This window comes from Arachis stenosperma, chromosome 3 (genome assembly GCF_014773155.1).
Source record: "Arachis stenosperma cultivar V10309 chromosome 3, arast.V10309.gnm1.PFL2, whole genome shotgun sequence".
NCBI lineage: Eukaryota > Viridiplantae > Streptophyta > Magnoliopsida > Fabales > Fabaceae > Arachis > Arachis stenosperma.
The window spans coordinates 84894760-84956952 of record NC_080379.1 but is presented as its reverse complement, the minus strand read 5'-3'; the positions used below and the strand labels follow the sequence as shown (position 1 = coordinate 84956952).

Here is a 62193-nt window from a genome sequence, read left to right as displayed (position 1 = left end):
AGCCAATGTAGCTCTGATCTGTCAAAGGCCACTTTTAGTTTCATGAATGAAACAAGATCCTCCATTAAATTTGGAGGCACAAGTGGGCCAGCTGAGTAAGAAAGTCATTGAAACTCCTCCCAGTACTCTCCCAAGCAATACAGAAGAGAATCCAAAAGGAGAGTGCAAAGCCATTGACATAGTCAAAATGCCGAATGCACAAAGGAGGAGGAGGACGAAAATCCTAGTGAGGAAGACCTCCTGGGACTCCCTCAAGCAAGAAGGAGTTTTTTCCTATTAAGGATCCAAAGGAATCTGAGGCTCATACAGAGACCATAGAGATTCCATTAAATCTCCTTCTGCCATTCATGAGCTCTGAAGACTATTCATCCTCTGAAGAGGATGAAGATGTAACTGGAGAGCAAGTTGCTCAATATTTAGGAGCTATCATGAAGCTGAATGCCAAGTTATTTGGTAATGAGACTTGGAAAAGTGAACCCCCCTTGCTCATTAATGAACTGGATACTTGGATTCAGAAAATTCTACCTCAAAAGAAACAAGATCCTGGCAAGTTCTTAATACCTTGTACCATAGGCACCATGATCTTTGAAAAAGCTCTGTGTGATCTGGGTCAGGGATAAATCTAATGCCACTCTCTGTAATGGAGAAGCTGGGGATCATTGAGGTACAACCTGCCTTGTTCTCATTACAACTGGCTGACAAGTCATTGAGACAAGCCTATGGAATAGTAGAGGACGTGCTAGTAAAGGTTGAAGGCCTTTACATCCCTGCTGATTTCATAATCTTAGACACTAGGAAGGAAGGATGTTGCATCATCCTGGGAAGACCTTTCCTAGCCACAGCAGGAGCTGTGATAGATGTCAACAGAGGTGAGTTAGTCCTTCAATTGAATGGGACTACCTTGTGTTTAAGGCACATGGCCATCCCTCTGTGACAGAAGAGAGTAAGCATGAAGAGCTTCTCTCAGTTCAGAGTCAAGAAGAGCCCACACAGTCAACTCTAAGTTTGGTGTTGTGAGGCCACAACCAAACTCTAAGTTTGGTGTTAAGATCCCATATCCAAACTCTAAGTTTGGTGTGGACAACTATACAACATTGACCTGATCACCTTGTGCTCCATGAGAGCCACTGTCAAGCTATTGACATTAAAGAAGCGCTTATTGGGAGGCACCCAATTTTATTTATCAAATTTTTTTTTTATTTTATATTTTATTAGGTACATGATCATGAGGAGTCACGAAAAATCATAAAATTAAAACAGAATCAAAAACAGCAGAAGAAAAAAATTTTACCCTGGAGGACGCACAGGCTGGCGTTCAACGCCAGTAAGGTGCATCTGGCCGCGTTCAACGCCAGAACAGAGCACCATTCTGGCGCTGAACGCCAGAAACAAGCAACATCCTGGCGCTGAACGCCAGGAATGTGCCCAGAGAGGAAAAGCTGGCGTTCACCGCCAGAACAGAGCACCATTCTGGCGCTGACGCCAGAAACATGCTTTACATGGGCGTTGAACGCCCAGAATGTGCACCAATGGGCGTTTAACGCCAGAATGATGCACGAAGGCATTTTACATGCCTATTTGGTGCAGGGATGGAATTCCTTGACACCTCAGGATCTGTGGACCCCACAGGATCACCTCAGGATCTGTGAACCTCACAGGATCCCCACCTACCTCGCCCTCTCTCTCTCCATTCATGTCATCCCTTCTGTTTTTCAATCACCACCCACATTTATCCACTCTTCCCCATACACCCCACCTACCTTTACAATTCAACTTCTCCTTCCCACCCATCCCCCCATATAGCCGAATCCATCTCCCCTCACTCTCCTCCATTTTCTTCTTCTTCTCTCTTTCTTCTCTTGCTCGAGGGCGAGCACTGTTTTAAGTTTGGTGTGGTAAAAGCATAGCTTTTTTGCTTTTCCATTACCATTAATGGCACCTAAGGCCAGAGAAACCTCAAAGGGAAGACAAAAGCCTCCACCTCTGAGTCATGGGAGATGGAAAGACTAATATAAGCCGTAATAGCTCAGTGGTAGAACATGTGGCTGCAAATCAAGAGATCCCTGAGATACCTCAGGGGATAAGTTGTCCTCCACACAAATATTAGAAGCAACTAAGGGGAGGAACACCAAAATTACTAGGAATCATTCAACAGAAGCAAGGAAGAGACATAGAGGAGCTCAAAGAGCACCATTGGTTCTTCAAGAAGGCGCCACCTTCACCCAGGTGGATTCATTCCTTGTTCTTTATTTCTTTCTATTTTTCGGTTTTTAATATTGAGTTTATCTATGTTTTGTGTCTTTATTTCATGATCATTAGTATGTAACCATGCCTTAAAGCTATGAATAAATGCCATTAATCCTTCACTTCTCTTAAAAGAAAAATGTTTTAATTCAAAAGAACAAGAAGTACATAAATTTCGAAAATAGCTCTTGAATTTAGTTTAATTATATTGATGTGGTGACAATACTTTTTGTTTTCTGAATGAATGCTTGAACAGTGCATATATCTTTTGATCTTGTTGTTTATGAATGTTAAAATTGTTGGCTCTTGAAGAATGATGAACAAAGAGAAATGTTATTGATGATCTGAAAAATCATGAAATTGATTCTTGAAGCAAGAAAAAGCAGTGAAAAGAAGAAGCATTCGAAAAAAAAAGAGTATATAGAAAAGAAGGAGCAGTAGAAAAAGCCAATAGCCCTTAAAACCAAAAGGCAAGGGTAGAAAGGGATCCAAGGCTTTGAGCATCAATGGATAGGAGGGCCCAAGGAAATAAAATCCAGGCCTAAGCGGCTAAATCAAGCTGTCCCTAACCATGTGCTTGTGTCATGAAGGTCCAAGTAAAAAGCTTGAGACTAAGTGGTTAAAGTCGTGATCCAAGGCAAAAAAGTGTGCTTAAGAGCTCTGGACACCACTAACTGGGGACTTTAGCAAAGCTAAGTCACATCTGAAAAGGTTCACCCAGTTATGTGTCTGTGGCATTTATGTATCCGGTGGTAATACTGGAAAACAAAGTGCTTAGGCCACGGCCAAGACTCATAAGTAGCTGTGTTCAAGAATCAACATGCTTAACTAGGAAAGTCAATAACACTATCCGAAATTCTAAGTTCCTAAGAAGCCAATCATTCTGAACTTCAAAGGAAAAAGTGAGATGCCAAAACTGTTCAGAAGCAAAAAGCTACAAGTCCCGCTCATCTAATTATAATTAATATTCATTGATATTCTGGAATTTATAGTATATTCTCTTCTTTTTATCCTATTTGATTTTCAGTTGCTTGGGGACAAGCAACAATTTAAGTTTGGTGTTGTGATGAGCGGATAATTTATACGCTTTTTGGCATTGTTTTTAGGTAGTTTTTAGTAAGTTCAAGCTACTTTTAGGGATGTTTTCATTAGTTTTTATGCTAAATTCACATTTCTGGACTTTACTATGAGTTTGTGTGTTTTTCTGTGATTTCAGGTAATTTCTGGCTGAAATTGAGGGATTTGAGCAAAATTCTGAAAAAGGCTGACAAAAAGGACTGCTGATGCTGTTGGAATCTAACCTCCCTGCACTCGAAATGAATTTTCTGGAGCTACAGAACTCCAAATGGCGCGCTCTCAACGGCGTTGGAAAGTAGACATCCAGGGCTTTCCATCAATATATAATAGTCCATACTTTATTCGGAAATCGACGACGTAACTTGGCGTTGAACGCCAAGTTCATGCTGCTGTCTGGAGTTAAACGCCAGAAAAACGTCATGATCCGGAGTTGAACGCCCAAAACACGTCATAACTCGGAGTTCAACTCCAAGAGAAGCCTCAGCTCGTGGATTGATCAAGCTCAGCCCAAACATACACCAAGTGGGCCCCGGAAGTGGATTTATGCATCAATTACTTACTCATGTAAACCCTAGGAGCTAGTTTATTATAAATAGAACATTCAACTATTGTATTAGATGTCTTTGATCATTCGGTCTTGTGACCACATGGGGCTGGCCATTCGGCCATGCCTGAACCTTTCACTTATGTATTTTCAACAGTGGAGTTTCTGCACACCATAGATTAAGGTGTGGAGCTCTGCTGTACCTCAAGTATTAATGCAGTTCTATTTTCTTTTATTCAATTCTCTCTTATTCTTATTCCAAGATATTCATTCGCACCCAGAACATGATGAATGTGATGATTAGATAACCCTCATTATCATTCTCTCTTATGAACGCACGTGATTGACACCCTCTCGTCTACATGCAACAGAGCTTGAATGTGTATCTCTTAGATTCCCCAACAGAATCTTCGTGGTATAAGCTAGATAGATGGCGGCATTCATGAGGATCCGGAAAGTCTAAACCTTGTCTATGGTATTCCGAGTAGGATTCTGGGATTGAATGACTGTGACGAGCTTCAAACTCCTGAAGGCTGGGCGTGATGACAAGCGCAAAAGAATCAATGGATTCTATTCCAACCTGATTGAGAACCGACAGATGATTAGCCATGCGAGTGACAGCCGCAGAGGACCATTTTCACTGAGAGGATGGGATGTAGCCACTGACAACGGTGATGCCCTACATACAGCTTGCCATGGAAAGGATAAGAAGGATTGAGTTGAAGCAGTAGGAGAGCAGGCGTCCTTGAGCCATACAGTACCTCCATATGCTTATCTGAAATTCCTACCAATGAATCTGCATAAGTGTTCTATCCCTTTTATTATTTTATCTATTTTCTTCTTATTATTAATTTCCGAAACCATAAACAATTTTAATCTGCCTAACTGAGATTTACAAGGTGACCATAGCTTGCTTCATACCAACAATCTCTGTGGGATCGACCCTTACTCACGTAAGGTTTATTACTTGGACGACCCAGTACACTTGCTGGTTAGTTGAACGGAGTTGTGAATTCAACCAGTGCCATAATAATGATTTCTCTCAAAATAGTTAGAACATGGATCACAATTTCGTCTACCAGTGGCTTTTGGAGATGAATCTTTTCATCTCCCATGACTCGGAGGTGGAAGCTTTTGTCTTCCCTTTTCCTTTTCTAGAGGATTCTCCGGCCTTAGGTGCCATTGATGGTATTGGAAAAACAAAAAGCTTATGCTTTTACCACATCAAACTTAAAATGTTGCTCGCCCTCGAGCAACATAAGAAAGAAGAGAAGAAGAAGAAAAAGAAAATATGGAGGAGAAGGGAGTGATGGTGTTTCGGCCAAGGTATAGAAGAGGGGGTTGTGTTGTGTGAAAATGAAGTGGAATGGAGGGGTTTATATAGGGAAAGGGGAGAGGGTAGGTTCGGCCATTTTAGGGTGGGTTTGGGTGGGAAAGATTTTTGAATTTTGGAGGTAGGTGGGGTTTTTGGGGAAGAGTGGATGGATGTGAGTGGTGAATAGGTGATGGGGAAGAGAGATTGAGGTGATTGGTGAAGGGTTTTGGGAAGTGTGATATGGGGGAGAGTGTAAATAGGATTAGGAGGTAAGGTGGGAATATGTTAGGTGGGGATCCTGTGGGGTCCACAGATCCTGAGGTGACAAGGAATTCCATCCCTGCACCAAATAGGCATGTAAAATGCCTTTGCATACCATTCTGGCGTTTAAACGCCGAGTGGTGCACGTTCTGGGTGTTCAACACCCATGTAAAGCATGTTCTGGGCGTTCAACGCCCATATGTAGCATGTTTCTGGTGTTGAACGCCAGTTCCATGCTTGTTACTAGCGTTCAGCGCCAGCTTTTCTCAAGGCACACTCCTGGCGTTCAAACGCCATAATGTTGCTTGTTTCTGGCATTCAGCGCCAGATTCATGCTCTGTTCTGGCGTTGAACGCCAGCCAGATGCTCCTTACTGGCGTTGAACGCCAGTCTGTGCTTCCTCCAGGGTGTGATTTTTCTTTTGCTGTTTTTTATTCTGTTTTTAATTTTTATATTTTTTTTTCGTGACTCCACATGATCATATACCTAATAAAACACAAAATAACAATAAAATAAAATAAAAATTAGATAAATAAAATTGGGTTGCCTCCCAACAAGCGCTTCTTTAATGTCAATAGCTTGACAGTGGGCTCTCATGGAGCCACAAGGTGATCAGGTCAATGTTGTATAGTCCCAACACCAAACTTAGAGTTTGGATATGGGGTCTTAACACCAAACTTAGAGTTTGGTTGTGGCCTCCCAACACCAAACTTAGAGTTTGACTGTGGGAGCTCTTCTTGACTCTGAACTGAGAGAAGCTCTTCATGCTTACTCTCTTTTGTCACAGAGGGATGGCCATGTGCCTTAAACACAAGGTAGTCCCCATTCAATTGAAGGACTAATTCACTTCTGTTGACATTTATCACAGCTCCTGCTGTGGCTAGGAAAGGTCTTCCAAGGATGATGCATTCATCCTCTTCCTTCCTAGTGTCTAAGATTATGAAATCAGCAGGGATGTAAAGGCCTTCAACCTTTACTAACACGTCCTCTACTATTCCATAAGCTTGTCTCAATGACTTGTCTGCCAATTGTAATGAGAACAAGGCAGGTTGTACCTCAATGATCCCCAGCTTCTCCATTACAGAGAGTGGCATAAGATTTATCCTTGACCCTAGATCACATAGAGCTTTTTCAAAGGTCATGGTGCCTATGGTACAAGGTATTAAGAACTTGCTAGGATCTTGTCTCTTTTGAGGTAAAATTTACTGAATCCAGGTATCCAGTTCACTAATGAGCAAAGGAGATTCACTTTTCCAAGTCTCATTTCTAAACAACTTGGCATTTAGCTTCATGATAGCTCCTAAATATTGAGCAACTTGCTCTCCAGTCACATCTTCATCCTCTTCAGAGGAAGAATAGTCTTCAGAGCTCATGAATGGCAGAAGGAGGTTTAATGGAATCTCTATGGTCTCTATATGAGCCTCAGATTCCTTTGGATCCTTAATAGGAAACTCCTTCTTGCTTGGGGTCCCAGGAGGTTTTCCTCACTAGGATTTTCGTCCTCCTCCTTCCTTGTGCATTCGGCCATATTGATTATATCAATGGCCTTGCACTCTCCTTTTGGATTCTCTTCTGTATTGCTTGGGAGAATACTGGGAGGAGTTTCAATGACTTTCTTACTCTGCTGGCCCACTTGTGCCTCCAGATTTCTGATGGAGGATCTTGTTTCACTCATGAAACTGAAAGTGGCCTTTGACAGATCAGAGACTAGATTGGCTAAATTAGAAGTGTTTTGTTCAGAATTCTCTGTCTGTTGCTAAGAAGATGATGGGAAAGGCTTGCTATTGCTCAGCCTATTGCGTCCACCATTGTTCAAGCCTTATTGAGGCTTTTGTTGATCCTTCCATGAGAAATTGGGATGATTTCTCCATGATAAATTATAGGTGTTTCCATAAGGTTCACCCATGTAATTAACCTCTGCCATTGCAGGGTTCTCAGGATCATAAGCTTCTTCAGAAGCTACCTCTTTATTACTGCTGGATGCATTTTGCCATCCATTCAGATTTTGAGAGATCATGTTGACCTGTTGAGTCAACACTTTGTTCTGAGCCAATATGGCATTCAGAGCATCAATTTCAAGAACTCCATTCCTCTGAGGCGTCCCATTATTCACGAAAGTCCTCTCAGAAGTGTACATGAATTGGTTATTTGCAACCATATCAATGAGTTCTTGAGCCTCTTCAGGCGTTTTCTTTAGGTGAATGGATCCACCTGCAGAATGGTCCAATGACATTTTCGAAAATTCAGATAGACCATAATAGAATATATCTAATATGGTCCATTCTGAAAATATGTCAGATGGACACCTTTTGGTCAATTGCTTGTATCTTTCCCAAGCTTCATAGAGGGATTCACCATCTTTTTGTTTGAAGGTCTGAACATCCACTCTAAGCTTGCTCAGCTTTTGAGGAGGAAAGAATTTATCCAAGAAGGCTGTGACCAGCTTATCCCAAGAGTCCAGGCTATCCTTAGGTTGTGAATCCAACCATATTCTAGCTTTGTCTCTTACAGCAAAAGGGAAAAGCATGAGTCTGTAGACTTCAGGATCAACTCTATTCGTCTTTACAGTCTCACAGATCTGCAAGAACTCAGTTAAAAAATGATAAGGATCTTCAGATGGAAGTCCATAGAACTTACAGTTTTGTTGCATTAAGGCAACTAGCTGAGGTTTCAGCTCAAAGTTGTTGGCTCCAATAGCAGGAATAGAGATGCTTCTTCCATCAAATTTGGATGTTGGCTTTGTGAAGTCACCAAGCATTCTCCTTGCATTATTATTATTTTCGGCTGCCATCTCCTTCTCTTGTTCAAAAATTTCTGAAAGGTTGTTTCTGGATTGTTGTAATTTAGTTTCTCTTAGTTTCCTTTTTAGAGTCCTTTCAGGTTCAGGATCAATTTCAACAAGAGTGCCTTTTTCCCTGTTCCTGCTCATATGAAAGAGAAAAAATAAGAAAAGAAGAGGAATCCTCTATGTCACAGTATAGAGATTCCTTTGTGTTAGTAGAAGAAGAAAGGGGAGAAGAATGAAGAAGAGTGGGTTCGGATATTTGGGTGAAGAGAGGTGAAGAGAAGTGTTAGTAAATAAATAATTAAAGAGAATAAGAAGAAGAGATAGAAAATTCGAAAATAATTTTTAAAAGGGGTTAGAAATTTTCGAAAATTAGAGATAGAAATAAGATTAAGTTTAAATTAAAACTAATTAATTAATTAAAAAGAATTTTGAAAAAGGGTGAGATATTTTCGAAAATTAGAGAGGGAAAAGTAGTTAGGTGGTTTTGAAAAAGATAAGAAACAAACACAAAGTCAAAGAGTTAGTTGAAAAAGATATTAAAATCAAATTTGGAAGGATAAGAAGATAAGAAGTTAGATAAGATATTTTGAAATCAAGTTTTGAAAAAGATAAAATTTTTGAAAAATATAAGATAAAAAGATAAGATATAAAAAATAAAAAAGATTTTTATTTTTAGATTTAAAATTACTTACTTCACTAACAAGAAACTACAAGATAAGATTCTAGAACTTAAAGATTGAACCTTTCTTAACAAGAAAGTAACAAACTTCAAATTTTTGAATCAATCACATTAATTGTTAGTAAATTTTCAAAAATATGATATAAAGATAAGAAAAATATTTTGAAAATATTTTGAAAAAGATTTTTGAAATTTTCGAAAAATAAAAAAAATGAAAAAGATATGATTTTTGAAAAAGATTTTGAAAAGATAAGATTTTTAAAATTGAAAATTTGACATGACTTGTAAGAAACAACTAGTTTTGAAAATTTTTGACTAAGTCAACTCAAATTTTCGAAAATTATGAGAAAAAAGGAAAAGATATATTTTTTATTTTTGAAATTTTTTAATTATGAGAGAGAAAAACACAAACATGGCCCAAAACATGAAAATTTTGGATCAAAACACTTAATGCATGCAAGAACACTATGAATGTCAAGATGAACACCAATAACACTTTGAAGATTATGATGAACATCAAGAACATGTTTTTGAAAAATTTTTTATGCAAAGAAAACATGCAAGACACCAAACTTAGAAATCTTTAATGCATGGACTCTAACAAACGAAAAATGCACATGGAAAACAACAAACAACACAAAACAAGAAATCATCAAGATCAAACAAGAGAATTTACCAAGAACATCTTGAAGATCATGAAGAACACTATGAATGCATGAAATTTTCGAAAAATGCAAGAAAAATTTTTTAAAGCATGCAATTGACACCAAACTTAAAAGTTGACTCAAGACTCAAACAAGAAGCACAAAATATTTTTTATTTTTATAATTTTATGATTTTTTTGGATTTTTATTAATTTTTTTTTCGAAAATAAAGTTTGGAAAAAACGAAAAAGAAAAATTTTGAAAAAGTTTTTGAAAAGAAAATTACCTAATCTGAGCAACAAGATGAACCGTCAGTTGTCCATACTCGAACAATCCCCGGCAACGGCGCCAAAAACTTGGTGGACGAAATTGTGATCCTCAGAGTTGGTCTCTTTGTATTTGTATGAAATCAAAAATACCCCTAAGAGATCATGGTGTGATGAATTGGGATCTCAATAATCCCTGGTGTGATCATAACTCCGTTTAACTTAACCAGCAAGTGTACTGGGTCATCCAAGTAATACCTTACGTGAGTAAGGGTCAATCCCACAGAGATTGTTGGTATGAAGCAAGCTATGGTCACCTTGTAAATCTCAGTTAGGCAGATTAAATTGGTTTTTGATGAGTTCGAAAATTAATAATAAACAGAAAATAAAATAGGATAGAAATACTTATGTAAATCAATAGTGGGAATTTCAGATAGGCGTGTGGAGATGCTAGAATCCTTTCGAATCTCTACTTTCTTATTACTTTCATCCAATCCTTCTTACTCCTTTCCATGGCAAGCTGTATGTAGGGCATCACCATCATCAATGGCTACTTTTAATCCTCCCGGGAAAATGGTCCTATGCGCTGTCACTGCACGGCTAATCGTCTGGAGGTATCACCCTTGTTGATAGCTACATCCCATCCTCTCAGTGAAAATGGTCCAAATGCTCTGTCACAGCACGGCTAATCATCTGTCGGTTCTCAATCAGGTTGGAGTAGAATCCCTTGATTCTTTTGCATTTGTCATCACGCCCAGCCTTCAGGAGTTTGAAGCTCGTCACAGTCATTCAATACCAGAATCCTACTCGGAATACCACAGACAAGGTTAGACTTTTCGGATCCCCATGAATGCCGCCATCTATCTAGCTTATACCACGAAGATTCTGTTGGGGAATCTAAGAGATATGCGCCCGGCCTAAGGTAGAACGAAAGTGGTTGTCAGTCACGTGCGTTCATAGGTGAGAATGATGATGAGTGTCACTGATCATCACATTCATCAAGTTGAAGTGCAACGTATATCTTGGAATAAGAATAAAAGAGAATTGAATAGAAAGTAATGGTAATTGTATTGAAACTTGAGGTACAGCAGAGCTCCACACCCTTAATCTATGGTGTGCAGAAACTCCACCGTTGAAAATACATAAGTGAAAGGTTCAGGCATGGCCGAATGGCCAGCCCCCCAAAACGTGATCAATGGCCCCCTAAGATGAAGAATAAAACAAAACTGAGACCAAAGATGAAACGTGGTCAAAAGACGTCTAATACAATAGTTAAATGTCCTATATATACTAGACTAGCTACTAGGGTTTACATGAGTAAGTAATTGATGCATAAATCCACTTCCGGGGCCCACTTGGTGTATGCTTGGGCTGAGCTTAATCTATCCACGTGCTGAGGCTTTTCTTGGAGTTGAACGCCGAGTTGTAGCGTGTTTCTGGCCTTCAACTCCTGGTTATGACGTGTTTCTGGCGTTTAACTCCAGATAGCAGCATGTACTTGGCGTTGAGCGCCACTTTACGTCGTCAATTCGCGAATAAAGTATGAACGATTATATATTTCTGGAAAGCTCTGGATGTCTACTTTCCAACGCCGTTGAGAGCGCGCCATTTAGAGTTTTGTAGCTCCAGAAAATCCATTTTGAGTGCAGGGAGGTCAGATTCCAACAGCATCAGCAGTCCTTTTGTCAGCCTTTTTCAGAGTTTTGCTCAAGTCCCTCAATTTCAGCTAGAAATTACCTGAAATTATAGAAAAACACACAAACTCATAGTAAAGTCCAAAAATGTGAATTTAACATAAAAACTAATGAAAACATCCCTAAAAGTAGCTTGAACTTACTAAAAACTACCTAAAAACAATGCCAAAAAGCGTATAAATTATCCGCTCATCACTAATCCTATTTCGTCATCTCCAACATCGGAAGAAGGTTTAATGTTATCTTCACAATGAGAGAAAGTCAAATAGGACTAGTTAACCCCAATCAATAAGTAATGTTAATGGAAACAAGACTAACTAATCACTCTAGATCACCGATCTAAATTGGGTATTAATGACTCAAGATTGCCTAATTACTCTTTCCAAGCCAAGAATGCTCAAAAACTACTCTAAAATCAAACTAAGCATTTTGTCAAACACTTGGAAGGCATAAAACAAAAACATGGTAAAATTGCAAGAAATATAAAATCTAACAACTACCAATCCAAGAAAATAACAATAACAACTCAATTAAACATCAATGACATGAAAACATAAAATTGCATTAAAGAAAATCCAAATCCAACAATAGTGCATGAACATGAAAAGAACATAAAAAGGAAATTAACAAGTAAAATTAAGAGAACAAGGATGTAGGAACAAGGAAAAGTAACGGAAACTAAATCAAAACAAGTAATTAAACTTAAATCTAAGAGAAAACTAAACTAAGAGCCCTAATTTCTAGAGAGAAGAGGGGACTTCTCTCTCTAGAACTAACCTAAAACATGTTTTCTACACTATCTAATTGCTCTCCCTTTCTCCCTCTTGAATTCTGCATCATATAGCTTCAGAAATGAGTTGGATTTGGGCCTGGATGGCTCAGAAATCGCCCCAACGTATTCACTTTAATGAGGTCATGTGACCAACGTCACGCGTGCACGTCACTTGGAAATTGTCCTCCTCACGCGTATGCGTCGATGACGCGGGAGCGTGGCCTTGAATACTCCAAATGCTCATTTCTTCATGAATTCTCCACTTTGTATGCTTTTCTCTTCACTTATTCCATCCAATCATTGCCTTATAAGCCTGAAATCACTAACAAACATATCAAAGCATCGAATGGGATTAAAGTGAATTAAATTTAGCTATCTCAAAGCCTAAAACGCATGTTTTCACTCATTAAGCACAAATTAGGGAGAATTACAGAACATGCTATTTCGTTGAATAAATGTGGGATAAGTTGATAAAATTCCCTAAATTTAACACAAGATAAACCACGAAATTGGGATTTATCAGTCGACCCTGGCATTTCTTTCCCTGGGAACGTGCTGGACCACTACTTCATCGAAATCCTCACAAAGCCGCTTTGCTTTCTCCAAATACTTTTGCAATAAAGGATCTCTTGTTTGGTAGGTTCCGTTCACTTGGGAGATCACGACCTGAGAATCACTATTGACCTCGAGCTTTGTTGTTCCGACCTCTTCGGCTAAAGTTAAGCCGCCTATCAGGGCCTCATTCTATGCTTGGTTGTTTGAGACCGAGAAGTCGAACTTGATGGACTACTTGTAAGTCATTCCTTCCGAGCTTTCCAAAATGATCCCAGCACCTCCGAACGCTTGGTTGCATGCTCCATCAACATGAAGTTTCCACCGTGTATTTGGGTCATCGGGAACGTCTACGGTCACTTCAACCTGGAAATCAACCATTGATTATGCCTTGATCACATGTCGAGGTTCGTACTAGATATCATACTGAGACAATTCTACTACCCATGTCACCATAAGTCCCGTCAGGTCGGGTTTCTGTAGGATCTGCTGGATGGCCTGATCGGTTCTCAAGGTGATAGGTGCCCTTGGAAATATTATCTCAACCTCCAAGAGGAGATTAGCAAAGCATAAGCTAATTTCTCCAACCTAATGTACCTTAGCTCCGTCCCTTGGAGTACTTTGCTTATGAAGTACATTGGCTGCTGGAGCTTATCTTCCTCCCAAACCTAGTGTACCTTAGCTGCGCTCTTTGGAGCACTTTGCTTATGAAGTACACCGGTTGCTGGAGCTTATCTTTCTCCAGAACCTAATGTACCTAAAGATGAATGTATTGCGAGTGTTCATGTTTTGAGTAACAAAATATATATCGTTTGCAATATAAACGAGATATATGCATAATTAATTTGTTTACACTGTAAATGTGATAAATAATGAAATCTAAAAATATAAATTATTTTCAAATTACCTATTTTGATAAATATGAAAATTAAAATATTTATTTAAAAAAAATCTATGTGAACGCTAGGCTCATTTTTTTCTATATTCTAAATAAACGTGTGATATTAATATTTTTATAATATTGTGTATTATACTGCTATGAGTCTGATCCATTTTTTTTAAAAAGAACAAAATGTAGATGACGTTTTGTCACTTAATAACAATTTTTAATTAAATAATAACAAAATGGCATTGACGTTTTGTGTTAAAAGAATTTTATAAAATTTTTATATATAAAACAGCAACAACATTTTGTATATTTTTTATTTTTGTTTAATTGATAAAAAAGAAAACGTCAGTGACGTTTTGTACAAAACGTCGACAAAACGTCGGCAGTGACCTTTTGTTGAAGACCATAATAACATAAATGAGAAAACGGCGGTCACATTTTTCGGTGGCCATCAAAATTTCCGGTAACGACGTCAAACACAGTTTTTGGACATTTTGGTGAATTACATCAATTTGAGCCCAATATTAAAAATAAAAAACCTGATATTTATTTTTTAAAAAATCCGATGCTAACGTAAAGAGCAACGGGAATAGCAGGAAAAAACTAGTACACCTGATTGCTCGAAAGTCAAAACCTCTTGGCCAGAGTTACAGTTCACACAATTAATTGCAGAGCTGCAATGGCAAAACTGAAGATCGGAGGGACGTGGGCGGGGGTTCTGGAAGACGTGGACTTGGACAGTTGGACCGTACCAAAGCTGCGGGAAGAGGTGGCCAGGCGCTCCAACTGCTCCCCTGACTCCATCAGTCTCATATGCGCCGGCAAAATCCTAAAGGACGATGACGCCACCGGCGGACACGGAGGAAATGGAAACTTGGCTCAGGTGGGCGTTAAGAACAATTCCAAGATCCTCGCCTCTCGTGTCTCACCTCAGGAAGGCAATTTGCTCAGGCAGGAGATCATGGCCGAAGAAGAACGCTCTCGCAGGCTTTCCCGGCTCAGGTACCTCGCAATCGTGTCTTCTTGATTTTCATTGTTTGTTAGGTTTAGAAGCTGTGCAAATTATTTGATTTTCTTGATTGAAGTCGTTAGACTCCTAGGAACTGTGCACCCTTCTGTATAAGCTAAGAATTTTTCTAATTAGATAGTCTACGAGAATTTTTATAATTCGCGATTATGAGGGATTTTCAACTAGGTTGATGACTAGTGAAGACCAGATTAGGTTTCAACCTGAAGGGGAAATCTCTATCTTGTGGGTGTAAAAGCGTTTGACACCCATTGTTATTTACTTATTGGTACTACTTGAGCCCAGCGGATTGGGTGGCTTTAGGTCGGAGGTTTCTTCGGTGATGTGTACATGGCTTCTGACAAAGGAGGCACATGAAGGGGACAAAGCCAAAATTGACAGGGTTAAGCGAAGGTTGTGCTGAAAATGTTGTTTAAATTAAGGTTAGAGGAAGACTAATAATTTAAATGTTTAGGTCATACCCCGTGGAACAGCCTTTAGTTTTGTCACTCTTAGTAAAGGGTTCGCCAGGATTCATGAATCCTTCAACAAACCCAGAGAAATTTTGCGCACCTATCGCCAGTAGAGAACTACAGAAGTCATATCTGGAGTAAACATCAGTGGAGAGTGGGGGCACAATTGCTCTAGCCCAAGAGAACCCCGTTGTTTGGAACCTCCCTGTTTACAAAATCCCTCTTCACTTTCCAGGAAATCTCACTTAGGAAACTCTTGGTCTTTCCGCCTCATAATATGTTATATGTAAATATGTAATTCCAATTAGATATTATATCATGTAACTTTAACCATATAGTCTGCGGAAGAGAGGTTTTGTTCAAAAATTATATCTATAATGCAAGATTATTAAATGGTTGCTAATTAAGAAATTTGGATTGAGAGGCCTTGATAAACTTTATGAACAACGCTTCATTTCTAATGTTATTACCTCAGTCATTCTTTTGCACATAGTGCAGAGAAATGTATAAGACAGTCTAATTATGTCTCATATCTGTTTTAATTAAAAACAAGAAAAAAAGAAAAAGTTAAAAAGAAGGAAAAACTTGAACTCTTGTTACTTGAGTTTTTGTACCATGAGAATCTTTGACAGTTGCTGTCTTTGTATTTGATTAATGAGGGTTAAATTTTCAAATAATTTGTATTCAGGGATGTTTCATGGTGCTTGGTTTTGGGAATAATCACGGAACAAAGTTCTAAGTATTAGGAGGAAGGTAACTTACGTTGTCTGTATAAGAAATTAAGAATAGTATTGCGGTTGGGTCGATCCAATTGCTCTATTTCAGGATAAAGATAAGCTTCTAATTGCTGGATATGTTCTAAGACTGGACTTTGACCTTCATCCTAGCTGAGCTCAAAGAAAGGGTTAAAATAATTTATTTAAAAAGAAAAGAAATCATTGATGATATATTAGAGAAGACATTTCTGCTTCACAATAGATAAACCGTTGCAACCTTCTTTCTTTTTTAATTTTAATCTAATGCAATGTATTGCTGGGATGTTTTCAATTTGATCCATGAGGCCTAATGATTCACGAACAATGGGAAGCTTATGTTCTCCAGCACCCCTTTCCCAGTCTAGGCATTTTGTTGAGAAAATCCAAAGACTTAAATTTATTTGTTTATCATATTGGTTACTTGTTTGCATCAGTATTCTATCTGAAGCTCTTTTGTCTTTGATGCAAACAGGGCAGCTGCAACTGCATTAGCGGAAAGACATGCAGATGGTTCACTACCTGTTGAAGATTTCAACATAGAAGTTGAGGATCAAAGTGGCAAGAAAGTACGTCTAGGTTCTGAGACTGATCAAAGGTATTTACCCTTTTATATTGTCATTCTTTATGGATGGAATTGTTTGAATATTAGGGTTTTAATGCCTATATTTTGTTTCCGCTGTTGAAGTGAGTCTCAAACTGTCATTTGGCAGGGCAGTAATGATGGGATTGATGCTTCATGCAAAGGGAAAACGTCTTATTAAACAGGGAAATTACAAAGATGCACTAGAAGTGCTTAGCATGGGAGAGGTCAGTTCCTGATGATATTCCTCTATTTCAGCAAGAGCTGTATATTGTTGCAAATATGGTTTTAAATAGACACAGTTCTGAAGCTGAATAATGCTAGTAGTGTGCTTGATCACCATTGTTTGATTGTTTCATTTTCTGTCCCCCCCCCCCCCCCCCCCCCCCCCCCCAAAAAAAATACAGTAAATTCCAAAGTTCAATTCTTATTTTCTTTTGCAGGAGTCATTCTCACTTTGTGATCCAAAAGTTATTGAGGTGAGTGATCAAATTTATATTTCCACATTTGGGAATATGAATGTATTCAGTTATCAGTTATTAATTTGAGCCAAGTGATGCTATATTTTGATTTTATATTGTTATAGTCATTTTACTTCATGACACCCTTTGGGTGCGACCCTTCTCCCGACCCTGTGTTAATGCGGGACGCTTGTGCACCAGGCTGCCTTTTTTTTAATAGTCATTTTACTTCGTTGTTTAGTTGTGATTCCTTTTTGTTTTTGGTTTTTCCCAAACTAATTGACATTGGAGTAGCCTTTTCCCACTTAAAGAGTTTGTTGAAAACATTTATTTTACAATGAGGCTTTCAATCAAGTAGGATAACATCGAATAGGTAGAGTTGCTTTTGATTTGGAGCAAAGCAATTTTAACTCACCTAAAACATTCCCCATCTAACTTCCATTTCATATGGAGTGCGTGCTCTGTTCTTTTCTTTTAATATATTTTCCCCTATGTGCTTTAATACCTAATTTGAAATTATTTCTGTTTTTGTCCACTCAGCTTATTGACAATGTTCCAATTCTGCAAATAGACATGGTGTGGTGCTACTTTATGATACGAGACATCAGATGGCTCTCAGATGCAGGAAAGCGTCTTGAAATGGCTAGGGTGGGAATTGAACGTGCTCATGGGAAGGATTCTTTCCGCCTCAGACTATTACAAGGAGGGCGCTATCCAGAATTAGCATTGTGAGTTGTCTGTGTATATTGTTCAACTAATATTTAGTAGAATTTCCCAAATAATTTCTAATCCTCAACTTCAAGTAGATTATTTTGGTGCCTAATTTTGTAAACTTGTAAGGAGATTTACTTATTTAACTCTACATAGACATTTGAGACTGGACCTGCTTGAAGGGGTGGTCACATATCATAGTGGCCAGTTGGACAAATCAAGAAAAGCATTAGATTCTGCAAAAGCAAAATTTAACCAGGTTTGTCCAACTGCTATAGCATTTTGACATAAATTATGATATGGAAAAAAATTCAACATTTTTACTCATATTTACTTATTTTCTTTCGTATTCTTGATTGATCACCATGCTGGTTGGTTGCTAATGCATGTGGCATGAAATAATAAAGATCAGCTGAGCTCAAGCTTCTGTAGGATAAAGAATTCTGCTTCTAAATTTAAACTTTCTGGGTACCAGATAATATTGATCATAATTCTCTTTTATACTTTTGAAAATGATTAAATATAGCCCTTTCTATTTTCTTGTCCATACCTTCTTGCCACTCTTTTTTCCCTTTTAAATTAGCGGAAAATGAACAAATAGTCTAGCTAAATAGATTGCTAGTTTTTTTCCTTTATTCTCCCCTTGTAAACAATGTTCTGTTTTATTCCAGCTGCAAGTCCCAGATGAAGCCTTATCATTTCTTATGAGCATGGGCTATAAAGAACGTGATGCAAAGAGAGCATTGCGAATGAACAATCAAGATGTGGGAAGTGCCATTGATTTCCTTGCTGAGGAGACAACGAAGAAATTGCAGAAACAGGAGGAAGATATCCGGAGAAGAACTGAAATTAGGTAGGTGTCACTTAATGTTTATTGATTGCTATATTAGTGGTATTTATATGTTTGTTAATATTTTTCTCTGCCAGGGAGCAAAAGCGGTATGGGATGACACCGTTGAAGAAAGCTGTTGATCTAGAGAGATTGAAGGAATTGGTCTCTATTGGGTGAGCTTTATTTATTGATTTTGGTTTTCTATTGTTGGCAGTGTTATTTGGTAAACTGTGACTGGTAAGTTACATCTCTGTAATTTACGCTAAAAAAGTTGGCAGGTAATGCAAGAATTTATCCGCAGATGCTATGTACCCTTTGATAATTTTGTTCTGAACAAGTATTTTAAGGTTTGGATATGACTGAATATCGACAGGGCGTAAAATCAACTAGATTCACTCTGTACCAGTGATAAGTGGGGAGTGATGTGCTTACCAATGGTTAGGGGATTGCATAAAATACAACGTAAAAGGATTAGGTGCCTCCTCTAGTTGCTTAATTTAAAGTCATTGTGGTTGTATAGGGAGCATATCCCAATGATTTAGCAATGATTATAGGAGGAAAATGTATAGAGAAAAATGAAATAAAAGAAAGGGGGACTGCAGCAGTGAATAACATGAATTGAATCTTAGCGGGACAGATCTGACTTACCCTTATAGGAGGACTGTTAAGGACTTGGATATTATGGGGTGCTCAAAGTCCGACATCGGGTAGTATGGGATGCTTGATGTTTTATATAAGGAAAGTGGTTCTTCCCCCTTATCAGCTAGCTTTTAAGCTGTGGTTTCCCACTTTCCTTAGATACTTAACAATGGCATCATAGCATGGTTGTTGGTGCCATGAATACAGATAACCGGTAGCAAAGTGGCTACCGTTGAGTCAGTGTCGATACTGATAACCGGACGTTGGCTTTGGCTTTCAGGGGCAGTGTATTGTCAGGACTTGGGTAGTATGGGGTGCTCAAAGTCCCACATCAGGTAGTATGGGATGCTGGATGTTGTCTATAAGGAGAGTAGTTCCTCCCCTTTATTAGCTAGCTTTTAAGTTGTGGTTTTCCACTTTCTTTAAATACTTAACAAGGACACTTAGTCATAATTCAGTTATTTCAGTTATAGGAAAGGATTGGGATCTGGGCAGCAGAGAGCATACACTGTGCTCTAGCTTGTTACCTAATTCAAGCTATATCTCTGTCATTTTTTTCTTTTTTTCCCTGAATTGGTGAGTTTTTAATCATGTTTTTCAGAGTATTAATTCAAGGAAATTCCTTTATTTCTGTTGGCTGTTGTGTTGTTTCTGTTTACTTTAATAAGAGTTCATTTCTGATCTTCATGTAGAAATATAAAGATTTTATCCAAGTGTTCCGTGATTGGAGACGATGTCTGTCTTCCAATATAGATTCTATTTGCGGTATATAAAGCTTATGGAAGAGGTTGCCATTGATAAGCTATTAATGTCATGTTGGCTTGAGGATCTGAGTTATGAGATCCTAGCCCACAATAGTTACACACAATTTATTCATGGGGCGGCATCTGTTGTTATCAACTATCTAAATAATCTTAGACTATTACTATAAAAATGCTTGGTTAAAGAAAACTCTTATAATGTACTAGTTAAATTTAAGTTGTTGCTTCTAAATCTGACAGGTTTGACAAGGAGCTCGCTGCTGAAGCCCTTCGAAGAAATGAAAATGACACTCAGAAGGCATTGGATGATTTGACAAATCCAGAAACTAATTCCGCTTTGCAGGTTATTATTAGTATTATTTTTTGACCATTTTCTGCATAACCTGGAGCCAATATTTCTGCTGACTCTCCCCAACATGAAGGTTCATATTGAGTCGAGGAAAAGGAAGAGACAGAAACAAGCAACGGAAACTCAAATTGAAAAAGTTGTACACATGGGTTTTGAAAGATCAAGAGGTACAGAAGTTAAGTTTAGATATAACAAACAACGATATGCTCAGGTTAAACCTGGTTATGCTGGATTCTGATACTGTTTCGTGTTTGCAGTGGTTGCTGCCTTCGAGGTCGGTGGCACTTTAGAAGAAGTAATCCAAAGACTGACGGCACTGCCTGAGGCTGACCATACGGCTGAAGCAATTCAAACTGCTGCTCCTGATGGCAGTGCAAGTTCATCTGCGCCTTTACCACATAACGTTTCTGAAATGCTAGAGCAAATTAATGATGTGGAAGATCCGTCGGATCTCAGCAAAGCAGAAGAGCGAGATGTGGAGATGGAAGACGAGCTATCTGCAGTTATAGTGAAGACTGATGCACTGGCTGACTATGACATTGAAGTGAACATAGAAGGGGAAGCCATAACCGAGTACTTGGCTCTGATAGAGGCTGCAGGCAGCTCTGGGAAAATGGCTCTTTCCCGGTAAAATAAGTGAAAATGAAAGATAATAAATACTCAAATTCGTCCACAAGGAATTTCAAATCAGAGATTCTGCTCCTTAACAATTTATCTTTTTCTTTAGAAAGAAGTCCTCGACAATTACTCCCGTCAGACAAATTAGTATTTCCGCTGTTCTGAATGGACTAATTTGTCTTATAATAATTTTTTAAAGATCTAATTGTCTTATAAGAAAATTTTCAGTAACTTATTTATCAAGAACATATATTAAAAAATCAATTGAAAGCGACCAAGTGATCAATTTGTCTATCGAAAGTAATTCTTGAGGACTTCTAATGAATAAAAACTTGTTGGGGACTAAAATATTCAATTTGAAATTTGTTGGAGGGATTAATTTGAGTGTTTACTCAAAATAATAGTTTATGTAAATAGCAGGATGATGTAGTTTAGTATTGAATATTTGTCATGGGCGTTATTGTGTGCATGTGTGCAAAGTAGGATGAATACATATCTGCTCATTCACCGAATACTTCCTATAGTACTAATTTGGAAATTCCATATATCATTATTTTCTTAATTTTCTTTTGTATTTACCATTCCATAGAGATATGTCTTAAAACTTGTTCGCTATTTCACCAATTACCAATAATATGTTTATTCTGCTGAACATTTAGGCGATGACTAGTTAATCAGGTATAACGAGTTGCCGATAATATGTTTGAGGAGTAAATGGTTAAATTAGTTACTAAAAGATTATTCATTTTTTAAATTAATTTTTGAAAGATTTTTTTAGTCAAATTTATTCTTTACAGATTTTAAATTAGTTATGTTTGTCCTTTTGTCATTTTATTTGTTAATAGTGTCAAAATTTGCTAATTTAATATGTTAAGTGACACTCTAATATACACTTAAAAGTCTTAATTGACTATTAACATAATTAGTTTATGAAATTAGATCAAATTAATTTCAAATTAAGAGATTCTAATGCCTCAAGTTTTTTCTTCAATTAGGTTTTGATTTGATCTAATTTCATAAACTAATTATGTTAATAGTCAATTAAGACTCTTAAATGTATGTTGAGGTGTCACTTAATCTGATACATTAGCAAATTTTAACACCATCAACAAAAATAAGTGACGAAAGGACTAACATGACTAATTTAAAATATTTAAAGGATGAATTTGATTAAAAAAATTTTATGAAACCAATTTAGAAAATGAATAATCTTTCATAGACTAATTTGACTATTTACCTATGCTTGAGACTTCGTGGCACCTGTCCCTGTTGACATCTCTTGTTCTTGACACGAGATGAGAAATATATTTAGGAGAATAATCGCGTCTTCTTTTCTCCTATCCTAATTGTTCTTAAATTGTGGTAGGCTGGTAGCATTATATTTTTTACGATTTGGTATTAATCAAGATGTGCTATTAAGATAAGTAATCATTTGGCTATTGTTATCTGTCTAGTATTTAACTCCCCAAATTTCTTTCTCTCCCAAATTAAACCAAACTAAGTTCTTATTCTTGTGTACTCTTGTGTACTCTCAGAGACAATAATAATAGCTGTCATTGATGCCGACAATATTGAAGAAACCATATTTGTTATATTTTCTATTTATGTTATCTTCTTCGAATTTTAATTTTTCTCTCTGTATTCTATATTTATTCTCTTTTTTTATGTGGGTGTTTATGGAGAATTTGACTCAAAATTCGCAATGGGATAAAGCGAATTTTATATAAAACTACGAAGATAAAATTTGCCGGAGGGTCGTCCAAAATGCCAACAAAAAAACGTATTCTAAAATTTAAGGTTCGAATAATTTTTTCGATAAACAATTTTTTTATTATATAATAAAAAAAATCCCAACAAAAAAGTTTTTCCAATGTGCATGCATGGATCATCTTGTGGATAGCACCCATGAAATGGTTTTCCTTCCACGAAAAATGACTTTATTCTCCACTGCATCCATGAAATAGCTATTTTTGTAAAATCTGCAAAATTAGTAGATAATTAATTTATAAATTAATTATTATTTAAAAAACTTAGAAATATGAATTTGATAGTTTAATAAGATAGAGCTAATTAAAATAAGATTTTTGACATTAACTTTAAAGAATTTAGTCTAAAATTAGATCGAACAGACTAAATCGAACAAACTGAACCTGTATTAAGCCCATGGCCCAACCCAACACCACATTAATATGTGGCTTCAGCTACTCTTTCCCCAAAACAAATGGGATTGGGGGAAGAAGGGGAAAAAATAGCAAACTCTTGGCTTAACTTCAATCCCTTATAACTTTTGATCCGGAGTTCCGATCGTCACACCGTTTGTGATCACGCATTTACCGCGTCGAGTACTACAAAACCCACCGAACAATTTTGCTGCTAAGTCACTTTTTCTCATCCAACTTCTCATCCCTTAATTTCGGAATTTATTTAATGTTGAGAAATTGTGTAATTTCGGTGTTTAGCACCGAATTAGCTTCATGGACTTGCTGGGTCTTGTCCCAATTTTCCGTTGGTAATATGAAAAATCTTTAAAATCTTGTGAAATTGTGTATATAGCAAACTTTATATTGATTTAGTGGTGTTTATATGATATTAGATTAAATTATATGTATTCGTGACAAATTTGTGGAGTTGAAAGCTTGAGTTTTGGACTTGGTAGCTGAATTTTCTGTTTAGAGTGGTTTGGAGCCATGGGTTTTGTGGAACGGTGGTCAATTGTGACGTTCCGAGCTAGGAAGAAATCGGCCAAGGTATGGTTTTGGTTTCTTGTATATAATATATAATGTGTCGTGAAAACTTAGGCTAGACGACCAAAGATAAGTTGAATTGTATGTTTGATGCATGATTAGTGGTTATAGCTAATGCCATGTGTGTTGAGTTGGATGTGGATAAATAGATGTGTTGGTTAATGATATGAAAGTGGTAAATAGTTGATGAGATGTTGTATTGAATGAATAATGATGTTAATTAATGAACAAGTATGAGATTTATGTTGATTGCAAGTTCTTGAGGTTGGATTTGATATATGTGAATAAAAATGGGTAACATAATGAATGAGGAGGGTTGAGATTGGATTTAGTTTATTTGGGGTTAGTTTGGAAACTTGGAGTATTGGTTTGAGTTGAAAAATATGGTGAAAATTGAGGTTGGTATTTTAAATAAAAAACTTGATTTTAACGAAGTTTGGTGGTCCATAACTGGAGCTTTAAAATTAGGATTAGAAGGAAATTGGATTCAAATTAAAGATAGTTTCATAAACTTTAAAACTGTACAAATTTTGTCGAAAACAAAATTTTGTAGAGGAAGTTATAGACGTCGGAAGTTGATAACGTGAAATATAAAATCTGCATTTTAACAGTTTTTAAGAAAAAAAGGAGGTGGCGCGTACTCGGGCTTATGGCTGCGTACGCGGCCATTCACTTCTGCTTGGTGCCCTCGCGTACGCAGGCAGGTGCCGCGTACGCGGCATGTGCCAAAAGGGACACTAGCGTACTGGGAATACAGCTGCGTAGCAGAGCCCTATTTTTCAGCAAGCTCAATTTTTGTGTTTTAAACATGATTTTAAACTTCTAAACCTCTATTTTTACTTCTTTAGCCCCTAAACCTTAGTGGTATGCCTAGTGATAAGGTGAAACTAGGGAGGGATGATAACTTGGGGGTGAAGTAAGCTTGGAAAATGACGAATTAAGAATGAAAAGTGTGAAGATGTAACTGAATTGAGGGATGAATGTTGAGGCTGACAATAACTGGGTATGGTCTGAATGGTCGAGATGGCAAGGTTTGGGTGCGTACCCGCTTGCATGTTAACTTGAAAATGTATTCGGATGGCAAGTTGAGGACGGATGATTCCCTATCTTGTCGTGATGGGGATGTGGGGAAGGTGGAATGGCACTCTCCTTTGTATTGTCTCCCCATATTCTTCTCTGGTTGCAAGGTGAAAAGGCACACTCCTTCGATGTAGAAAGGTACTTTCTTTCGTGAAACCTTCATGAAAATGTGGAAAGGCACTCTTTTTTGTTAAAGTTCCTCTTGGGGATGTGCAACTTAGAGACAAATGTTTGGGTTAGCTACCAGATGTGTCGGGTTCTGGTAAAGTAACCAACACATGAGCTCATGACCAGAGGATAGACATTCATCATATGCATATGTATGTTTTGTTTGTATGTGAATTAATTGGGCTTTCCTATGTGATTATTATGCTTACTTGCTATATTCGCTACTTGTTGTATCTGTAATTAACTTGTGTCTGCTTTTTCTGCTTTGTTTGTCTATGTGGTTCTACTGGTGTCTTGGATGATGGTGGAGGAAGCGGATAGTTGAAGGTTTTAGTTGGAATTTGGTTAAGTTTAGGAACCTTAGAAAACCATCCCTATTTATGGTTTCTGTTCTAATTCTTTAAGTCTTATAATCTAAGTGTCGATGTTCTAGGATTGCCTCTGGCTTTTCCGGGACCTTATATCTTATTTATGTGACACTGTTACCATGCTGAGAATCTCCAGTTCTCATTCCATATGAATATTTGTGTGTTTTAGATGCAGGTCGTGAGGCACCTCGTTTTGCGTCTGGAGCTCTTGTAGCAAAGTGGGTCTTTTGGGATGTTATCTTTTATTTCTGTTTAGATACATGCTCCTGTACATAACTCTCCTGTATACTTGTTTTACTTTTATACCTCAGAGATGTTTATGGAGAACTAGGGTTACTTTTATGTATTTTGGGTTATGTTTCTTTATATGTATATATATATATATATATATATATATATATATGACTATTCTCCGGCGAACCTTGGCTTCGCAGGTTGAGCCTGGAGCTTGAATATCTTTTGACACTCCCTTTTTATTATTCATATATATATATATATATATATATATATATATATATATATATATATATATATATATATATATATATCTTACGTTTCTTCGTACGCAGGTTTTCCATTTACGTGAGCATTGTGCCCCTTTGTTTTAAACTTTCCTTCAAGGGCTCCTGAATAAAATTTCCTATCAACTATATTATATATAATTTTTCTTTTAGAGGTCGTAATACTTCATCACTTCAGCTTTACGACTTAAGCGTAAAGTTCTGTGTGGTAGGGTGTTACAATTTCATTCTCTTTGGCCATGAAATAGACCAATTTTAACAAGTTTGCTCAGGTTTTTCTTATGAGGGTAGACTAGATGAATGCGCATATGTCAAGTTGTCAACACAAGCGTATGTTGCTCATTACATATGCTACTATTTTAACTTATAAACTAGTGCTTGAAACTCGCAAGGATTATAAATTTATATAAATATGAATAATTATCTAAATACACAAAATAATTCTCAAAGTTTACTTTCATTAGATAATATACTTGGTGCGCGAATTTGTAACTCGCACAACTGAATCGGCAAGTGCACTGGGTCATCCAAGTAATGCCTCAGGTGAGTAAGGGTCGAATCCCACGAGGATTGCCTGATTGAGCAAGCTGTGGTTATCCTGTAGATCTTAGTCAGGTGAATGGAAATATAGTTGTTGTATGTTGTAGGCGCATAAAAAAGCAATAATATTAAAACGTAGAAACAGTAAGGAGAGATTAGTTAAGGCCTCGGAGATACTTATTCTTCTGGATTAACACGTCATACTAGCTACTCCAACAATGAATGATTCATTCAATGGCAAGGCTGTAGGTGACTAAGCCATGGGTCATGGTCATTAATCTCCTCTGGTCCAAACCAAATACCCGCTCAGGCTAGATCAATCTGGGTGAGGATGAAGCTCACGCAATTCATTCTCTGATGATCTTACTCAAAACGCCACAGATAAGGTCGGATCTTCTGAATCGGACAATGACGCTCTATGATTCTAACTCTTAGAGCCACAGGAACCTCAATTACCCTGACTAATGGAATTTCATGTCACATATCCCAATTAGCCAAAGTAACTTGTTGGACCCCGTGACGCACTCTCAAGCTATAGCTCAATATTATCCGGGTCAGGCCTCGTAAAGAACTCATGTAGAACAAACAGGGAGTCATACTTTCGTTCCACCCCAAGTTCATAAGGATGAAGAGCGACAATGCATCGTCAAATAGAATCAAACATAGATTGAAGTAGAAAAGTAATTGTATTAATCCATAGGAATCGCCAGAGCTCTTAACCTTAACCTAGGAGATTTAGTTGCTCATAATGTATAGAAATAATGTATATGTGCTTCTCCCCTCCTGGGAGGCATAATTGATGAGCAGATATTTTTATACGCTTTTTGGAGGTAATTTCATGTAGTTTTTAGTATGTTTTAGTTAGTTTTTAGTATATTTTTATTAGTTTTTAGGAAAAATTCATATTTCTGGACTTTACTATGAGTTCGTGTGTTTTTCTGTGATTTCAGGTATTTTCTGGCTAAAATTGAGGGATCTGAGCAAAAATCTGATTCAGGCTGAAAAAGGACTGTTGATGCTGTTTGATTCTGACCTCTCTGCACTCAAAATAGATTTTCTGGAGCTACAAAAGTCCAATTGGCGCGCTATCAATTGCGTTGGAAAGTAGACATCCAGGGATTTCCAGCAATATATAATAGTCTATACTTTGCTCGAAGATAAATGACGTAAACTAGCGTTTAACGCTAGTTCCATGTTCCATTCTAGCGTTAAACGCCAGAAACAGGCTACAAGTTGGAGTTAAACGCCCAAAACAGGTTAGAACTGGGCGTTTAACTCCAGAAACAGCCCAGTCACGTGAAAAGCTCAAGTATCAGCCCCAGCACACACCAAGTGGGCTCTAGAAGTAGATTTCTGCACTATCTATCTCAGTTTACTCATTTTCTGTAAACCTAGGTTACTAGTTTAGTATTTAAACAACTTTTAGAGATTTATTTTGTACCTCATGACATTTTTAGATTTGAACTTTGTACTCTTTGACAGCATGAGTCTCTAAACTCCATTGTTGGGGGTGAGGAGCTCTGCTGTGTCTCGATGGATTAATGCAATTATTTCTGTTTTCTATTCAAACACGCTTGTTTCTATCTAAGATATTCATTTGCACTTCAATATGATGAATGTGATGATCCGTGACACTCATCACCATTCTCAATCTATGAACGCGTGCCTGACAACCACCTCCGTTCTACCTTAGATGGAATGAGTATCTTTTGGATTCCTTAATCAGAATCTTTGTGGTATAAGCTAGAATCCATTGGCAGCATTCTTGAGAATCCGAAAAGTCTAAACCTTGTCTGTGGTATTCCGAGTAGGATTCAGGGATTGAATGATTGTGATGAGCTTCAAACTCACAAGGGTTGGGCGTAGTGACAGACGCAAAAGGATCAATGGATCCTATTCCAGCATGAGTGAGAACCGACAGATGATTAGCCGTGCGGTGATAGCGCACCTGGACCATTTTCACTGAGAGGACGGATGGTAGCCATTGACAACGGTGATCCACCAACACACAGCTTGCCATAGGAGAAACCTTGCGTGCGTGAAGAAGAAGACAGGGGGAAAGCAGAGATTCAGAAGATAGCATCTCCAAAACTCCAACATATTCTCCACTACTGCATAACAAGTATTATTTAATCCATGCTTTTTATTTACTACCAATCAAAACTGAGAATTATTATTATCCTGACTAAGAGTTACAAGATAACCATAGCTTGCTTCAAGCCAACAATCTCAGTGGGATTCGACCCTTACTCACGTAAGATATTACTTGGACGACCCAGTGCACTTGCTGGTTAGTGGTACGAGTTGTGAAAAGTGTGATTTACAATTTCGTGCACCAAGGTTTTGGCGCCGTTGCCGGGGATTGTTCGAGTTTGAACAACTGATGGTGAATTTTGTTGCTTAGATTAGGAAAATTTTGTCTTTTGGATCAGAGCCTTTTATTTTCTTTTCAAAAATTTTTCAAAAATATTATTTTTCTTTATTAATTTTTAGTTTTTCTTGTTTAGTGTCTTTTCTTGTTCTTCTTGTACTTTTTCAAAATATCAGTTTTCAAAAAAAAATTATTCATTAAAAATACCTTTTTAAAACACGTTAAATTTATAGCTCAGTTGGTTAGAGCGTTGTGCTTGTGTTCTTGGTAATTGGGTATCTTCCTTTTAAAACTTTTTCAAAAATAATTTTTCTTTGATTAAATCTTATGCCAAACTTTAAGTTTGGTGTTCTCTTGTTAATTTTTCTTTAATTTTCGAAAATTTTATTTTGGTTTTCTAAAAGTTTTAAGTTTGGTGTTCTTTCTTTTGTTCTTGTTGTTCTTGTGAGTCTTCAAGGTGTTCTTGAGTCTTCTTTATGTTTTGATCTTAAAATTTTTAAGTTTGGTGTGCCTTGGTGTTTTCTCTCCAAAATTTTCGAAAATAAGGAGCATTGGATCTAAAAGTTTTAAGTCTTGTGTCTTTTGTGTGTTTTTCTCTTTTATAATAAAATTTAAAAATAAAAAAGATCTTTTCCTTTAATTTCTCATAATTTTCGAATTCCTTGGGTTGACTTGGTAAAAAATTTTCAAATCATATCCTTTTAAGATTTTTAAAATCATATTTTTTTTCAAAAATATTCTAACCACTTTCTCTCTCCTCACTTTTTCGAAAATCCTGATAAAATATTTTCAAATATTTTTTTTAATTTTTATTGTAGTTTTTATTTTATTTTATTTTATTATTTCGAAATTTTTTTATAAATATAATAAAATAAATAAAATAAATCCACGTCATCTCCCTTTCTCCATCATGGACCTAAGTGGAAATGAACAGTCCAGAAGGACTCTGGGGTCATATGCTAACCCCACTACTACTTCATATGGGAGTAGTATCTGAATACCCTCTATCGGAGTCAGTAGTTTTGAGTTGAATCCTCAGCTCATTATCATGGTGCAGCAAAGTTGTCAGTATTCCGGTCTTCCACAGGAAGAACCTGCAGAGTTTCTGGCACTGTTTTTACAAATTGCTGACACGGTATATGATAAGGAAGTAGATCAGGATGTCTATAGATTGTTACTGTTTCCATTTGCTGTAAAAGACCAAGCTATGAGGTGGTTAAATAACCAACCTAAGGCTAGCATAAGGACATGGAAACAACTGTCAGACAAATTTCTGAATCAATATTTCCCTCAAAAATGGATGACACAGCTAAGGCTGAACATCCAAGGCTTTAAACAAGGAGATAATGAATCTCTTTATGATGCCTGGGAGAGATACAAAGAGATGCTAAGAAAATGCCCCTCTGAAATGTTTTCAGAGTGGGTGCAGTTAGACATCTTCTATTATGGGCTTACAGAGAAAGCTCAGATGTCTTTGGACCACTCAGTTGGTGGATCTATACACATGAGAAAGACAATTGAAGAAGCTCTAGAGCTCATTGATATAGTTGCCAGAATCAGCATCTGTACCTAAGTAGTGAACCTTCTATGAAAGAAGAGGCTAAAACAGTAACTGCTGAACTCAGTCCTGCAGAACAAGTTACTGAATTCAATCAGCAATTATACTTTCTAACAAAATAGCTAGCCGAATTCAAGGAGATACTACAAGACACAAGAATGGCTAATATGAATATGGAAGTACAGTTGAAGCAAACAGAACAGCAGTTATCAAAACAAATAACAGAAGAGTGCCAAACAGTTCAATTAAGAAGAGGGAAAACATTAAATACCTCACTTCAAGGTAGCAAGAAGCCAAGAAATGAACAAACTGCTACCCAAAATCCCTCTGAGGATAGTAAGAGCCCAGAGAGGAATAGTTCTGGCGCTCAAATGCCAGAAAAGGGTGGAGAGCTGGCGTTAAACACCCAATCCATGCTCAGTTCTGGCGTTCAAACACCATAAATAGCAAGGAGTTGGCGTTAAACACCCAAGGGAAGCTCAGTTCTGGCATTCAAATGCCAGAAATAGGTAAGGAGTTGGCATCCAACACCAATCCAGCTTCCAACCCTGGCATTCAATCACCAGTGAGGGATCAGACATATACAAGTGCTGATAGCAGCCCCTCTAAAAAGGCTTCTCTAACCACATCTGTAGGAAATAAACCTGCAGCAACTAAGGTTGAGGAATACAAAGCCAAAATGCCTTATCCTCATAAACTCTGCCAAGCGGAACAGGATAAGCAATTTGCCTACTTTGCAGACTATCTCAGGACTCTTAAAATAAAGATTCCGTTTGTAGAGGCACTTGAGCAAATACCCTCTTATGCTAAGTTCATGAAAGAGATCTTAAGTCATAAGAAGGATTGGAGAGAAACTGAAAAAGTTTACCTCACTGAAAAATGCAGTGCAGTCATTCTGAAAAGCTTACCAGAGAAGCTTAAAGATCCCGGAAGCTTCATGATACCATGCACATTAGAGGGTACTTGTACCAAGAAAGCTCTATGTGATCTTGGAGCAAGTATCAACCTAATACCTATATCCACTATCAAAAAGCTTGGTTTGACTGAAGAATTCAAACCAACCCGGATATGTCTCCAACTTGCTGATGGCTCCATTAAATACCCATCAGGTGTGATTGAAGACATAATTGTCAAGGTTGGGCCATTTGCCTTTCCCACTGACTTTGTGGTGCTGGAAATGGAGGAGCACAAGAGTGCAACTCTCATTCTAGGAAGACCTTTCCTAGCAACTGGACGAGGTCAATATGACTGAGAGTCTTGAATCAGAGCTAGAGGATATCTTTAAAGATGTTCAGCCTGATCTGGAGGAACCAGAGAGAATAATAGAACCTCTGAAAATCCCTCAGGAAGAGGAGAAACCTCCTAAATGCGAGCTCAAACCATTACCACCATCCCTGAAATATGCATTTTTGGGAGAAGGTGACACTTTTCCTGTAATCATAAGCTCTACCTTAGAGCCACAGGAAGAGGAAGCACTAATTCGAGTGCTGAGGACACACAAGACAGCTCTTGGGTGGTCCATAAGTGATGTTAAGGGCATTAGCCCAGCTAGATGCATGCACAAGATCCTATTGGAGGATGATGCTAAGCCAGTGGTTCAACCACGGAGGTGGCTGAATCTAGCCATGAAGGAGGTGGTGCAGAAAGAGGTCGCTAAATTACTAGAGGCTGAGATTATTTATCCTATTTCTGATAGCCCCTGGGTGAGCCCTATCCAAGTCATCCCTAAGAAGGGTGGCATGACAGTGGTTCATAATGAAAAAAATGAACTGGTTCCTACAAGAACAGTTATAGGGTGGCGTATGTGTATTGATTACAAAAAGCTCAATACAGCTACCAGAAAGGATTATTTTCCTTTACCATTCATAGACCAGATGCTAGAAAGACTAGCAGGTCATGATTACTACTGCTTTCTAGGTGGATATTCAGGTTATAATCAAATTGTAGTATATCCCCAGAATCAAGAGAAAATAACATTCACATGTCCATCTGGAGTATTTGCATACAGAAAGAAGCCATTTGGTCTGTGCAATGCACCTGCAACCTTTCAAAGGTACATGCTCTCTATTTTCTCTGATATGGTGGAAAAATTTCTGGAAGTCTTCATGGATGACTTTTCGGTATTTGGAGACTCATTCAGCTCCTGTCTTGACCATCTAGCACTTGTTCTAAAGAGGTGCCAAGAGACTAACATGGTTTTAAACTGGGAGAAATGTCACTTTATGGTGACTGAAGGAATTGTCCTTGGGCACAAAATTTCAACCAAGGGAATAGAGGTGGATCAAGCTAAGGTAGAGGTAATTGAAAAATTACCACCACCTGCCAATGTTAAGGCAATTAGAAGCTTTCTGGGGCATCCATGATTCTATAGGAAGTTTATAAAAGATTTTTCAAAATTTGCAAAACCTCTGAGTAATCTGCTAGCTACTGACATGCCATTTATTTTTGATAAGGAGTGTCTGCAGGCGTTTGAGACTCTGAAAGCTAAGCTGGTCACAGCACCAGTCATCTCTGCACCAGACTGGACATTATCATTTGAACTAATGTGTGATGCCAGTGACCATGCCATTGGTGCAGTGTTGGGACAAAGGCATGACAAGCTTCTGCACATTATTTATTATGCCAGTCGTGTTTTGAATGATGCATAGAAGAACTACACAACCACAGAAAAAGAGTTACTTGCAGTGGTTTACGCCATTGACAAGTTCAGATCTTATTTAGTAGGATCAAAAGTGATTGTGTACACTGACTATGCTGCTCTTAAATATCTACTCACAAAGCAGGATTCAAAACCCAGACTCATAAGATGGGTGTTGCTTCTGCAAGAGTTTGATATATAAATAAGAGATAGAAAAGGGACAGAGAACTAAGTAGCAGATCACCTGTCCCGAATAGAACCAGTAGAAGGGGCGTCCCTCCCTCTTACTGAGATCTCTGAAAACTTTCTGGATGAGCAACTCTTTGCCATCCAAGAAGTACCATGGTTCGCAGACATTGCAAACTACAAGGTTGTGAGATTCATACCCAAAGAGTATAGTAGGTAGCAATCAAAGAAATTGATATCGGATGCAAAGTATTATCTGTGGGATGAACCATATCTCTTCAAGAGATGTGCAGACGGAGTAATCCGTAGATGTGTGCCTAAAGAAGAAGCACAGAAGATCCTCTGGCATAGCCATGGATCACAGTATGGAGGACATTTTGGAAATGAGCGAACAGCCACAAGAGTCCTCCAATGTGGCTTCTACTGGCCTACTCTCTATAAAGACTCCCGAGAGTTTGTACGTAATTGTGATAGTTGCCAAATATCTGGCAATCTACCTCACGGTTATGCCATGCCTCAACAAGGGATCTTGGAGATTGAGTTGTTTGATGTATGGGGTATTGACTTCATGGGGCCTTTCCCACCATCATACTCAAACACTTATATTCTGGTGGTAGTGGATTATGTATCCAAATGGGTGGAGGCTATCGCAACACCCACTAATGATACTAAGACAGTGCTGAAATTCCTCCAGAAACACATCTTCAACAGACTTGGTATCCCTAGAGTACTAATCAGTGATAGGGACGCTCATTTCTGCAATAAACATATTTACTCTGCTATGGTATGATATGGAGTTAGCCACAGGGTGGCAACTCTATATCATCCACCGACAAATGGGCAAGCTGAAGTTTCTAATAGAGAACTTAAAAGAATCCTGGAACGGACTGTGATTAACCATAGAAGAGATTGGGCAAGAAGCTTGGATGATGCTCTGTAGGCATACAGAACAACATTCAAGACTCCTATAGGGACCTCTCCATACCAGCTTGTGTATGGAAAAGCCTGTCACTTGCCAGTTGAACTGGAACACAAGGCCTACTGGGCAACCAGATTCCTAAACCTTGATGCCAAGTTAGCTGGAGAAAAACGATTGCTCCAGTTAAATGAGCTAGAGGAATTCAGACTCAATGCTTTCGAAAATACAAAAATTTACAAAGAGAAAGCAAAAAGATGGCATGATAAGAAGCTGTTATCCAGAGTCTTTGAGCCAGGGCAGAAAGTTCTGCTGTTTAACTCTAGGCTCAGATTATTCTCCGAAAAGTTGAAATCCCGGTGGAGAGGACCATATATGATTACAGGTGTGTCACTATATGGATATGTGGAGTTTCAGGATAATGACTTTAACAAAAAATTCATTGTTAATGGACAGAGAGTCAAACATTATCTTGAAAGTAATTTTGAGCAAGAATGCTCAAAACTGAGACTTGAATAAAGCTCAGTAATAGTCCAGCTAAAGACAATAAAGAAGCGCTTGATGGGTGGCAACCCAGCCATTAACAAAGCTTATTTGTTAATTAAATGATAATTTTACAGGTTCATATTAATTATCTTCAAGGTAAAATAGCAATTGCATGAGTTCACAAAGTTACAGAAGGATTCAGAGGATAAAACAGCAAAAAGAAGCTCACTGGTGCGAAAACGCTAGTAAAAGCTGTTTTGGGCGTTAAACGCCCAAAAGAAGCATCTACTGGGCGTTTAACGCCAGTAGGGATAGCCATTTGGGTGTTAAACGCCAGAATGGATACCATTCTGGGCGTTTAACGCCAGATTTGCAACATCCTGGGCGTTCAGAAAAATGCTCAGTGATAAAGGATTTTCTGGCATTTAACGCCAGCCAGAAGCTACAGCTGGGCGTTAAACGCCCAGGATAATCAACAGATGGGCGTTAAATGCCCAAAACATGTAGCAGTTGGGCGTTTAACTCCAGGGTTGTGGGGAGAAGGTAACTTCGTTTTCACTTCAAACTTTTTCCATTTTTCATGTTTCAATTCATGATTTCTTGCATAAACATGTTACAAACTCTCATCTTTCAACTTCAATTTTGAAAAATTTTTAATCCTAAACATATTTCTTAATTTTTCTTTAATATCTTTTCAAACCTTTTTCAAAACTCACTTATCTTTTTGAATTCTTTTCAAAAAATTTTAAATTCCTCTCAAATCTTTTTAAACTCATCCTATCTTCTTTTCAAAATTCAGATTTATCTTTTTCAAATATCTTTCATATCTTTTGAATTTTAAATTACATCTTTCTCCTATCATACTTATCTTTTACAAATCATATCTTCTATCCTATCTTTTTAAAATTTTTTCGAAAACCCATCCCCTTCCCTTTAAATCCGCGTTCGGCCTCCCTCCTCTCCTCCCCAATTCAAACTTGGCTCTCCCTCTATCCCTCTCCTTTCCTTTCTTTTGCTTGAGGACAAGCAAACCTCTAAGTTTGGTGTGTTTATCCATGATCACTAAGCCAATACCCACTAAGATCATGGCTCCTAAAGGAAAACAAACCACTCCAAGAGGCAAGAAAGAGAATATTCCAAAACCACTTTGGAATTAAGAGAAGTTCTTAACCAAAGAACATTCAGACCATTGCTACAAAATAATGGTTCTAAGGTCAGTGATCCCGGAAGTTAAATTCGACCTGAATGAAGACGAATATCTGGAGATCCAAGAGCAAATTCGAAACAGGAGCTGGGAAATCCTAGCTAATCCTAAAACAAAGGTGGGAAGAAACATGGTTCAGAAATTTTACTCTAATCTGTGGCAAACAGACAGGCAGAGAATAGCTGGAACCGCCTTCTATGACTATCGAACTCTGGTCAGAGGGAAGATTGTTCAGCTCCACCCTGACAAAATAAGAGAGATCTTCAAGCTGCCTCAACTGCAAGATGACCCAGACTCCTTTAATAGGAGAATGATGAGAACAAATAAGAGCTTGGACGAAATTCTAGAGGACATATGCCTCCCTGGAACCAAGTGGACAACCAACACAAAGGGTGTCCCAAACCAACTTAAGAGAGGAGATCTCAAACCAGTCGCCAGAGGCTGGCTGGACTTCATTAGGCGTTCTATACTGCCCACTAGCAACCGCTCTGAAGTCACCATCAAAAGAGCAGTAATGATCCATTGCATTATGTTGGAAAAAGAAGTGGAAGTTCATCAGCTGATTTCTTGTGAACTTTACACAATTGCAAACAAGAACTCCAAAGATGCCAAATTGGCTTATCCAAGCTTAATCTCTATGCTATGTAAAGATGCTGGGGTAATGATGGGAGTAAATGAGTATATCTCAGTTGAGCAACCAATCACAAAAAAATGAATGGAAGGACAATAAGTGCAGGACGACCCCATCAAGAGGAAAGCACAAGAGTTCCTCCCGGAAATCCCACAAATTGAATACTAGGAGCATTTTGAAGCATCTGTTACCATGTTACAAGAAGCTATGGACCAACTAAAGGAAGAACAGAAAAATCAAAATAGCATGCTTTGCAAACTACTTGGGGAACAAGAAGAGCAAGGGCGTGAACTGAAGAAAATGAAGCGTCAGAAGCTATCTCTTGAAGGGCCAAGAACCCCACAGACTAAAGGAGCATCCACCTCCCAAAATAAAGGTTGTTGAGTCCTAATCTTAGCCTTAACTCTGTGATAATTGTTCTTATTAGGAATTTACCTTAGAAGTTATATATGAGTAGTAGTAATTAGTATCTTTATTTTGATTTTATCTCCAATTAAGCTATAATTTATTTTTCTCATCATCATCAAACATGAATAAAATAACAGATTTTTAGAATAAGGAGGCAATATTTTTTCTAGTTTTTAATAAGAAAAATTCAAATATTTATATGTGGTGGCAATACTTTTTGTCTTCTGAATGAATGCCTGAACAGTGCATAATTTTGATGGTGGAGTTTATGAATGTTAAATCTGTTGGCTCTTGAAGGAATGATGAACAAGAAAAATGTTATTGATGATATGAAAAATCATGAAATTGATTCTTGAAGCAAGAAAAAGCAGTGAAAAAAAAGGAGAAGCATTAAAAGCCAATAGCCCTTTAAACCAAAAGGAAAGGGAAAAAAGGATCCAAAGCTTTGAGCATCAATGGAAAGGAGGGCCTAAAAGAAATAAAATCCTGGCCTAAGCGGCTAAATCAAGTTGTCCTTAACCATGTGCTTGTGTCATGAAGGTCCATGTAAAAAGCTTGAGACTGAGTGGTTAAAGTCGTGATCCAAAGTAAAAGAGTGTGCCTAAGAACTCTGGACACCTCTAACTGGGGTCTTTAGCAAAGCTGAGTCACAATCTAAAAAGGTTCACCCAGTTAGGTGTCTGTGGCATTTATGTATCTGGTGGTAATACTGGAAAACAAAATGTTTAGGGTCACAGCCAAGACTCATAAGTAACTGTGTTCAAGAATCAACATATTGAAATAGGAGAACCAATAACATTATCGGAATTCTGAGTTCCTATGGATGCCAATCATTCTGAATTTCAAAGGATAAAGTGAGATGCCAAAACTGTTCGGAAGCAAAAAGCTACTAGCCCCGCTCATCTAATTAGAATCTGAGCTTCACTTAAAACTCTGAGATATTAATGCTTCTTTATTTCTCTTTATCCTATTTTATTTATCTAGTTGCTTGGGGACAAGCAATAGTTTAAGTTTGGTGTTGTGATGAGCGGATATTTTATACGCTTTTTGGGGGTAATTTCATGTAGTTTTTAGTATGTTTTAATTAGTTTTTAGTATATTTTTATTAGTTTTTAGGAAAAATTCATATTTCTGGACTTTACTATGAGTTCGTGTGTTTTTCTGTGATTTCAGGTATTTTCTGGCTGAAATTGAGGGATCTGAGCAAAAATCTGATTTAGGCTGAAAAAGGACTGCTGATGCTGTTGGATTCTGACCTCCCAGCACTCGAAATATATTTTCTGGAGCTACATGAGTCCAATTGGCGCGCTCTCAATTGCGTTGGAAAGTAGACATCCAGGGCTTTCCAGAAATATATAATAGTTTATACTTTGCTCGAAGATAAATGACATAAATTGGCGTTTAACGCCAGTTCCATGTTCCATTCCGGCGTTAAACGCCAGAAACAGGCTACAAGTTGGAGTTAAACGGCCAAAATAGGTTAGAACCCCAGGCACGTGAAAAGCTCAAGTCTCAGCCCAACACACACCAAGTGGGCCCTAGAAGTGGATTTCTGCACTATCTATCTCAGTTTACTCATTTTCTATAAACCTAGGTTACTAGTTTAGTATTTAAACACCTTTTAGGGATTTATTTTGTACCTCATGACATTTTTAGATATGAACTTTGTACTCTTTGACGGCATGAGTCTCTAAACTCTATTGTTGGGGGTGAGGAGCTCTGCTGTGTCTCGATAGATTAATGCAATTATTTCTGTTTTCCATTCAAACACGCTTGTTTCTATCTAAGATATTCATTCGCACTTCAATATGATGAATGTGATGATTTGTGACACTCATCACCATTCTCAATCTATGAACGCGTGCCTGACAACCACCTCCGTTCTACCTTGGATGGAATGAGTATCTCTTGGATTCCTTAATTAGAATCTTCGTGGTATAAGCTAGAATCCATTGGCAGCATTCTTGAGAATCCGAAAAGTCTAAACCTTGTCTGTGGTATTCCGAGTAAGATTCAGGGATTGAATGAATGTGACGAGCTTCAAACTCACAAGGGTTGGGCATAGTGACAGACGCAAAAGGATCAATGGGTCCTATTCCAGCATGAGTGAGAACTGACAGATGATTAGCCGTGCGTTGACAGCGCACCTGGACAATTTTCACTGAGAGGACGGATGGTAGCCATTGACAACGGTGATCCACCAACACATAGCTTGCCATAGGAGGAACCTTGCGTGCGTGAAGAAGAAGACAGGGGAAAGCAGAGATTCAGAAGACAAAGCATCTCCAAAACTCCAACATATTCTCCATTACTGCATAACAAGTATTATTTAATCCATGCTTTTTATTTACTACCAATCAAAACTGAGAATTATTATTATCCTGACTAAGAGTTACAAGATAACCATAGCTTGCTTCAAGCCAACAATCTTCGTGGGATTCGACCCTTACTCACGTAAGGTATTACTTGGACGACCCAATGCACTTGCTGGTTAGTGGTACGAGTTGTGAAAAGTGTGATTTACAATTTCGTGCACCAATAATCCTCAGGAATAGATTTCATGGGACCTTTTTCACCTTCATTTTCGAACACCTACATCCTTGTGGCAGTGGACTATGTGTCCAAGTGGGTTGAGGCTGTCGCTTCACCCACTAATGATGCAATAGTAGTGATGAAGTTTCTCCAGAAACATATCTTTAGTAGGTTCGGTGTCCAACAGAAATTAATCAGTGACGGAGGCACTCCCTTCTGTAACAGACAGCTTGACTTCCTTCTGCACCGTTATGGCATTCGGCATAGAGTGGCCATGCCATAGCATCTGTAAACAAATGGGCAAGCTGATGTCTCCAACAGAGAACTAAAGAGAATCTTGGAAAGAACCGTGAGCACCTCCAGAAGGGATTGGGCGAGGAAGCTTGATGATGCTCTCTCGACATACAGGACAACTTTCAAGACCCTTATAGGAACATCACCATATCAACTTATGTATAGAAAGGCATCTCATTTGCCAGTGAAACTGGAACACAAGGCCTACTGGGCAATTAGATTCCTCAATTTTGATGCTAAGACAGCAGGAGAAAAGAGGTTGCTCTAGCTGAATAAGGAGTTTTGACTTGCTGCATTTGAGAATGCAAAAATCTATAAAGGAAAAAACCAAAAGGTGGCATGACAGGAAGATATCTTCTAGGTCTCTAAACCAGGTTAGAAGGTCCTGCTCTTCAACTCTAGACTCAAACTATTCCCCAGAAAGCTCAAGTCACGTTGGATAGGACCCTTCGTGGTCACTAATGTGTCACCCTATGGACACATAGAACTCCAAGTTAAAGACTCTGACAAAAGGTTTACTATTAATGGATAGAGAGTCAAACATTACCTTGGGGACAATGTTGAGCAAGAAAGCTCTACACTGCTACTAAATTGAGTACAGTGAAGTCCAGCTAATGACAATAAAGAAGCGCTTGTTGGGAGGTAACCCAATGATTAATAGTATATTACTTTTTTTTTCTTAATTTATTCTTATTTGATTTATTTTTATTGCATTTCAATTAATTTACATAGTTACTTTGCTTTCTAACATTTGTGATCATGTATACCTCTTAAAACAGAGATTTCAGAACTGAAAACAGATCACCCTGGGGTAAGTTCCTTGCTGGCATTGGACACCAGACAAGGGGAAGGATGTGTGTTCAACGCCCTAAAAGGCATGGAAAGCTGGCGTTGAATGCCAGCCAGGGAGCGTTGGCTGGGCATTCAACACCCATGAGGAGCACAATCTTGGCGTTGAATGCCAGAATAGAGGTACTCTGGGTATTCAACACCCCAATCAGGATAGGGAGGTTTGACTTTTTCAAATCATATCTTTTTTAAATCTTATCTTTTCCAAAGCCAACTACTTTTGATTCAATTCTTTTTGAACATCATCTTTTAAATTCAAATTCTTTTCAAATTTTTCTCAAATCTTTTTAAATTCTTTTTCTAATCTTTTGTTAAACTTTTAAAATCTTTTTCATATCTTTAAGCTTTAACAATTTTAAATCTTATCTTTCTTATCTTTTTAAAATATTTTGAATCATATCTTTACTATCTTTTATCTAATCATTTTTCGAAAACCACCCCCACCCTCCCTATATCTATGCTCTATGGCATTCGTACCATACTAACTCCCTCATCCACCCTCCATCCGAATTCTTATCCTATTCTTCGTCTTCGTCTTCCTATCCTTTTTCTTTTTGCTCAGGGACAAGCAAAACTTTTAAGTTTGGTGTGGAAAGAGCCTTGCTCTCTCATTTATTTGAACTCCATGGCTCCAAAGAGTTGAAAATTCACTTCAAGAAGCAACAAAGAAGATGACCTACCCACACCAATAGCTGTCTTCAAACTATACATTCCGGACCATGGTCCAGGGAAAGGCTCTCTATTTTCATCTTGACAAAGTGAGAGAGATCTTTAAATTACCCCCACAAAGAGATGATCTAGAATCCTTTAATAGGAGGGTACAAGCCAATCCAAAGCTAGATCAGGTCCTAGAGGACATATGTCTACCTGGATCAATGACACAAAAGGCAAACCAAACCAACTAAAAATAGTGGACTTCAAACCAGTTGCTAGGGGTTGGTTGGACTTCATTGGGCGCTCCATCCTCCCAATAGCAATCAGTATGAAGTTACTATTAAAAGAGATGTGATGATTCACTGCATCATGATGGAAAATGAGGTGGAAGTCCACCAATTGATTCTCATTGAACTGTACAAATTGGCCTTTCTAAACCTTATCTCTCGCTTGTGTAATTAGGCTAGAGTCCTGATTAACAGAGATTCATGTATCCCAACAGACAACCCAATTACCAAATAGTGATGGAAAGCGCCAAAATACCAGAAGATCATCCCAAAAGAAAAACACTTGAACCTCAACAAGAATAGAACAACCCTCCAATAGAATATTGGACTCAGCTGGAAGCATCTATTGCACAATTGCAATCCACTCTGGATCAATCAAGAGAGGAGAAAAATAACCAATCTTGCATGCTTTGCAAACTGATTAAGGAACAAGAGAAGCAGGGGTGTGAACTGGAAGAGATGAAGGGTCAGAAATTATCCCCTGAAGAGAATAATGACCACCATGACTAAGGTGGTTGAGTTTCATCCTATCTAAATCTTACTCTAGTATTTGAATTTTCTGTCTTTTAATTTGAAGATTGCATGATCACTATTAGGATTTTAATTTTTTGTTATTTCCATTCTGTCAATTAGATGTAAAATATTTTTCTTATCATTCCATTGAACTTGAATAAAATTTTGAATTTTTTATTTGCAAAAGAAAAGTAAGATGCATGAACTCAACTTATACAATAGTCCAATTATTTGATGTGGTGGCATTACTTTTACTTTCTGAATGCATGAATTAACAGTGTATATTTGATATTGAAGTTAAGTGTGTTAGTTCTCGAAAGAATGATGGAAAAGGTGAAGTATTATTGGTAATCTGAAAAATAAAAAAAAAATTGATTCTTGAAGCAAGAAAAAGCAGCAATAAAAAAAAGAAAGAAAAAGAGAAGGAGAAAAAGTTGAAAAAAAAAGAAAACGAAAAAGCCAATAGCTCTTTAAATCAAAAGGCAAGAGCAAGGATCCAAAGCTTTGAGCATCAACGGTTAGGAGGGTCAAAAGAAACAAAATCTTGCCTAAAAAGTTCAAATGAACTCCTTCCCATAACTAAATGCTTGTGGCGTGAAAGTGCCAAGTGAAAAGCTTGAGACTGAGCAGTTAAAGTCGTGATCCCAAAAGCAAAAGAGTGTGCCTAAGAACTCTGGATACCATTGCCTGGGGATTCTAGCAAAGCTGAATCACAATCCAATTGGGTTCACCCAGTTAAGTGCATGTGGCGTTTATGTATCCGGTGGTAATACGAAAAACAAAACGCTTAGGGTCACGACCAGGCTAAAAAAGAAGCTGTGTTCAAGAATAAAAAAGAACTAAACTAAGAGAGCTAATAATATCATTCAGATTCTGAATTCATAAAGACACCAACACTTCTGAGCTTCAAAGGATAATGAGATGCCAAAACTGTTCAGAAGTAAATGGTTACAAGCCCCGCTCATCAATTAGAACTAAGCTTCATTGAAAACTCTGAGATTTATTATATCCTTCTCTTCTTTCTAATCCTACTTGTTTTTGGTTGCTTGGGGACAAGCAACAGTTTAAGTTTGGTGTTCTGATGAGCGGATATTTTATACGCTTTTTGACATCATTTTCATATAGTTTTAGTTATGTTTTGTTTAAGGTTTATTATATTTTTCGTAGGTTTTAGTGCAAAATTCACATTTTTGAATTCTACTTTGAGTTTTTGTGTTTTATGATGATTTCAGGTGAATTCTGGCTGAAATTGAGGAGCTTTGGCAAAGTCTGATTTAGAGGCAAGGAAAGCATAGCAGATGCTGTCAGATTCTGATCTCCATGCATTCAAATGAGCATTTCTAGAGCTACAAAGGTTTAAATGACGCGTTCTCAACAACGTTGGAAAGCTAACTTCTAGATCTTTTCCTTGCTAGCGTTCAACGCCCCAAGGAGACAAGCCAGGATTGAACACCCAAGAACCACCCCCTTTGGGGCATTCAACGCCCACCAATAAGCAAGACAGTGCCAACTACCCCCTAATGGGCGGTTAGCACCCAAGATGGACGCCAAGCTCAGCCCAAGTACTCAACCAAAGTGGGTCCAAGGATGGATTTTCGCACCTCTAGTCTAGTCTGTCATACTTTTTGAACTTCTTAGTTATTAGGTTAATATATATAGAACAAAGATCACCACTATTAAGGGATCTTTATGCATTTGTACATTTAACCATTGCTTTCTGTAAATCATGAGCTACTAAACCTCCTAAGTTAAGGTTAGGAGATCTGCTGATTCTCAAGTATTAATAATATTATTGTTCTATTTCAATACACGTTTGATTCCATTCTCTTGTGCATTTTCGTTCTTTATCTCATGAATTGAGGATGACCCGTGACAATCATCCTTGTTCTACATGGGTTCCGTGTGAGTCCTGACCTTGATAGCATTGAACCACAGCTAGAGAATGCACTGTGGATTCCAAGAGCGTGCTTGGTCAACTTTGGATATGTGACATAAAATTCCATTGATCGTTGGTTACTAAGGTCTCTGTGGCGTTAAGGCTAGACTCTGAGAAGTAGTGTTTCCTGATCCGGAAGATCTGACCTTGTCTGTGGCATTTTGAGTAGGATCGCGAAGGGAAGTGGATTGCTTAGGTCTTCACCTTCGGCTATAGTAGGAAGCCATGAGTTAACTTGATGAGGATGCTACATGAGTTGATCGGATATGGTGGACTGCTATGGTTTAGAAGAGACTAACTTAGTCAATTATGCCTGCCATTGAATGAATCATTCGTTATTGAAGTAGACAGTAAGAAAAGTTAATCTGAAAAGAATACGCATCTCCGAAGACTTAACTGAATATCTATCATTACTTTTACACTAATCTGGTATTTCATTCTTTACTATTTCGTTTATGCTTTTAAACACAAAACCAACTTTTCTAATTGCCTGACTAAGATTTACAAGATAGCCATTATGATAAGAAAATGATTGGGAGTTAGGGGTTTTATCACAATAGATAAGGATTATTCAGTAAAGGGCATACCCAAAGACACAGCGGAAACATAAAAGATAGATAAAGGGGGACAAGAAAAGAATGGCAACAAGAAAAGAAATTTATTGGCATAAAAAAACACACCTCAAAAGACACAGCGGAAACATAAAAGATAGATAAAGGTTTTCCTACTAAAATTCTAAGATACCTGTTCTTGTTTCTGATCCCATTTAAAGTTGACATGTTTCTTGATGATTTCAGTTAAAGGTGCAGCAATAGTAGAAAAATCTTTAACAAACCTCCGATAGAAACCCGCAAGATCATGAAAACTTCTAACATCAGAGACACTCTAAGGTGTGGGCCATTCTCTAATAGCCTTCACCTTCTCGTCATCTACCTCAATCCCTGCAAAACTTATCACAAAACCTAGGAATACGACTTTACTCAGACAGAATAAGCACTTTTGGAGATTAGCATACAATTTTTCCTTTCTAAGTACTTATAAAACAGATTGAACATGCAAAATATGATCATCATGACATTTACTATAGATAAGGATATCATCAAAATAAACAACCATAAATTTACCTAAAAACTCTCGCAAAACATGATTCCTTAGTCTCAAGAATGTACTAGGTGCATTAGTCAAACCAAATGGCATAACTAACCACTCATACAAACCATAATTAGTTTTGAAAGCTGTTTTCCATTCATCACCAAGTTCATTCGTATTTGATGATAACCACTCCTTAAATCTATTTTAGTAAAAATAACAGAACCATGCAATTCATCAAGCATATCATCAAGTCTAGGAATAGGATGGTGATACTTTACCGTAATATTATTTACAGCTCTGCAGTCAACACACATCTTCCATGAGCCATCCTTCTTGGGCACCAATAGTACTGAAACAGCGCAAGGACTCATGCTTTCTCTCACAAAACCCTTAGCCAAAAGGTCCTCGACTTGCCGTTGCAATTCCTTTGTTTCCTCAGGATTAGTCCGGTAAGCTAGCCGGTTAGGAATGCTTGATCCGGGGACAAAGTCAATCTGATGTTCAATGACTCATAACGGAGGTAAACCTGAGGGCATCTCATTCGGAAAGACATCGCCAAATTCCTGCAAGAGTGAAATAAAAGCACTAGGCAGGTCATGGTTAGTTTCAATGGTAGAAAGTAAAGACTCTCTAAATCACACTAACACCATTGCTTTTTTTCCCAAACTAGCATGCTTCAGATCCCTCTCTTTTGCATAAAAACATATTTTGTGAGCACTCCCACTCTCCATAGATTTTTCTCTTTTAGAACGCTCTTTTTCACTCAGACCCTGACTCTTTTTCTCACACGTTTCGTCTCTCAGAGCCCTCTCTTTACCCTCTTGTTTTTCAATTTTCTCACATCCTAAAGAATCTTTAGTAGATTTGCGCATGCTCAGTTTCTCCAGGTACACTTCTTTAGGTGTCAAAGGTGCAAGGGTAATCTTCTTCCTAAGATAAGTGAAGGAGTATCGGTTTGTGAAATCATCATAGACCACCCTCCTATCATACTGCCATGGACGGCCTAGGAGTTGATGACAAGCCTACATGGGAACCGCGTCACAAAGCACCTCGTCCCTATATCTCCCAATAGATAATTGTATGTGTGCTTGCTTCATAACCTTCAATTCACCAACATTACTTAGCCACTCCAGTTTGTAAGGGTTAGGGTGTTTAGTGCATTTCAACCGCAATTTTGTGATCAAAGTAGAGCTAGCAATGTTTGTATGACTTCCAGCATCAATGATCATGAGTCCAACCTTACCTCCCAATAAAAATTCTGTATGAAAGATGTTCTCTCGCTGTTCTAGAAGATCGTCCTTGGCTTGTACATTTAAGATCCGCCTAGAAATAAGGGTCTCGCCACTAACAACATACTCAACTATATCTTCATTATCTGTAGCATCATCCGCATGTGGCATGTCCTTATACCCATCTGAGTTATCAGATTCTGAGAAAATATCATTTGCTTTAATGACCATGGTCCTTTTATTTGGACACTCGGAAGCATAATGGCCTAATCCACGGCACTTAAAGCAGGTAATATCATAATGCTATTCAGGAGGTTTAAAAGTAGAATTAGGCATGTGCATCTTCCTGTGCTGCTCTATAGGCTTCTCTTTTGATTTGGTAGGTGTGGATCCAGTCTTCTCCCCGAAATTAGCACCTCTCGAGTCCTACCTTGAAGTAGAGTTAGAAGAATTACGTAACCCCTTCGCCTTTTGCTGTCTTTCTACCTTGATAGCTAGGTTCACCAAGTCTTCCATATTCACAAATGGGTGACATTCTACAGTATTTGCAATGTCTCAGTTCAGCCCACTCAAGAAACGTGCCATGGTAGCCTCAGACTCCTCCTCAATATTTGTTTGGACTAGCAGCATCTCCATCTCCTTATGATAATCATCTATAGACTTAGAACCCTGGTATAACCGTTGGAGCCGTTGATGTAGCTCCCTGTAATAGTAAGAAGGGACAAACCGTTGTCACATGACCTTCTTCATCTTTTCCCAAGACAGAAGTGGTGGTTTTTCATTCCGCCACCTCTGTTTGTCCAGCTCGGCTCACCAGACAAAGGCATAATCCGAGAATTCTACAGCTGCTAGTCTTACCTTTTTTCACATCAGAGTAGTTATGACACTGAAATAAGAGCTCCACCTTTCGTTTCCATTCCAAGTACTCCTCAGGGTCACTTCTGCCTTTAAATTCTGGGATGCGTATCTTTATAGCATTAAGGTTACTATCAACATCTGTCGGTTGTCTATGATGCCGGGATCTGGATGAAGTCTCCTCCTCAGACTCCGTAGAATCATTATGAATAGATTTTCATGGCCGTGCTTTTCGCCTAGGGGAAAAAGAGTCAAATTCCAGAATCCATGTCATCAATACGTTGTTCAATCCTTGTAAGTATGCTAGCGAGTGCGTCGACGCGGAAAGTTAGTTGTGGATCGGGGTTCCCTTCATTGTTAGCCATCAATGAACTTGTAAAAGAAAAGACCTTATAGCACTCTTTTCACGTATATAATTCGGAGTAGGACACTCGTGTTTCACTGAATACATGGCTTTTACCCTCTGTTGAGCTCAACACTCTTGCCTTTTTCCACTTTTGAATTGCTTTAACAAGTTGCACTTTGGGAGATGAGGAATTGAGACACCAAACTAAGATAATCTGAATGATAGATACGTTCAACTTGACAAGAAGACAATTAAAGTATGTGACAAAGGAAACAAAAAATGATACTAGGATGACAAAAACTAGCAAAATTGAATCCTAACTGGAACCCAAAGAAAATTTGAAAGGATAAAACAAGGGGAAAATTTAAATTTTCATTTTTTTAAACATTTTTTTTCCGTTAACTTGAATAAACAGAAATTGCAATAATAAAATTTAAGGAAGAAATTTTCATTTTTTTAATTCTAAATTAACTTTGTAGAAATTGAAGAGAAAAATAGAGACTAAACAAAAATCCTGGAACGTGCAAATAAATAGGAATTTACCTACAACCTGTAACTGATACCAGATGATAAGAAAATGATTGGGAGTTAGGGGTTTTATCACAATAGATAAGGATTATTCAGTAAAGGGCATACCCAAAGATACAACGGAAACATAAAAGATAGAAAAAGGGGGACAAGAAAAGAATAGTAATAAGAAAAGAAATTTATTGGCATAAAGAAACACATCTCAAAAGACACAGCGGAAACATAAAAGATAGATAAAGGTTTTCCTACTAGATGATGGGTGAAAATTAGATTTCCACACAAACTCACTGGCAAGTGTACCAGGTCGCATCAAGTAGTAATAACTCACAAGAGTGAGGTCGATCCCACAGGTGATCAAGCAACAGTTATGAATTGGGTGAAATTTATCAACAGAAAGTAAATTGCAGGAATTATAAAGTGCAGAAAGTAAATTGACTGAAACTTAAAGAGCAAGAAATGTAAAGTGCAGCAAATGTAAAGGGAATTCGGTGCAGGGAATTTAAAAAAAGCAAGAAAGCAAGCAATCGAAGAGATCTTGAGAACAAGTAACAGGAAATTTAAATTGCATGAAAATTAAATCAAGCTGAATCATGAACAGAATTGCAAAATTGCAGAAAAGTAAATTTGCAAAAAAGTAAATCAAGCTCAAGGAAAACAAAAATGTGAAAGTGTAGAAGAATAGAATTGCAGGAAGATGTAAATTGCATAAACTAAATTGAATTCCATATTTGAAATGTAAAGGTGCAGAAAAATAAAAGGGTATTAAAGAGAGTCTTCTATTCTACTCCTACTCCTACTTTTATTGCTCTCTAGCAGAGCCAGCCTCTCCCTAATGAAATGAAACTGATGCCTTCATATAGGCTTTACAAAAATGAAACTGAAAACAAATTACAATTTAAATGAAATTCCTAATCTAACTGTTTCTTGTGCCTTTGAGTGATGTCAATGGACTTTGCTTGCTTTGGGACTTCAATGAAATGGGTTGATTTGGATTTGACCTTGAATAAGTATGGATCTAGATTGGCTTGGTTCAAGTGAGTTAGGGTGCATTGGTAGCTCCCAGTGGAGCGCTCAGTTCACTTAAGTGAACGCTACGTTCACTGCTCCAAGTATGCTTTCTCACGTGCCACAATTTGCCTCACTTGGCGCTCCCTTTTTACGAAAGCGTTCACAAAAAAGAATGCCACGTTCACTTCTTTGAACGCTCATTCCTTATTGCGCGCCTTGGTGCGCAAGTAGCCTCCTCTAGTATTCACTTTGTGAACGCTCAGTTAACTCTTTAGGCACTCTTTGTTGCGCTTGCCTTGGTTCCTTGGCCAATGCTCGAAAAAGTTCACTGCAGTGAATGTGGCATTCACTTTAGTGAACGTGGCTCCTTGTGTAATGTAGTGCTCCCTTGTTAATGAACGCTAGCGTTCATCAATTTCTTTCATTGGCATTAAATGTTGCATGCTTTCATTTGTTTTATTATATTACTTAGTAATGCATTAACGTTAGCCAATTGGCATTAGTGGCATTAATAATGAAATGCATGCTTTAATTTACTTATTAATGCCGTTGCCAATTCATTGTATGCATGCATGCTTTAATTCATTTCATTCTTTTGGCATTAATAATTAAATGCATGCATGCTTTCATTATTAATTCATGGTAATACATGCATAAGCATTAATGCATATGTATCATGTTACTAATGCCAAGGCTTCATGGTCATGGGCCACGTTTTTAAAAGCATGGCCTAAAGTTTCAAAACATGCTCAAACTTTAAAGTGTGCCCCAAAATTCTTCTTTTCTCTTTTTGAGCTTAATTTGTGCTTTTTTGCTTCTTTTTCTACTTATTTCCTACAAGCTTTATAAAATCAAAAGATCAAAGAAATATACCATTTAAGCACAAAAGCATTCAATATTTAAGGATTAATCATCAATTTCTTGTATGAAAAAGTATAGAAAAATATGACATGATGGCATGTCATCACGACACCAAATTTAAACCTTGCTTGTCCCCAAGCAAGAAAAGAATCATGCAATAGAGATTGACAATCCAAGGTAAGAAGAATAGCAACTCAATGTTCATGGTTGGCTAGTTTTCTATGCATGCCACAATCACAAAAGAAATGTAAATTATTGTTGCTTCTATCTAGCTCAATTTATGAAATCTTTTCCTTATATTTCTTCCTTGAAACAAGCTTTTGATTTTCTTATTAGCTTCTCCTTTTGGGTGCTTTGCCCCATGAGTTGATAACAAAGCTATGACTCTAAATGCTTTATTTTCAAGTATTATCACTTGATACACTACAAGAAAATAAGCTTTCTGCCACGCTTTAAAAGTGTGCCAAAAAGTACAAAAAAGCGTGCCGATAGCTTTTTGCCACGCTTTTTGAGCTATCGGCATGCTTTTGAAAGGGTCACATCTGCCAGCATGTCGGTAGCTCTATCGCCACGCTTTTGTGGATCTATCGGCACGCTTTCATGTCTTGCCACGCTTCCATATCTATTAACTTATAGCTACGCTTTAAAAGCGTACAAAAAAGTGTACATATCGCCACGCTTTTGAAGTGTGCCGATTAGAACACATACAATCACACTTCAAAAGCGTGGCTTGCCAGCTAAAATATTTTGCCACGCTAAAAGGTGCAATAGATTTCATATTCCCATCCCAGCCTCAAGCTAAACCCATACAATGATTATGCAGAAATTTAATTGTCAAATTAGAATCACAAATGGCAATTAAGCTCTCCTAACAAGGTCTAAAATTCGATTAAACCATCCAATTTAAGTGTTGGTAAAGTACATTTTTTTTTGTTTCTGAAGTTTACAAAAAGTATCAAAAATATTGATGTTTAATTTGTTTCAATTGTGTCCCTATTGTTTCAAATGAGTCTCTTAACCCCGAAGGGTATAATATAATTGAAACATATTTGAAATTAGAGGAACAAAATTGAAACGTTAAGGGTAATTTTAAAATTTCTCAAAAACTTCAGGGACAAAAGAGTATATTTTATCCTTTAGGTGCAGTTGATGTAAATCCAAACAACAATTTGTTAAGAAACGGCATATAAAGTAATTAGTGACATCGCTAACATGTAAACACTATTAAGTAGGTTTTTGGGTAAACGGCAAAATATTTCCCTACAGCTTTTCTATGTTCTTTCTTTCCCCCTTTGAGACACTTGTGTTTCAAGAAGTTAATAATAAAAGTAACAAAGAACTACTGAGCCTCAAAGCCACAAGGCCATCCAAGTTTTACCCAAAAGCTTTATCACACCATTCTTATATCACAAGAGTTACATTTAAAAAGGTAAAAGAGATTATAAATTTTGAAACGAGGATCATATATATAATCATGCATACCCTTAGCTCTTCAAAATCAGTAACTTCATCATCAACTTCATCCTCATTATCTCCTTCTGATAGAACTTCTTCAAGTTCCATTGGCTTGAAGGACAAATAAATAAATAAACGAAAATGGAAATGAGGAAAATATTTGTCCGATATACAAAACCATTAAAGAGCATGTAATTACATATTTTGATTTCTTTTGAGAGAGAGAGAGGAAATATTTTTCTAAAATATAGAATTGCTAGCATACTCTATTAAGAACTTTCCATTTGATGGACAAAAACATATTTTTGGTAAAAAATTTATATTTGCATCCCCAACATTATCGAACCGATGATCTAAAATCACATTTATTATCCAAACAATTGCAACAAATAGAAAATTTCCACAGAAAGATACAGGGAGCACTCTGTATATGCCTCTCATTGTACTCGGCTCTTGTTTTTTCAGGACGATTTATATGTGGTATGTGAAGGAAACTGAAATGCAGATGGTGCACGAAATTGTGATCATCAATGGCGCCATCAACATGGTACGCTCATTGCAATCTCAACTCTCTATCACAACTCCGCACAACTAACCAGCAAGTGCACTGGGTCGTCCAAGTAATAAACCTTACGCGAGTAAGGGTCGATCCCACGGAGATTGTTGGTATGAAGCAAGCTATGGTCACCTTGTAAATCTTAGTCAGGCAGACTCAAATGGGTATAGATGATGAATAAAACATAAAGATAAAGATAGAGGTACTTATGTAATTCATTGGTAGGAATTTCAGACAAGCGTATGAAGATGCTTGGTCCCTTCCGTCTCTCTGCTTTCCTACTATCTTCATCCAATCCTTCTTACTCCTTTCCATGGCAAGCTTATGCAAGGGTTTCACCGTTGTCAGTGGCTACCTCCCATCCTCTCAGTGGAAATGTTCAACGCACCCTGTCACGGCACGGCTATCCATCTGTCGGTTCTCGATCAGGCCGGAATAGAATCCAGTGATTCTTTTGCGTCTGTCACTAACGCCCCGCCTTCAGGAGTTTGAAGCGCGTCACAGTCATTCAATCATTGAATCCTACTCAGAATACCACAGACAAGGTTAGACCTTCCGGATTCTCTTGAATGCCGCCATCAGTTCTTGCCTTTACCACGAAGACTCTGATCTCACGGAATGGCTGGCTCGTTTGTCAGGCGAGCACTCGGTTGTCAGGCGATCAACCATGCATCGTGTATCAGGAATCCAAGAGATATTCACCCAATCTAAGGTAGAACGGAGGTGGTTGTCAGTCACACGTTTATAGGTGAGAATGATAATGAGTGTCACGGATCATCACATTCATCAAGTTGAAGAACAAGTGATATCTTGGACAAAGAACAAGCGGAATTGAATAGAAGAACAATAGTAATTGCATTAGTACTCGAGGTACAGCAGAGCTCCACACTTTAATCTATGGTGTGTAGAAACTCCACCGTTGAAAATACATAAGAACAAGGTCTAGGCATGGCCGAATGGCCAGCCTCCCAATGATCTAAGAACTAGATGTCCAAAGATTCCAAATATAATAGTAAAATGTCCTATTTATAGAAAACTAGTAGCCTAAGGTTTACAGAGATGAGTAAATGACATAAAAATCCACTTCCGGGCCCACTTGGTGTGTGCTTGGGCTGAGCATTGAAGCATTTTCGTGTAGAGACTCTTCTTGGAGTTAAACGCCAGCTTTTATGCCAGTTTGGGCGTTTAACTCCCATTTTGATGCCAGTTCCGGCGTTTAACGCTGGGAAATCTGAAGGTGACTTTGGACGCCGGTTTGGGCCATCAAATCTTGGGCAAAGTATGGACTATTATATATTGCTGGAAAGCCCAAGATGTCTACTTTCCAACGCCGTTGAGAGCGCGCCAATTGGGTATCTGTAGCTCCAGAAAATCCACTTCGAGTGCAGGGAGGTCAGAATCCAACAGCATCTGCAGTCCTTTTCAGTCTCTGAATCAGATTTTTGCTCAGGTCCCTCAATTTCAGCCAGAAAATACCTGAAAACACAGAAAAACACACAAACTCATAGTAAAGTCCAGAAAAGTGAATTTTAACTAAAAACTAATAAAAATATACTAAAAACTAAACCAAATATACTAAAAACATACTAAAAAACAATGCCAAAAAGCGTACAAATTATCCGCTCATCACAACACCAAACTTAAATTGTTGCTTGTCCTCAAGCAACTGAAAATCAAATAAGATAAAAAGAAGAGAATATGCAATGAATTCCAAAAACATCTATGAAGATCAGTATTAATTAGATGAGCGGGGCTTTTAGCTTTTTGCCTCTGAACAGTTTTGGCATCTCACTCTATCCTTTGAAACTCAGAATGATTGGCTTCTTTAGGAACTCAGAATCCAGATAGTGTTATTGATTCTCCTAGCTAAGTATGATGATTCTTGAACACAGCTACTTATTGAGTCTTGGCTGTGGCCCAAAGCACTCTGTCTTCCAGTATTACCACCGGATACATACATGCCACAGACACATAATTGGGTGAACCTTTTCAGATTGTGACTAAGCTTTGCTAGAGTCCCCAATTAGAGGTGCTCAGGGTTCTTAAGCACACTCTTTTTGCCTTGGATCACAACTTTATTCCTTTCTTTTTTCTTTCTTTTTTTCGTCTCTTTTCTCTTTTTTTTTTGATTTTTTTTGTATTCACTGCTTTTTCTTGCTTCAAGAATCATTTTGGTGATTTTTCAGATCCTCAGTAACATGTCTCCTTTTTCATCATTCTTTCAAGAGCCAACATTCATGAATCACAAATTCAAAAGACATATGCACTGTTTAAGCATGCATTCAGAAAACAAAAGTGTTGCCACCACATCAAAATAATTAAACTATTATAAAATTCAAAATTCATGCAATTCTTTCTCTTTTCAATTAAGAACATTTTTTATTCAAGAGAGGTGATGGATTCATAGGACATTCATAACTTTAAGGCATAGACACTAAGACACTAATGATCACAAGACACAAACATAGATAAACATAAGCACTAAAATTCGGAAAAAAAACAAGAAAATAAAGAACAAGGAGATTAAAGAACGGGTCCACCTTAGTGATGGCGGCTTGTTCTTCCTCTTGAAGGTCTTATGAAGTGCTTGAGCTCCTCAATGTCTCTTCCTTGTCTTTGTTGCTCCTCTCTCATGATTCTTTGATCTTCTCTAATTTCATGGAGGATGATGGAATGTTCTTGGTGCTCCACCCTTAGTTGTCCCATGTTGGAACTTAATTCTCATAGGGAGGTGTTCAGTTGCTCCCAATAGTCTTATGGAGGAAAGTGCATCCCTTGAGGCATCTCAGGGATCTCATGATGAGAGGGGTCTCTTATTTGCTCCATCCTTTTCTTAGTGATGGGCTTATCCTCATCAATGGGGGTGTCTCCCTCTATGTCAACTCCAACTGAATAACAGAGGTGACAAATAAGATGAGGAAAGGCTAACCTTGCCAAGGTAGAGGACTTGTCTGCCACCTTATAAAGTTCTTGAGCTATAACCTCATGAACTTCTATTTCTTCTCCAATCATGATGCTATGAATCATGATAGCCCGGTCTATAGTAACTTCGGACCAGTTGCTAGTGGGAATGATTGAGCGTTGGATAAACTCCAACCATCCTCTAGCCACGGGTTTGAGGTCATGCCTTCTCAATTGAACCGGTTTTCCTCTTGAATCTCTCTTCCATTGGGCGCCCTCTTCACAAATGTCTGTGAGGACTTGGTCCAACTTTTGATCAAAGTTGACCCTTCTAGTGTAAGGATGTTCATCTCCTTGCATCATGGGCAAGTTGAATGCCAACCTCACATTTTCCGGACTAAAATCTAAGTATTTCCCCCGAACCATTGTAAGCCAATTCTTTGGATCCGGGTTCACACTTTGATCATGGTTCTTGGTGATCCATGCATTGGCATAGAACTCTTGAACCATTAAGATTCTGACTTGTTGAATGGGGTTGGTGAGGACTTCCCAACCTCTTCTTCGGATCTCATGTCGGATCTCCGGATATTCACCCTTTTTGAGTGAAAAGGGGACCTCGGGGATCACCTACTTCAAGGCCATAACTTCATAGAAGTGGTCTTGATGCACCCTTGAGATGAATCTCTCCATCTCCCATGACTCGGAGGTGGAAGCTTTTGCCTTCCCTTTCCTCTTTCTAGAGGTTTCTCCGGCCTTGGATGCCATAAATGGTTATGGAAAAACGAAAAAGCAACGCTTTTACCACACCAAACTTAAAAGGTTTGCTCGTCCTCGAGCAAAAGAAGAAAGAAGAGAGTAGAAGAAGAAGAAATGAGGAAGAAGGGAATGGCTTTTGTGTTCGGCCAAAGAGGGTGAGAAGTGGTGTTTAGGTTGTGTGAAAATGAAGGGGTGAAGAAGGGTTTATATAGGAGAGGGGGGCTCATGGTTCGGTCATGTATGGGTGGGTTTGGGAGGAAAAGTGGTTTGAATTTGAAGGGTGAGGTAGGTGGGGTTTTGTGAAGGATGGATGTGAGTGGTGAAGAGAAGATGGGATTTGATAGGTGAAGGGTTTTTGGGGAAGAGGTATTGAGGTGATTGGTGAATGGGTGAAGAAGAGAGAGAGAGTGGTGGGGTTGGTAGGGATCCTGTGGGGTCCACAGATCCTGAGGTGTCAAGGAAAAGTCATCCCTGCACTAAATGGCATGCAAAAATGCGTTTTGAGCCAATTCTGGCGTTAAACGCCGGGCTGGTGCCCATTTCTGGCGTTTAACGCCAGGTTCTTGCCCTTTTCTGGCGTTTAACGCCAGTCTGGTGCCTCTTTCTGGCGTTAAACGCCCAGAATGGTGCCAGACTGGGCGTTAAACGCCCATCTGCTAGCCTTACTGGCGTTTAAACGCCAGTAGGTTCTTCCTCCAGGGTGTGCTGTTTTTCTTCCTGTTTTTCATTCTGTTTTTACTTTTTCAATTGATTTTGTGACTTCCTATGATCATCAACCTACAGAAAACATAAAATAACAAAGGAAAATAGATAAAATATGACATTGGGTTGCCTCCCAACAAGCACTTCTTTAATGTCAGTAGCTTGACAGGTGGCTCTCATGGAGCCTCACATTTTCTCAGAGCAATGTTGGAACCTCCCAACACCAAACTTAGAGTTTGAATGTGGGGGTTCAACACCAAACTTAGAGTTTGGTTGTGGCCTCCCAACACCAAACTTAGAGTTTGACTGTGGGGGCTCTGTTTGACTCCGATTTGAGAGAAGCTCTTCATGCTTCCTCTCCATGGTGACAGAGGGATATCCTTGAGCCTTAAACACAAAGGATTCTTCATTCACTTGAATGATCAGTTCACCTCCATCAACATCAATCACAGCCTTTGCTGTGGCTAGAAAGGGTCTGCCAAGGATGATGGTTTCATCCATGCACTTCCCAGTCTCTAGGACTATGAAATCAGCAGGGATGTAATGGTCTTCAATCTTCACCAAAACATCCTCTACAAGTCCATGAGCTTATTTTCTTGAGTTGTCTGCCATCTCTAATGAGATTCTTGCAGCTTGCACCTCAAAGATCCCTAGCTTCTCCATTACAGAGAGAGGCATGAGGTTTACACTTGACCCTAAGTCACACAGAGCCTTCTTGAAGGTCATGTGCCTATGGTACAAGGTATGGAGAACTTCCCAGGGTCCTGCCTCTTTTGAGGTAATTTCTGCCTATACAAGTCATCCAATTCTTTGGTGAGCAAAGGGGGTTCATCCTCCCAAGTCTCATTTCCAAATAACTTGTCATTTAGCTTCATGATTGCTCCAAGGTATTTAGCAACTTGCTCTTCAGTGACATACTCATCCTCTTCAGAGGAAGAATACTCATCAGAGCTCATGAAAGGCAGAAGTAAGTCCAATGGAATCTCTATGGTCTCATTTTGAGCCTCAGATTCCCATGGTTCCTCATTAGGGAACTCATTGGAGGCTAGTGCACGCCCATTGAGGTCTTCCTCAGTAGCGTTCACTTCCTCTCCTTCCTCTCCAAATTCGGCCATGTTGATGGCCTTGCACTATCCTTTTGGATTTTCTTCTGTATTGCTTGGAAGAGTACTAGGAGGGAGTTCAGTAATTTTCTTGCTCAACTGTCCCACTTGTGCCTCCAAATTCCTAATGGAGGACCTTGTTTCAGTCATGAAACTTTGAGTGGTTTTGATTAGATCAGAGACCATAGTTGCTAAGTCAGAGGGGTTCTGCTTAGAATTCTCTGTCTGTTGCTGAGAAGATGATGGAAAAGGCTTGCCATTGCTAAACCTGTTTCTTCCACCATTATTGTTGTTGAAACCTTGTTGATGTCTCTGTTGATCCTTCCATGAGAAATTTGGATGATTTCTCCATGAAGAATTATAGGTGTTTCCATAGGGTTCTCCTAGGTAATTCACCTCTTCCATTGAAGGGTTCTCAGGATCATAAGCTTCTTCTTCAGATGAAGCATCCTTAGTACTGCTTGGTGCATTTTGCATTCCAGACAGACTTTGAGAAATCAAATTGACTTGTTGAGTCAATATCTTGTTCTGAGCCAGAATGGCATTCAGAGTATCAATCTCAAGAACTCCTTTCTTCTGATTAGTCCCATTGTTCACAGGATTCCTTTCAGAGGTGTACATGAATTGGTTATTTGCAACCATTTCAATTAGTTCTTGAGCTTCTGTAGGCGTCTTCTTCAGATGAAGAGATCCTCCAGCAAAGCTATCTAAAGACATCTTGGATAGTTCAGAGAGACCATCATAGAAAATACCTATGATGCTCCATTCAGAAAGCATGTCAGAAGGACATTTTCTGATCAATTGTTTGTATCTTTCCCAAGCTTCATAGAGGGATTCTCCATCCTTCTGTCTGAAGGTTTGGACTTCCACTCTAAGCTTACTCAATTTTTGAGGTGGAAAGAACTTTGCCAAGAAGGCATTGACTAGCTTTTCCCATGAGTCCAGGCTTTCTTTAGGTTGTGAGTCCAACCATGTCCTAGCTCTGTCTCTTACAGCAAAAGGGAATAGCATAAGTCTGTAGACCTCAGGGTCAACCCCATTAGTCTTGATAGTGTCACAGATTTGCAAGAATTCATCTAAGAACTGATGAGGATCTTCCAATGGAAGTCCATGGAACTTGCAATTCTGTTGCATTAGAGAAACTAATTGAGGCTTAAGCTCAAAGTTGTTTGCTCTAATGGCAGGGATAGAGATGCTTCTCCCATAGAAGTCGGGAGTAGGTGCAGTAAAGTCACCCAGCACCTTCCTTGCATTGTTTGCATTGTTGTTGTTTTCGGCTGCCATGGGTTCTTCTTGTTTAAAGATTTCTGTTAGGTCCTCTACAGAGAGTTGTGCCTTAGCTTCCCTTAGCTTTCGCTTCAAGGTCCTTTCAGGTTTAGGGTCAGCTTCAACAAGAATGCCTTTGTCTTTGTTCCTACTCATATGAAAGAGAGGAGAACAAGAAAATGTGGAATCCTCTATGTCACAGTATAGAGATTCCTTGAGGTGTCAGAGAAGAAGAAAATTAGAAGGAAGAGGTAGAAGAATTCGAAATTAATCAGATAGAGTTCGAATTGTGCATTGAGAAGGAGTAGTACTCCATAAATAGAAGGATGTGAGAAGAGGGGAAGAGGTTTTTTTTTTTTTGAAAATTAATTAAAAAGATTTGAAAAAAAAACATTTTGAAAAACTTTAATTGATTTTCGAAAATCAAGAGTGGGAAAGAAATCAAGTAATTTTTGAAAAAGATTTTGAAATTAGAAATAAAAAAGATATGATTGAAAACTGTTTTGAAAGAGATGTGATTAAAAAGATATGATTGAGAAGATGTGATTTGAAAACAATTTTAAAAGGATTTGATTATAAAAATTAATAACTTGCCTAACAAGAAAAGATATGATTCAAACATTAAACCTTTCTCAACAGAAAAGGCAACATATTTGAAATGTTCAATCAAATCATTAATTGTTAGCAAGTATCTTTGAAAAAGGAAAGAAATTGATTTTGAAAACATTTGATTGAAAAGATATGATTTGAAAAAGATTTGATTTTGAAAAGCTTTGAAAACTTGAAAAAAAATTGATTTGAAAACAAAATCCTCCCCCTTGTGCCATCCTGGCGTTAAACGCCCAGAATGGTGCACATTCTGGCGTTTAACGCCCAATGCACTACCTTTTTGGGCGTTAAACGCCCAACCAGGCACCCTGGCTGGCGTTTAAACGCCAGTCTGTCCTTCTTCACTGGGCGTTTTGAACGCCTAGCTTTTTCTGTGTAATTCCTCTGCTGCATGTTCTGAATCTTCAGTTCCCTATACTATTGACTCGAAAATAGAACCAAGATCAAATAAACAGTGCATGCAAGACACCAAACTTAAAATTAGACACTAGACTCAAACAAGAAACATAAAATATTTTTGGTTTTTTATGATTTTGAAAATTTTTTTGTGTTTTTTTCGAAAATTAAGTGAAGAGGAAAAATAAAAATATCAAAATTCTTAATGAGAATTCCAGGAATCATGCAATGTTAGTCTAAAGCTTTAGTCTAAAGAAATTAGACATGGATAGCCAAGCTTCAGCAGGACATTGCATTCAAGAGCTAAATTGATGAGAATCAATCAGCTTTGGTGATGATAAGATCATCACCTTGAAACACTAGAATTCATTCTTAAGAACTCTGAAGAAAAATACCTAATCTAAGCAACAAGATGAATCGTTAGTTGTCCGTACACGAAACAATCCCCGGCAACGGCGCCAAAAACTTGGTGCACGAAATTGTGATCATCAATGGCGCCATCAACATGGTACGCTCATTGCAATCTCAACTCTCTATCACAACTCCGCACAACTAACCAGCAAGTGCACTGGGTCGTCCAAGTAATAAACCTTACGCGAGTAAGAGTCGATCCCACGGAGATTGTTGGTATGAAGCAAGCTATGGTCACCTTGTAAATCTTAGTCAGGCAGACTCAAATGGGTATAGATGATGAATAAAACATAAAGATAAAGATAGAGGTACTTATGTAATTCATTGGTAGGAATTTTAGACAAGCGTATGAAGATGCTTGGTCCCTTCCGTCTCTCTGCTTTCCTACTATCTTCATCCAATCCTTCTTACTCCTTTCCATGGCAAGCTTATGCAAGGGTTTCACCGTTGTCAGTGGCTACCTCCCATCCTCTCAGTGGAAATGTTCAACACACCCTGTCACGGCACGGCTATCCATCTGTCGGTTCTCGATCAGGCCGGAATAGAATCCAGTGATTCTTTTGCGTCTGTCACTAACGCCCCGCCTTCAGGAGTTTGAAGCGCGTCACAGTCATTCAATCATTGAATCCTACTCAGAATACCACAGACAAGGTTAGACCTTCCGGATTCTCTTGAATGCCGCCATCAGTTCTTGCCTATACCACGAAGACTCTGATCTCACGGAATGGCTGGCTCATTTGTCAGGCGAGCACTCGGTTGTCAGGCGATCAACCATGCATCGTGTATCAGGAATCCAAGAGATATTCACCCAATCTAAGGTAGAACGGAGGTGGTTGTCAGTCACACGTTCATAGGTGAGAATGATGATGAGTGTCACGGATCATCACATTCATCAAGTTGAAGAACAAGTGATATCTTGGACAAAGAACAAGCGGAATTGAATAGAAGAACAATAGTAATTGCATTAATACTCGAGGTACAACAGAGCTCCACACCTTAATCTATGGTGTGTAGAAACTCCACCGTTGAAAATACATAAGAACAAGGTCTAGGCATGGCCGAATGGCCAGCCTCCCAATGATCTAAGAACTAGATGTCCAAAGATTCCAAATACAATAGTAAAAGGTCCTATTTATAGAAAACTAGTAGCCTAAGGTTTACAGAGATGAGTAAATGACATAAAAATCCACTTCCGGGCCCACTTGGTGTGTGCTTGGGCTGAGCATTGAAGCATTTTCGTGTAGAGACTCTTCTTGGAGTTAAACGCCAGCTTTTATGCCAGTTTGGGCGTTTAACTCCCATTTTGATGCCAGTTCCGGCGTTTAACGCTGGGAAATCTGAAGGTGACTTTGGACGCCGGTTTGGGCCATCAAATCTTGGGCAAAGTATGGACTATCATATATTGCTGGAAAGCCCAGGATGTCTACTTTCCAACGCCGTTGAGAGCGCGCCAATTGGGCTTCTGTAGCTCCAGAAAATCCACTTCGAGTGCAGGGAGGTCAGAATCCAACAGCATCTGCAGTCCTTTTCAGTCTCTGAATCAGATTTTTGCTCAGGTCCCTCAATTTCAGCCAGAAAATTCCTGAAATCACAGAAAAACACACAAACTCATAGTAAAGTCCAAAAAAGTGAATTTTAACTAAAAATTAATAAAAATATACTAAAAACTAAACCAAATATACTAAAAACATACTAAAAACAATGCCAAAAAGCGTACAAATTATCCGCTCATCAGCAGAATAGTAAACAAATAAATGGCAATAACTTATTACCTGGTATATGTGAAAGTGATAGAATTTTCGCTTGCTCAACTGGGAAAGGCTGAAATATTTTCGAAGAGCTATGTCAGAGCTGTGTACATTAAGTAATTTACAGGAAAAAGATTTATGATCACATGTAGACAATGACATGACAACTTATTTCAACCCTTCCTGTATACCAGTCCAAATATCATTTAGGCAGATCAGTTTTATTCCCTCTTAGTAAATGTTGAGAAAAACTACATCTCTCTACTTCCAATTTTTATTTTTACATATTCACTTCCTCAGTATTCTACATTTGTAAGATACTCTCCAAACACTTGAAAACTTAAAGAATTTTAGGGAATCATAAAAAGCTTTAAAAAAAAATAATACTCCCACCCCGAGGTAAAGCACAAACCTTCATTCTCTGTTGATCTTGTGCAGCAGCTTTTGCTCGCGCTCTAACTTCTTTTGGATCAATTTTAGACTGGGGATGGATCACAAAATCCAAAGGTGTTGCTTCTGGCCTTGATGCATGTTGCCTTGAAGAAGACTATCCAGACCTAGGCCTGCATTATACATT

The 62193-nt window shown here is 38.2% G+C and overlaps 1 protein-coding gene and 2 non-coding genes across 3 annotated transcripts; all 3 read left to right on the top strand.

Moving 5' to 3' along the window:
* The first annotated feature begins 7732 nt into the window (after nt 1-7732).
* On the top strand, nt 7733-7836 carry LOC130971141 (small nucleolar RNA R71). Its single transcript, XR_009082375.1, has one exon. It is a non-coding gene; the product is annotated as a small nucleolar RNA R71 (small nucleolar RNA).
* A 6466-nt stretch (nt 7837-14302) lies between these two features.
* Nucleotides 14303-21472, top strand: LOC130969066 (uncharacterized). The gene is made up of 11 exons (XM_057894642.1): nt 14303-14727; nt 16432-16554; nt 16670-16766; nt 16983-17018; nt 17541-17728; nt 17868-17970; nt 18383-18564; nt 18639-18716; nt 20184-20286; nt 20366-20459; nt 20550-21472. Exons 1-11 carry the CDS (start codon nt 14405-14407, stop codon nt 20921-20923), a joined length of 1701 nt encoding a protein of 566 aa, XP_057750625.1. The 5' UTR covers nt 14303-14404; the 3' UTR covers nt 20924-21472.
* Nucleotides 21473-57957: 36485 nt separating this feature from the next.
* On the top strand, nt 57958-58065 carry LOC130972648 (small nucleolar RNA R71). The gene has a single exon (XR_009083812.1). It is a non-coding gene; the product is annotated as a small nucleolar RNA R71 (small nucleolar RNA).
* The last annotated feature ends 4128 nt before the right edge of the window (nt 58066-62193 follow it).

Excerpts from the sequence above, each read along its gene's own strand:
- LOC130969066 (XM_057894642.1), top strand. The coding sequence starts at position 14,405 with ATGGCAAAACTGAAGATCGGAGGGACGTGGGCGGGGGTTCTGGAAGAC. Across the intron at positions 14,728-16,431 it reads CGCAGGCTTTCCCGGCTCAG|GGCAGCTGCAACTGCATTAG; the intron begins GTACCTCGCAAT and ends TGATGCAAACAG. Across the intron at positions 18,717-20,183 it reads AAGGAATTGGTCTCTATTGG|GTTTGACAAGGAGCTCGCTG; the intron begins GTGAGCTTTATT and ends TAAATCTGACAG.